The 72,089-nt window shown below is 38.6% G+C and overlaps 5 protein-coding genes across 5 annotated transcripts in view; 1 reads left to right on the top strand and 4 right to left on the bottom strand.

The window, feature by feature from the left end:
- LOC135466445 (proline-rich transmembrane protein 1-like) overlaps positions 1–6,043 on the bottom strand; it is an 11,083-nt gene extending 5,040 nt beyond the window's left edge. The window contains exons 1-2 of the mRNA XM_064743918.1: positions 5,720–6,043; positions 1–23 (exon numbers count right to left, since the gene is read on the bottom strand). The exon at positions 1–23 is cut by the window's left edge and continues 231 nt beyond it. Coding sequence (XP_064599988.1) covers positions 1–23; positions 5,720–5,738 — 42 coding nt within the window. The 5' untranslated portion in view covers positions 5,739–6,043. The remainder of the gene's footprint in view (positions 24–5,719) is intronic.
- Positions 6,044–8,631: 2,588 nt separating this feature from the next.
- LOC135469107 (uncharacterized) lies at positions 8,632–13,733 on the bottom strand. The gene is made up of 7 exons (XM_064747639.1): positions 13,539–13,733; positions 12,789–12,976; positions 11,565–11,638; positions 11,161–11,304; positions 10,450–10,564; positions 10,108–10,186; positions 8,632–8,896 (listed from the first exon to the last, which is right to left on the bottom strand). The coding sequence occupies exons 2-7, from the start codon at positions 12,957–12,959 to the stop codon at positions 8,775–8,777; spliced, it is 705 nt and encodes a 234-aa protein (XP_064603709.1). The 5' UTR covers positions 12,960–12,976; positions 13,539–13,733; the 3' UTR covers positions 8,632–8,774.
- Positions 13,734–15,932: 2,199 nt separating this feature from the next.
- LOC135467886 (uncharacterized) lies at positions 15,933–22,802 on the bottom strand. Its single transcript, XM_064745798.1, has 7 exons — positions 22,622–22,802; positions 21,921–22,125; positions 21,475–21,548; positions 20,693–20,836; positions 19,215–19,329; positions 18,929–19,007; positions 15,933–16,293 (listed from the first exon to the last, which is right to left on the bottom strand). The coding sequence occupies exons 2-7, from the start codon at positions 22,089–22,091 to the stop codon at positions 16,178–16,180; spliced, it is 699 nt and encodes a 232-aa protein (XP_064601868.1). The 5' UTR covers positions 22,092–22,125; positions 22,622–22,802; the 3' UTR covers positions 15,933–16,177.
- A 7,378-nt stretch (positions 22,803–30,180) lies between these two features.
- On the bottom strand, positions 30,181–34,992 carry LOC135468394 (transcription initiation factor TFIID subunit 11-like). The gene is made up of 5 exons (XM_064746635.1): positions 34,799–34,992; positions 32,552–32,762; positions 31,745–31,832; positions 31,150–31,246; positions 30,181–30,777 (listed from the first exon to the last, which is right to left on the bottom strand). Exons 1-5 carry the CDS (start codon positions 34,926–34,928, stop codon positions 30,650–30,652), a joined length of 654 nt encoding a protein of 217 aa, XP_064602705.1. The 5' UTR covers positions 34,929–34,992; the 3' UTR covers positions 30,181–30,649.
- A 6,451-nt stretch (positions 34,993–41,443) lies between these two features.
- On the top strand, positions 41,444–67,872 carry LOC135467376 (serine/threonine-protein kinase 38-like). The gene is given in 20 exon segments (XM_064745149.1): positions 41,444–41,514; positions 41,721–41,772; positions 45,749–45,888; positions 46,233–46,284; positions 46,846–46,968; positions 57,269–57,352; positions 58,166–58,289; positions 62,529–62,683; positions 63,185–63,229; positions 63,231–63,279; positions 63,282–63,311; positions 63,851–63,921; positions 64,184–64,216; positions 64,218–64,302; positions 64,790–64,809; positions 64,811–64,917; positions 65,289–65,384; positions 66,897–66,985; positions 67,313–67,345; positions 67,734–67,872. Coding segments are annotated over 20 exon segments (1,587 nt in total). The 3' UTR covers positions 67,862–67,872.
- The last annotated feature ends 4,217 nt before the right edge of the window (positions 67,873–72,089 follow it).

Genomic DNA, 72,089 nt, shown 5'->3' with positions numbered 1-72,089 from the left:
TGTGCCATATGGCGGCGGCTGATCTGGATAAACACAAACAAAAAGTTTCTTGTAGAATCAAATGTGAACTGCAAACTGTTTCTGATATAAAAACAAAAGTTATCAGAGTAAATATATAGTCTGTATTTTGTATACCAGTTTAATTCTATTAGTAGCTTATGTTTGGATAGAAATAAATTGCATAAATCTGTAGTCTGTAATTTCTTCTAAATGCAATGGCTTGTTCCCCTTGGATTTTGAAATGTTTTCATGTCAAAACAGCCATGGTTCATTCATCTGACTGTCACTGACGTCACAAAAACTGTTACATTTTTACACACATGAATGGAAAGGACTGCCAATGATATTGTGACGTTTCAAAAACAAAGAAAGATAAGCAGTTGTACATGTATTTTTTCAAGAATTGAAAATGTCAGAGTTCACCTTTAAGTTCACTGTTTAGACCAATAACTTCGGAGGACACCAACAGCTCTCCATAATGGTAAGTCAGTCTGACAAAGTAAACAATTTAATATATGGCTGAAGTTCTCTGACTTTTAAAGACCTTCCACTTCGCTTTCTCACACGTGTGGATTTCAGTTGTTGTTTAAAGTATTTCAGGATACATTCTTACTTGGAAAATAATTGTCAGTCAAATGGAATCTGTCACTGTTAAAACGTCTACTTTTACCCTGTTCAAACAGGCAAAGTTAAGCTGGTTTAACTTGCAAAAGTGGCCTTCAGCCAGTTTGATGTCGCCCATGTGCACAACGCAAAGTGAGGACATTTAATCCGGTTTATTTGCCCCAGCTAGCGACGTGGCTTTAAGCCAGTATCCAGGCTTGAACCGGTTCATCTGTGTCGTGTGAAACGTAACTGGATTAAATCCCCCTGATACGTGGAGGTCAGGATGACGTAATTACGGATTAAATGTGACCGTGTGAACGGGCAATTCCATAAACTGGCTTAAAACCCGCTTGGCCACATGGTTGTGTGAAAGCACGCATTTTTACAACTGGCATGGATTTAAACCAGCTCAGATTTTATCCGGTTTAAATTTTGTTCGTGTGTACAGGGTGTATGTTTTTATGCATTTGGACAATCATCTCATATGATCTTAGCAAAAGAGTCTTTTACAACCCATGTATATAGGCTGACATGCGAATGTATGTTTCATAGTTTTACTACTGCAGCATCTTACTTAAAAGCAGGGCACATACTCCTTACAGCCCATGCACCTCTCTCTAATGCTTTACATCACTGCCACCATTAGCAAATTTTGTACAGATATCTTGAACAATGCCAAGGTCACTAGGGTCACAATGATGAGGCAGGAAGTGATGTCAGAAAACACAAGAACCATCTCAACCTTTGGTTTTATTGATACTTTATACTCATGCATTCTATAAAATATGTACAAGGTGATTCTAACCAGTACCTGCAACAATTTTATTGATAAATCATTAAATGCTGATTACAGAGATCCGTGCAAGGGCTGTGATGAGCCAAACAACACAGGCTCCAAAGGTCAAGCTTGTCTTGGGGTGGCAGTAATGTAAAGAAGAGAGCGTAGAGAGTGGCCGCTGTAAAGAATGAGCTCGGGACCTTGCTGGTCTATGGTGCCACTCTAGTTACAGACGACAGGCCTTTGAGTAGTGAGATCACGTGTTTGAATCTACCTATTTGCACTTCCTACTCTGTCTCAGTGGTTTTAAATCACAAAAACATTTATCGAGCAATTGAAATGTGGTGGTTTTCACAAGTCTCTGCTTAGTTTCCTCATATAGGTAGACGTCTGTCTGAATGAATTGGAAAATTAAAAAATGTAATGTGTACCTGACACATAGATTGGTGAGCTACCCTTGAACAATGGAGTCTAACCAGCAGGTTAATGAACAAAAATTTGCAGCCCAACTTTCAAGATAGACCTCTAGCCGTGAACACAATAGACTGCAGTGAAAGGCAGCCATACTCCTCAACAAATACACAACGTTCACATCCAACTTTTTCTTCATAAAAATACTTTTAATGGACAGTGACTTCAACACAAGCCCATATAAAAAAAACCCTATCTTACTGTGCAATGGTAACCTTAAGATGATAAAACAAGTCACTGTTTGGTACTCAGCATGCACAGATTGATATAGTACATGCTGTAAATGGCCATCACACCTTTGCAATGTAACCTCATTTCCACAATATCACATTCAGGTACCATACATACACTTGTACATATACAGTGTAGGCCAAGTACATGTACAGTTTATTTAAATGGATTTCTAATGCTACACCTAAGTCAACTTTAGGTCCACAAACTGGCAAGTTTGTTAACAGTTTGTTGACAATTTGTTGCCAGAATGTTCCATTGTAACAGGACCCCATTAACCTATTAACTAGACACCTATACATAATGTTTTCAGAATGCTATATGAAATATCTATATAATTCATGTCCTATGTGCTATTGGTGGTATAAACATTGTTCAGCTGCTTGAGCTTTTGGAAAAATGCCCATTAAACATAGCAAATATTTGTTCATAGATGGACAGCATTATACATGTAAATATATGTATACTCATCCACAATAAAAGACCACCCCCCATCAACACACACACCAGATGACGTCATCACTATACACTCTGCATTATGGTCTTTACATAAGGTCAGATGTGTACACATGATAGTGCTCGGTGTGGTATTATAGTGTCCAGCAAACATGTACGATCCAGACAGCAATGACCAAGAAGTGGACACCAGGGACTGGACATGCTACATATCAGCAATGAGCGCCCAGCGTGCAACTCTAATTAGTATTCACTATCTACATAGATGTACAATTGTCCATTTTGGGGGAATTCATAAAGACTTTTCAAGGTTTGTTCACTTAAAACGCGATTATGTTTTACACGGAGGTTAAAACAACAAGTGTCCGTGGATGGCCTTAAGATAAATGCCAGACGTGTATTTGTTTGGTACTACACTATAACATAATAAGTGAAAGTCGAACGTAATTATAATACTAAAAGATTAAAATATATAGCCAAGCTTGCAGGGAAAACAGTTTTATATCTGAAACATTTGGTTAGCAATTCATGTGAAGCGAAATCCTGCTATTCAACGTGATTTACTATTGATCCAAATGGAAAATCAGATGCCACGGTGTGTATTTGAATCGTTGGTCAATGCGAATTCGCTAGACTATTTTGCTAAAAATACATCGGCCTCCTCTTGAGCCAACTCCCAAACTGCCAGAGCATCCATGTCAGCATTGTCCTGTATGACACTGACAGTGATTCTCCACGTAAAGTACTTAATCAAAAAGATAAACATACCCCTCATTGACGAGTTGAAAACTTTCTTGTTATTTAGATGGTTTAGTCGTGTGTTTTCAAACGATATTTCATGAATTGCTGACTAAGTTTAAGTAGGTGTTAGTCCGATGTTTAGTACTTTTACATGCATGTTAGTGTTAAAACACCAGTATGAATTCTATGTTTAAAGGTCAATAACTCTGGCAATGATATGCGGGGCAACCCACATAATAGTAACATATGCAAATCCTCACATTGTATATGTAGTGCCTACAAAGTTTCACAATAATCCAATCATTACTGTAGTAGAAGTGTTCACAAGGGCTTCTTCATCTATGAATCACCTTTATGTTCAAAGGGAAATAACTTGGGGGTGGGGTATGGGATAAAAAAACATGTTTTACCCCGCTGTGAGTTGCAGGTCATGTGCAAATTTACATATTAAATAGAGATAACCTTTCAAACAATATCACATGTGCCAAGCAACACACCGGCTGGTATGTTTTCCTCCCCCAAACAATATCACTGTCATAGACATCATACATATGCAGCTGTGAAGCATCAAGGTCAACAGCAATGGCGTAAGCTTGCCACTGATTAGACTAAAATTGATGATCTCTGCTGAGGGAGTGAAAAAGAACAGCAAGAAAAAGCTGCATGAAATATTCCTTTTTGCCCAATTTCCTTCATTTTTTAGAGTGGAATAGACTAAAGCACTTTTGTCTAAGTGTCTGTTGTCTAACCATATACCACTGAACTTTGTTTTGTACCGAAACATTTGAGAAGATTCTGCGCATTCTGAGGGTTTGACTGGGAAACAAGGTTCAGCAGTACCTGGTTACACCACAAAAACTGCTCCTGTTGTGACATGTGTTAAACATTTAAACCACCAAACAACAAGAGATAATCAATACAAACAATAGTCCGAGTACGCTGACTACTTGGTTAAATCCATATCACAACATCTCCCGTTCCAATCGCCACACACAATTTTGTTATGGTAATTAGTCGAAAACAGTAATGCCTCTCGCTAATTGGCCTCGACTTGATCAGCTAAAGATATCTGTAGTGCAAATCACAATGCAATTGTTCTTCACCACAAAGAAAATGAAGAAGTTGAACTGCCAAGCTTATGGCATATCAAAATATTTCCCAACCTACCAGTCACTCAGTGTAGTTGGACTACTCAAACAGGAAATAAAACACAATGGCAGTACATCCATACCAACACTACAGTTCTGCAAGCAGACCATAGTAAATTAAGAATTTTACAAAAAGCTGTCGTTATATCTAACTACATTTATATGTACGTCATGTGTGATAGACTAGTTAAAGTTACACGTGCAGTGCCCATTTACAAATATTGCGGATGCTTTAGATTTTAAAAACCCGGCAGAGCCCTGAGAAAACCCACGACCATCCACAGGTTGCTGGCAGACCTTCCCACTTAAGGCCACATAGGAAGATGCCTTCAATGAACTTTTTACTATTTAATTCGTCATTAATTACAGGATACTCTCTTTCAAGCCACTGCTCATAATGAATCAACTTCACAAGCAATGATTTGTATGGAGTACATCATCATCTTATTAAAATGCATGGGAATCCTGATCTATGTTCGACCTGTCTGATTTACCAGCCACATTGCACAGTATGCTGACATATGTCTACACTGTTGTGTAAGGGCACAGGGGCCTCCACTATTTCAAAGTTACGATTTCTTCAGGTTTGATCACATAAATGTTATATTTATCATTCACACTTTTTTTTTTTTTTGAATTGTTTTTCTTCAGGCATTTATAACTTGGGCTTTTTGCAGCAGTATTTCGGACGTCATCAGCAGCTGTAAATACAATCCGACATGCAGGTCTATACATACACAGCAGCTGGGAATACAGCAACTCCGTAAAAATAGCTGATTTATGTCCTGACCACGCCCTAGTTCCACTTAAACCAGAAGCGGCAAAGATTGCTTCACCCAAACCTGCTCTGATTCAAAATCACATGTTTATACGCCAGAAACTTGACTCTAATCATGTGATTATTTTCTATCAAACAGTTTTTACTGTGTTTATATACATATATAAATGGACATTACAAAGTGTTATCTCCAACAAATTGGACAACCCTCAATGATAAACCTGAACGAAAGTTTCTGATGTGAAATTTGAATGAATACTTCGTGATTTGTCTACAAAATCAAAATACTGGCTCCGGTTTTGCGATTTTAGAGACTGGTTGTCGTTGATACTGGGTATTGCGAAATGGCTATGTGAATATATCGATCTTTCTTGCACTAGAAGTTCGACAGCTAGGAGTTAACCGCTTTAGGCTACATTGTCATTGACAAATAACTTCGATTGCGTACCCAACGTCGGCATCGACCATTTATCCATAGCTGATCATTCTTTTTGTTACACATCAACTCACCTCCAGTTTTCTCAGACATTTCAAACGATGACAAACACAACAAATAAGAAACACACAATATTCAGTTCAGGCCAAAGTGTCCGACCCTTCTTCTGACGTCGTCCTTCTCTCAGGTTTACCAATATGTAGGTCAGAAGATAGTCACATCCTGTTTAATGAAAGGCCGCTGTACGTCATGGCAATCTCCATTCCGGGTCGACTAAAGTTACTTCCCCTTAATACGTTCCTCAAATGACATGCAACTTCAGGGGCTGCACATCTGTTCACAGTTTTGCAGTGACGTCATAGCTGCTCTGAGCCAATCATCAGCACACTCTTTCTTCTCGTGACTATAGTGCACTGGAGGTGAGAAGAAAGCGAATTTAGCCCAGGTGAGATAGGCATTGAAGACCATTTTAGCATAAAAAAATTAAAAAAAACGAAAAATATCACGTTTAAGCATCAGTTAGAAATTCAAAATGTAGGCCTACCTGGCCTTTAGAGATGATAGTTTCATTGTCCTGTACTACTTTAAATTTTAAGAATCCACAGAATTCACGATTTCGCCCATTTAGCTCAATGCTATTTATCACTATCTCCTGCCCTTTTTGAGGAACCCGGATGCTCGAAACTTTGTCCATTTTTTTTATAACTGATGTGTGATTTACACTTGTATCACACGATCATGAGTGATGAGAACAATCACACCTAGCCAGTAAGCCAGTACAATCTTTAACACCACAGAATCATTTGAAGTTAGCGCTTCACTCAGGAAGGTGTGAAACATTTGATGAAGGCATGGAGCTAAAATATGATGAAGATAACATGCGTGTGACGTATAAATGTTCATGGTAACATATATTAAGATATCATTAAAATTACTATAATATAATCCCCCCCCCCCCCAATGGCGGAGTATTATATAATTACTAAAATAAAAATAATCTCAAGCGGAGTCTGTAGGTCGACAATCACAAACGCAAATATACATCATTTCAGACGCATGGATGAATAATTATGGGTTTTTTTTTATCCACTTCTATATTGTTTTACAATATGGGTACAATATAGGCCCTCACTGGAACCTAGTTTAGTTACATCTAAATTTTAGTTTAATCTAAATACTTGTTGAGGTCATTTCTCGAAAGATCTCAAAACGTCAAACATTTTATCACCTGCTACTGGTACCATTTTCGTGCCTGATGGGTCATAAAACTTATTTCTTCTTCAAATATATATAAATATATGTAATTATAGAATTCTGTTTATAGATAAGCTGGAAAAAGCTAAAGCTCAAGGGTACGTGTAGGATTCGCTGTCAGAATGACGCGAGATTAAGGTTACATAAGCGAAATAGTATGAAAACATTTAAAAACAGCAAAAAATTTAAAACAGTATGCCTGATGGAAATGCACATGTCTACAATGGTTGCTATGACATCTGTCACGTACTGATTTTGTTGCTGAATGTTTTAACATTATTCATTTCAAAATTTCACATAGATGGCACTGAAATATTCACGAAAAGTGTCACTAAGGCATTGTATGTGAGTGGAATACATAGCTCACATTTACAAGATTTTGAATAGTTGTGTATTTAAGCTGATTGTCGTTTCTTCTGGCCCTTCTATATCATCTGGACTATAGAAGAAGATTGTCTACGAGAGCGCGAACTGCATGGGGAAGACATGGAAGCCGTTAGAGAACATCTCGCTACCTCGACCTTTCTAATACAGGGCGAGGCAGCGAGGTAGCGAGATAGCGATGCGAGGCAGCGAGGTGGCGATGCGAGAGAGCGATACAGCGAGATACCTCTCGCAAAGGGCGAGGCAGCGAGGTAGCGAAGCGAAGATGACTTACCTCGCTACATGTATCTCGTTTTACATGCCTCGCTACCTCGCTACATATATCTCGTTATAGCTGCCTCGTTACCTAGCCCTGTATTAGAAAGGTTGTAGCGAGATGTCCTCTATCGGCTTTTATAGGAAGACATGTATGCTATGTATGCTTTCCTGTTGGTCGACGGTTTCCGTGGGGTAACCCATTTAGCAAGTACCACTGAGGTGCCTCTCAGCCGAGACATACAGGACTCATATGCAAGCTTACGCTAATGAATACGGAAGAAGGTTGCATGACTAAAATCAAAACATTAATCTGTTAACAGAAAGTCTGAATGATTCTAGAGTATATTCTATTACTATAACATAATATTCTACCATATCCAACAGAATATCCTGTAGTCTAATAATATCTTTACGTTGAATTAATAGAATATGTATTTTATATTTAGCAATCTGCCGCAATAACAGAATACATTCTAGCATCACTCCGACAACAGAATTTCTGTTAAGATTAACAGATTGATTTTATGGGTGTGTTGTCTTATACCCAGAGTGACGTGTGACGTGCCACATACATTCAGTCTGTCCCCTACAGAGTTCTTTTTAAAGAGGGATCATCGTTAACGCCAACACTGCAAGCAACTTCCGGACTGACCGCTGGGGCCTTAAGAAACTGTACTTTAAAGCCATTTCGCCCCCCCCCCACCCTAACCCCTAAGCGAAAGTTGAAAAATTTGTGTTATATGTTATTACATATCATAATCTGCACAGTAAGAAATAAAACCAAAGTGTTTCATGTATAATTAATGAAGAACAAAGTCGTGAAATTGTACAGTAAATATATAGCATCTGTTATGAAATAGGATCGAATGTGTATAATAATAGCCGTGGTGTACACGCTACAAGTTGAACTTCTTTGGTATATATAATGTAATCAGCATGACTTATGGCAAAGTCATGCATGCCCAGATGCTTCGAGTTGCATTTGTACCGCTAATAAATGCAATGCTAAAAATACATATTCAGTAAATAAAGTCTTTATTCAAAACCCATGGAATGGATTGCACAGACGGAGAGAGTGAATCTCAGGTAAATACTGCTGATTGAGATATACATATAATATAGGACTTTACACATTTTATACAGATTACAGGCACGTAGTAAATAACTATAAATGACTGAAGGTATGGTATGTAAGACACCTGTCCTTTTTTCCACACCGTGTGGCAAGTAGATTCACGCATCATCGGGCAGTTTTACAGGTGTGAACATAACATCTGTCCTCATAGCGTACTTTCTCCCCTTCACAAGAATGGATCCCTCGTGGAATATGTTGTGCTGGAAAATCAAAACGCTGCCTGTCGAGAAAAAAATCCCCAAAAAGCAGGAAGTTATGACTTGCACAAATAAATGAGTTAAAGGACAAATTAATAGCAAGTAAGTTTGAAGTGCAGGATAACCACAAAGACTAATGGCTGGGACGCACTGACGATTGTATATAATGCAAAATAATACAGCGTGTTACGGTAGTGGAGGCTATATGGCTGTCAACACACTTGTGCATTGCTAATGTCAGCCATTTTTCTATGCACGGATATGTTTACACCGGGTATAATTTAATGGCTAAACACTGATTGTCATTTGCCTTTACATGGACCAATAGGCATGAATAGATGCGATGAAAGCAACTGGTTTTAACTGGACGAGACTTATCTGGACTGTTTACCAGCTAACCGTTTAAATCCTTCTGAAATTTTAGCCTAGACTATTCGCCTGGATTACTGTATACATGTCAATAGTAAATGTGTACGTTGAATAGTATATTGTCAAGTGGAGATCATTTTAGTACCCTATATATACCCGACAGACACGTCAGAGAGATCTATGAATGAATATGGTATATATCTCGTCTCTGAAGGCATATGTGGAGTTGTTGAACCATTAAATACAGATATAATGTACCCGCGTACCGCTGTGACATGTTATAAATTCCGTCCTTTTTTTCAGAAGGTAATGCGGCAAATTCATGTCCAGTGGGGCAGCATAAATATACGTCCAGATAGAGAAAGGCAAAAGAAAAGGAATAATTCGGTTATTTCACTTTTTGGCTCTCAATTTCGTATATGAACCCCTTACAGTTTTAAAACTATATATAAATATATAACATTTCTTCTTCTTAAATGTTTTATCAATGTTTCGGTTGCGTGGAGTTTATTTTTCAGATTGCTATTCCAACATGTAACTAAATACTTTGGTAAACTGGTATACACTTTGAATATATGTGCCTAAAACAGACATTCGTAAACCAGTCGTCAGCTATAACGGATGGTCTGAGACAATAATTGTAAAGCCAATTTCCAAAACACACAAACCGTCAAAAAGCTAATAAAGTATATAAAGTAAATAACTGAGACAGATTCTTATAAAGATAAGCATGCAACAGTTTTCAGTGATGACGGAAATACGAAGGAATGTTCTACACGAAGGAGTTAAATCGGTGTCCAAATGGTATATATTCTGCTAATTATCATGCTACGCCATGAAGAAACAAAGATAAACTGATACTGACCTGTTCTGGGAACAAGAGGACGTGCTTGGGAATCATTGCCCGACGTGCTCAGGAAAGTCGTGCTTCCACCTTCAAAACCCTGAAGAACAAGATCGGTGATAAGAGTATGCGTGTATCTTCGCTGTATCGTCATTACATAAACAATGCATTCTATACATGTAACACAGAATGGAATTCATGCAGATTCATAAGCCAACTTTTAATGCTTCTAAGCCATGAACTAACACTGATTCTTCCTGATAGATCTGTAAACAATCCATGTCAATTAACAGTGCATATAAGACAGACGATCGCATACCATGTACATCAAACGTCTTGCGATGCGGTTGCTATAGTGATTACCTCATTCAGATATAACTGTGCGGTAATGAAGCTTCTGTCCCCGTTTTCTGCTTCGAAGAAACCGTCATAATGAGGTTTGAAGTATTCCCCGGGATCGTAGCGTAGAAATCGTAATCTGAAAATAAGATTCAATGGAATCAATGAAACATATTTCTCCATTTAATTTTGGTTTTACGCCATATACAGAGGAATATTTGACTTCTCTAACGGAGAATTCTGGTGGGAGATGGACGGGACTGGACCAGAAAGCGCTGGCTACAAAACTATTTTTCTTGCTTTTTGGGTGTGTGATTGTTCATTGAAATGATCCAAATATCGTGGCTTATGGACCATATTGCATAATGTTGAATTTCAGTGATGTGAAACTAGTGGGTCTGTGTATAATTTTCATTTTCATCTTTGGACGAATTCATTTCACCTGTACTGTAGTGTATAATGCACTGACGCTTTCTTATATTTTTGGTTTATTATTTCACTTCAACAAGAAATTTTAAAATGATTTCTACGCAACTGTGGCCTTGGAAATACATGTACACTGGTAAATACCTACAGAAATACGCATGGCCCATGAATTATGGCACTCACCGCATCGCTAGTGTGCGCTTATCCACCAAAAACATTAAAACGTATGAAAGACATAGTGCTACGAACAGTCGGATGGACTGACTGGCGAATGGATACTATGAGAGAGATGTAAATGTGACAACGGACCTTTTATTCAACCCCAAGGGTTTCCAGCGACTGTTAAAGTCTGTAGGGATGTATGGTTCAATTCTCTGCCATAAGATGTTTGCCTGCTCCTCGGAGTCCCAAACACATCGGTAGCTGTTTCGTATGTCCTTCCGAAGAACTTGTCTGCATGTACAAGGGATACACTCATTTTTACAATGGTCTCTAAGCTCAGCATACAATACATATGATATAAACGGCAGTTCATATATTTATCTCTTTTTTTAACTTGACAAATATTGAATAATGCAAAAAGCAGACATGGCTAAATATATAGGTCAACAGAAATATGGAACACTGAAGAAAGTAGACGTTGCTAAATACAAAGATCAATTGAAATATGGAATACTGAAAAAAGTAGACACGGTATCCCCATGCAGACGTACGTGTCTTTTCCTATAGTTAGTAAGGCCCGCTTGTATCCCATCTTCTCTGTCTTTTTGATGTAAGCGTCGCATTCCTGAAAACGAAATGTACGCCAGTTTTAATTACACATCCTGAAAAAATGCTCTCACATGCATTTTAACCCCCTGTCGATGTTGTCATACAGTGTGTTCCATGGTTTGAAAGCGTTGCTGGCTATCCTGAAGCTAAATATTTCCAGATACTTTTCGAAACATATTTGGACATTGTATAAGAACTGTATTTATTGAGGTTACGCCTTACTCAAGAAAAATTCACTTATACGACGTCGGAAAGCATTATGGTGGGAGGAAACCGGGTAGAGGCCGTGGGGAAACCACGACCATCCGCAGGTTGCTGACAGACCTTCCCACCTAAGGCCGGAGAGGAAGTCAGCATGAGCGGAACTTGAACTCACAGCGACCACAATGGTGAGACGCTCCTGAATTACTACGATGCAATAGCGCGCTAACGAAATAAGCCACGGGAGGGCCCCCTGACCCGAGTGACAGCGAAAGACATGTGTACCATAACCTAAACGGAAATGGCAATTCACTGACATGTTCAATTTTTGATTTCTGAGATCTGTTTTTACAAATCTACAACAGTGAATTATCTAGAGCATTGCACATTGATCTAAGCATTGGCCATTAACACAACTCTGGTTCAGATCGTCAGCTTGATGTGAGAGGATTTTAAGCCAGTCGTAAAAATTATTCTCTTTTCTCTTTTAATGGCATAAAGCTTGAAAGTAAGAGCAATGATGAAAGTTGACAACAGTGACTCTCAGTGAAGTGCGTATACACAGCTAATGCCGAGAACCGTACTCAAAAAAGAGTATCTTTTTATACTAATGTCACATTCCTTTTATTTTCTTATATATTTAATGTCAAATTCACACAGTAATGCCATAATAACATTCCCTTGCATACACCTGTTAACCAGTCAAGAAGAACATTAAAAATGCCACATATAGGAACTATTTAATGCTATAAACGTTATCCAAAGAGCTTTCATAAACTTCAGTGCTGTTATTTTCGTTTAAGCGTGTATATACTCTTAGATATCAGCCTACTCCAAAAGCAGGTCAATTGGGGTTGTGACATTTGATAGGTCCATTTATTGTTTGTATTTACTGAGTTGTATATAAACAACATCGATACTGATAATTGTGTCACACTCGACTGAATACGTATGCACAGGCCAACCTGTTTTGTCATGACATTTTCTAGGAAAAATGCCAGTTTCTTCTGCCCATCGGGTAAGCTGAGGTCTGTCTTAACGATGGGAGGCCTGTCACCGGGACACAGATGTAGCTTGTCTTCTAACAGATCCGCTGCACGAGAAACATTCTCACAGGTCGACAACATCCTTGACATGTGATTGACAACTGTATCTGAAATATATTACCAAATATCTGACCTATCTGTAAGGACACAGTGAGATATAGCTATTTATCGAGCATAAATCCTATTGTTTTGATATCCAACTGCATTCTAATTGGTTGAAACGGACATCCTTAAGCGAACAGAAAACGGCAGGTTACCTTGGAAACTGTCCGAAGGGTTTACCAGGTAATGGATAAAAATAACCTGTGACTATAGTGTGCTTGCTGCATCACGTTTGTAAGTACTCAACCTTTCGCCATCCTACAGCTTAACGTCATCATTATGGGTTGTTTTGCCAAAGCACTTAATCTGTTCATCTGGGAAACTTAATCTGGGAAGACATTATGGTACTGTCATATGGCTTATCTAAATACATCAAACATACACAGTTATTAGAACCATGTATATGGCTACTGTCAATACTACTGTGATTACACAGACGCGTTTTTATATGTACTTATCGGAAGCCGTGTAGGAACATGACAATACCAATGTATATACATGCATGTGGAGCAACTTTGATCGTTCTTTTTAATATAGACGTAAATCTATCTGTGTCTACATACTCACGTATTCACACGTGTTATTTGTAGGCCTACAGTTTTCCCTTGTCAGCTGTGTGTCGACCTGAACATGAAGGAATTGTGGGATGCCTCGAGTCTCGAAGACGCGCGTTAGTCACAAGTATAAATTATAGCGGTATATAGTGGGCACTCACGTACAGATCGACACTGAAAGCAATTTCCGGCATGCTCTCAGCTATAGTTTATACTGTGTCAATCTGTCAGAATGGCGAGGCTCTAATCCGAGCAAGTATCGATTGTCGATCGCCATATTGAATATTTTAACCCGTTAGTTTGACATACGTGTTTCAATACGGCATCGGCCCACGGACGCTGTGAGATACTGCAAAGGGGTATCCATTTCTCCCGCCAGCGGGTCCTCATTATTATGTTTGTCTAAACGAATCATTGGCGACTTCATTTTCAACCATTACAAAGATCATGCATACCATAATAAGATATACTGTATCTAACAGTTCGGTATCTGTACATTAAGTTGTATTTATTTATGATGTGATTTAGTTGCTTAGTGTTTAACGTTGTGTTTTTCACTAACACGAAGGCGTTTAAGTTTCTGGATGGAGGCATTAAACTGTAGTCCAATGTAAAATGTAACTGAAAACCTTTCTAAAAATCTTTATTCGAGATTTTATATTTCGTCAGACGTTTACGGTCTATAATTGGGTTTTAATTATATACATGTTATGCATACTGTAATTGTTTTAGATTTGAGAAATGATATTCTTGAGAATGAAAGGAGGATTAGAGTTAAGCGCCATAATGGCAGCTAGTACTTCAACCGTATCGTCATCTTTCAGGTGATTATGACGCCACACCACAATTCTTCTGTCTGTATGTGCATAATATAAACAGAGGTTTGTGCATCCTGACTGAGCTTCCGTCATCTCCACTGTTTGCGAGATTTTCATGCTCGTAAAATTATGAAGCTCTTCGAGAATTACTTCCTTTCTACCAGTAAGCGGTATACGTATACCGAGTTCGGTCTGCGCGTGAAAATTTGTATGGCTGTCACACATAATATAAGAGCTCATACCAAAAATACGACAGCAATTGTATGGTTAAAGGACCGGTGTACAATATATCATACGTTAGAGTTTGGCACCTGAAACTGTGTTATTATTTATTGATTGATTTAGTAATTTATTTATTGACTTATGAAGTGATTTAGATTGTTGGTGATAAATGTTGTGCTCCAGACTGTTGTGCTTACGTATACAAGCTGGCGGTTAGGTTTCTTAATGGAGCATTAAGTTATAGTCTAATTTCAAAAATGTAAAATTTAACTGAAATATCTTTATTACCGATTTTAGCTTTTTTCTTCCGAAACAGTCAAACTTTAACAGTATATAAGGCATAAGGTACGGTACTTAACATTATTTCACTTATGAGATGGTGACTAGCATAATAGTGGGAAGAAACCGGAGAGAGCCCAGGGAAACCCACGCCCATTCGCAGGTTGCTAGCAGACCTTCTCACGTTCACAGCAAAAAGTTTCGATGATGCGTCTAATCCCAAAAAAAGACCCGTTTAAACAAGAAACGCACTATATAGGTGTAGATATTCACCTAGCACACCAAACACTTCTACGAGACCATGAAAATCATTCAACCAGTTTTAGAGATATTTAGAGCGGGATATTCGAAGTTTTTGTTATTGCCTAAAACACAATCACGTGAGGGCTAAACAGGCTTGGTTACAATACTTATCCCGTATCAGACAAAATACTCCGCTCTTCTTTCTCCGTTTGGACAACCACAGTCACGGGGGTACAGACATATTCTCGAATCCTGCGGGCGACGTCAAATGTGCCTGCTGAGTAGGTTATCTCCATTTGTTGAGTTGTGAATACAATGGCCATATGGCTGAACGGGTCTTTGCAGGATAAATTCGTTACATGATGGTTACTCAGTGAACTCAATGATAGGATGCGGAAACATATGGTGTCAGTAATCCTCATATCAACGCCTTGCGTCAACGTGAGGATTACTGACACCAGATATTTTAGTACCCTATCGTGAGACTGACGCCTTTCCCAATATGAGGTTTACTGACACCATATATTTCCGTTTCCGATCAGTGAGTAACCACGTGACTAATAATATCGGCGACAACGTTTGTGGCAGTGGTCGCCATGCACACGTGCATGTAGTCGCCAGTGCATGTGGACTGTAACCAGGAATAAGCCAAATACACATGTTTGGAGAGTATACATCGATATACCTTGAGCGGTTTCGTAGTTTCGGGTGGATAGTAGAATCGTGCGATGGCTTTGCCATATTTAACCAATTCAGCCGCCACTGTCGCTTTTAAAGGAAGTTAATATTATTAAACAGTTGAACATGGGACACAAAGAAAGCATCACTAGACTCCTGTAGTTCGTATATATCCAAACCTTTATTAAAAAATATAGAGTATATGTGGCAATAATTAACTGTCTTGTACAGAGGCGAGGGAAAAGATGGAAATTTCTTTTTTAACATTTTCTACAAACAGTTTATCTTATGGAGCAAACACAGTTTCGAAATAATACAACTATGGTTTCATAGCCAATAATAAAGAAGACATAACAGAACAAGCGTTATCAAAACTTGTAGCACAGTATACGGTCAATCGCAGCCTTTTGGTTCAGGAATCATCAGGCAGTCTTTCAAACATGATGTCTGACCTCATGGAGTATTTCCTTCCCTTCACCAGAATGGAACCCTCGTGGAGTATGTGATGTTTGAAGATCAAAACGCTACCTGTGCAAAACGAGGAAACAAAACGGCATGGAATCAGAACGCTTCATGGTTTATGGCAGCTATTGGTGATGGATTAAAAGCAGTTGAAACACGGGTCCCAATAGCTCAGTTGGTAGAGCGTCGGGAGCGACAGACCCAGTGTCAATCCTGGGTCGAATCACACCTAAGACTTTAAAAGAGGAATGACTGGTAGTACAACGACTGGTTGACCCGTATCAGTATAATGGCTCGGGAGATGCGGCTTACTTGCCATCGGTAAGGCGTCCCAGTGAAGCAGCACTAGATAAAACAGCGGGGGAAATCCGCCCTGCATCAAGTGGGCACATATGACTGAAAAATTGTTAAGTACGAGGTTAAACCCCAAGCACTCAGTCCAAAAGCAGTTCATCAGCAACTCTGTATTCATATTGAGTGCCTTCTATACCTTTCTGATTTCAGCCATTTATATACATATATATGTCTTGATCGTCCAAGATAATAGGCACCGATATGCTCTAGTTAATATATAGGACATGCACTGAAAAGATTCTTAGACATTTATCTGAAAAAAAAAACCCAGAAAAAACAACACACCAAAAAACAAAAAAAAAACTGAAGTTTTAGATTTCGGTTTAGATCAGCGACAAGGAAGTACAGCGGCGACCATGACCTTGAACTGTGGCGCGTATTGGTATCCTCAGCCAGAGACAAGCGTGTCAAACGTAGCATATGCATACCTTCTCTCTTATCTCGCAAGAAAAAATTAGAGAAAAAAATAGTCTAAACCAGGCACTTATGCAAATGGCATTATTCAGTTTACGCCCTATTTAGCAGCTATACATTAAAGGATTTATGGTCTACGTATCACATTTCTTCTCCTCGGGCTCGCCCTACCAAAAGTTTCAGGTCTAAAGATAGCTCGCCAGCAACTGTATGTAGCCCATTTCAGAAAGAAAACACTGGGCTTAGCCCAAAGTCCTTCGTCACGTCTGAGGGAAGCAGGAAACGAATTCGGCTTAAGTTCTTATGTGTTCCCTTTTTTATTTTTTTTTTTAATTTATATTTTGAAGTTAATTTCACAGTTACCATCATCAATTCAACCAATTAAAGTGCTGCTAAGCAACCACATCTCATCGCCAACTATATACACATTCACGGGTCCATTCCACAAAGATATTTATGACTTCATTCAAAATTTATGCTTACGTCGTACCTAACAGTCATATGATGTCACGACGAGGAGTGATTGGGTGTCTCCCATGGTCCGTGTCTAAGATTACAAGGATTAATGACCTGCGTGAGCCCAAGTACAGTGTTCACTTTCGTAGTGAAGAGGGGTTTGGTCATTATGGGATAGCACTGTTCTTTGACAACTGGACCCGGGTGTTCAGAAACTGTTCAAGATTTAATACCAGATTTAACATTAAGCAAAGTCTTCAATTTTGTACTTAGCCTAAAACAAATTGTGTACAAGTATATGAAATATGAATTAAAACTGCTGCTGGTGACTCTGTCTTTGGACATTTGCATTGCCTGCTGAATTTGGCTAAAATTTTAAATATAAAATATGACTCAATACCAGTATTAGCTAGTACACTTTCGAACACCTGGTCCCGGTATAACACAGTTTCGGGAGGCTTATATAGAGCTGAAGAAAGAATATCTTCCGGATTCCGAAGGTACAATGTAAGATCACAATGCATCCTTCCATCCGGATTAAACGGCGCTTCTATGATTTCCACATGGGTTTAAATTCAAAATATGACCTAAATATTTAAATTCCCTACAGATACATTAATAGTTACAATAAAATATAGGGAAATATTACCTGTGAGGTTTTGTTCTACAACGAATATGGTGTAGAAAAGGAAAATCCCCCCCCCAACACACACACTTTCTATGCGAACACGTTGGTATAACAACAAACAATTAAGTATAAATGCAGGACCGCTCAAAAAATATAGCTTGACTGAGAACAGGTAAATGTCACATTATATATACGCCAAAGATGTTCTTTTTACGCTGTTTAACATCCAATTTGAACATAGAGACCACAATGGACCAAAACGCAAAAAGTACAAAAATACTAAATTGTGTACATATGACGTAAATGTTAAAAGCATTATTGACTATTCTGGCTCATTTCCCCACGATCGAATCCCATTTAGGGTGTGCAGTTGTGCATATTCCCTTTTTTTCACCCACAGATCTCCTGATCCCTTCAACAAATAAAACTAACTGTAATTTTCATACATTGATCAATAATGCCTAAAAACTAGTTAATTCACTATATTTTATTTAATTATCTGATTGGTTCGTTACGCAATACTCAACAATATTTCACTTGTATGACGGCCGCCAGCATGATATGGTGTGAAGAAACCCGGCACTGGGGAAATCTGCTACCATCCACAGATTTCTGGAAGGCCTACGACCGGCGAGGAAGCCAGCATGAGCTGGTCTTGAACTCACAGTGACCGCACTGGTGAGAGGCTCCTGAGCTAATGTGCCGCGCTGGCAAGCCATTATCTCTCGTCCACGAAAGCCCCCGATATTCACATATTTCAACCGTGCTCCGATCCGCCACTGGGACGAAAAGGGCTGACACAACATTTCGCACTGACTGTAAAAGGGAAAGCATATTTCATACACTAACCTGTTCTGGGAACCACAGGAATAGCGTTGTGCCCTTCCCCAAAGCGACTCAGGAAGGTCGTGTTGCCACCTTCAAAACCCTGAAGCAGAAAAACATGCAATTACTTCATATAACCACAGGTATTTTAATTTATAAACTCTGACATACAAAGCGATTTAGTGTAAGAGTAATTACATGCAATCCACATGTATATATATGTCCTGACTTTGATCTGTCAAACAAAATGCGTGTAAAATTCCATTAAACATATAATTAGGAATTATGTGATAATAATGAAAGTTAATACCTCATTGAGATACAACTGTATGGTGATAAAGCTTTTCTCTCCATTTTTTCGTTGGTAGCTACCATCGTAATGAGGCTTGAAGTACTCTCCCGGATCATAGCGCAAAAATCTCAATCTGTATATAAAAAGATTTAGGATGCATGGCAGTAAATAAATACCACTGCATGGAAGACAAAAAGGAAAAAGATAAAATTTATGTACAGTCTATGTTGTAAATGGAATGTAAAACTATTCATTGTTTAGGGCCAGTATATCAATGGTTTTTGGAACCGAGCAGTTTAAAACGCTTGTGGGGCCTCCGTGGCTCAGTCGGTTAGCGCGCTAGCGCAGCGTAATGACCCAGGAGCCTCTCACCAATGCGGTCGCTGTGAGTTCAAGTCCAGCTTATGCTGGCTTCCTCTATGGCCGTAAGTGGGAAGGTCTGCCAGCAACCTGCGGATGGTCGTGGGTTTCCCCCGGGCTGTGCCCGGTTTCCACCCACCATAATGCTGGCCGCCGTCGTATAAGTGAAATATTCTTGAGTACGGCGTAAAACACCAATCAAATAAATAAATAAAACGCTTGTCTTTGAATGACAAGGTGAGTTTGGTTGCTGGTTCGATCCTTGCCTTCAGCAGGAACTTTTGGATTCCCTCGCTTTGACTGTTAGGCCTTGGTGAGATTCGATGACACTCATATGGCAATTTGCGTAGTAACCAGCAATATGCTGTGCATATCTGTACGTCACACGTGGGTAAGTTCGTCAATAACTTGCTAAAGGTAGGTGGTTTGCCTTGGCCATTCTGGTTTCCTGACTACCACGTAGTATAAACGAAAAATTGCCGAGAATATGGCGCTATTTATGTGACTGTTGTTTAACTCAAAAATTTGCGAGTAAGATGATGGCGCACAGTTGTGTGGGTAGAGAAATGACCGTCGTAAACCCCTGACTTTGAGCAACTTACTAACGAACTCTCCCATATGTGACATACAAATATGCACACCATATTGGTGGAAGGCTATAGTATTCGTCAAAAACGCAAACGGCCCACATGCACTTGTGCCGAAGAACCGCTTATTGTCACCGTGGCCCAATTAACGACTGTGTTAGCCAAAGAATCTGCTAATTCCCCGTTCAAGGCAGGATTTAAACTCGTACCTCGTGTGTCCTAGCGAATAGATCGCAGCTTGCTTCAAAGAGTATAGCGTTAGGCAATAGTCAATCAAACATCATCGTATAAGTGAAATATTCTTGAGTACGGCGGAAAACACCAATCAAATAAATCAAATCAAACATCTGCATAATGGAGAGTATGGTGCCGCCATGCAAGGGTCACATCTGAACGGACAGGGTGTAAGTACGTGGTGCTATGAAGATAATCTCCTCCTCGATCTATTGTAATTGGTACCCAAATATTCTACTTTCATTAACATACTCTAATATCATGAAATGCTTTGTTATACCGCATTCCAACGTTTGTGTTGAAACACACATGTACCTTTCATTCAACCCCACGGGCTGCCAGCCAGGGGTATAGTCTACGGGGATGTAAGCTTGTATCCTCTGCCACAATTTCTTCCCTTCTTCCACAGAGTCCCAAATGCATCTGTAGCTGTTTCGTACATCCGTGCGCAGCATTTGGCTATGTATATGTACAATACAATAAAGTAAATTCTATGCACTGTCAAAAACCCCAGCTTATCATAATACCAGAATCAAAGTACATGGCGCTACAATAAAACTCATACGTTATCTAAGGTAAGCGTATCAAGTTTGATAAGACCGATATATAATACAGATTCCCATGTAGAACTACACGAAACAGATTCTTACATAACCGTAGTCTTTTTAGAGCTACTTTCGATGTATTCTTAATTTATTAAGTTACGTACCAGTAATCGTGACATAATGCTTCACAGCTGTCCGAGGTGAAACCACGCAGTTCTGATCCGACGGAAATAAATGCTATAGTGGTGTCCATTGTATAGACCTCACTTTACGGAATCCCACAACCACTAACGACTCCAGTCATCGTATATATACACGTAAATGTAAGATTACATCAAGCGCAGCAGGATACAGCACTAGCAAAGTGTGCACTGGCCCCAATATATAGATATGAAGTTCAAACGGTTTGAAGTTTAGATCGACTAAAGTGTGTAATAACAGCTTCATAATAACAGTTTGCTCGTCCAAAAAATACTTGGCAATGCAAAAGAGTAAAAATATTACATATAAATGTATAAATGGGCATTTACTAATGTAGATCTCCAAACCTACGTGTCTCCTCCAGTGTTCAATAAAGCCTTTTCGTATCCCATTTCCTCTGTCTTCTTGATGTATTCGTCACACTCCTATGAACACAACATCAATCCAAAACTACACATGTATACTGGACATTATCACACACAAATACATTCATTCAATACCAATGGTATATCCGACAAAGGCCTGTTTATCGCCTTCCTCTGAAATGTTGTATATAGGGATTGGTAATTTAAATGTATTGTTTGTGGTGATATAGACCCACCTTGTCAGTAATTGTTTATTCCTTTCTTTATTTATTAATTTGGAGACTGATATGCCCGTCCAGTTAGAATACATTGGCCTCCCACAACATGTCAGGGCTTTATCTGAATACTTGTCTTTAATTATTATATATATATATATATATATATATATATATATATATATATATATATTATATATATATATATATATATTACCTGTTTTGTGTAGACGTTATCCAGTACAAATGCTAGTGCCTTCTCGCCATCGGGCAGATCGAGGTCTGTTTTAACGATTGGTGGTCTAACTCCTGCAGACAGGTGCAGTTTTTCCTGTACTAAGTCTGCTATGTGAGTGCCCCGACAGACTTCGTCACTGACCGATGACATGTTTCGCGTTAGAGCGACAGTTACAGGTCGATATCTGAAATGTATAAATGGCATTTAGTACAATCACGAGAGGCTGCTAGGTTATTACCACGAAGGCCCCTAATTTTATCCAGCCTTTACTGACCATAAACTTACTGTACTTATAAGAAGACTTCCAGGTTTGTATATATCTACATATTTGATTGTACATGTATTCGTGTATGAGTAAACTGGTGAAAATACAAAACTGACTCTACACATGAAACTCATGCTTACAGTGTTATATCAAACTAAGCAGTATAAAAGTAAATTATGCAGGCTGGATGTATAAACCGTAACTCACACATCTCCATATACCGTGAAGTTTAGTGGATCACCTACAAGTATGTAGGCCTATGTGTATAGGTCTGCACCTACACTTAAACAACTTGTGCTACCGGCTAGCAGGCGGAAAATTCTGAAACTGAAACTAATCTCATGACATTTACAGCTCGACAATAACTCACCCGCCTATAATACATACAACACGACCAATATTCACCTTCACTCACATACACGTATATTTAGACCAGGCCGCGCGGTGCCCACGTTCTGTTGTGAGTTCGATCGGTGTACATTCCCACACCGATGCTTTGTCGCTGTCGTAAAAGTCTATAGTCTCCGTCAAACTTATCACAGCACCGTTATAGGGCTGTATATAGGTCAAGTCTGACGTCAGTTCCGGGTTGTGGTATAATGTTTACAAATGGCTTTGATGGGTAGTTGGCATCCAGCTCATTATTTATTTATTTGTTTATTTATTTATTTGACTGGTGTTTTACGCCGTACTCAAGAATATTTCACTTATACTACAGGGCGGCCAGAATTATGGTAGGAGGAAATCGGGCAGAGCCCGGGGGAAACCCACAGCCATCCGTAGGTTGTTGCAGGCCTTCCCACATACGGCAGGATAGGGAGCCAGCATGAGCTGGACTTGAACTCACAGCGACCGCATTGGTGTGCAGCTCTTTGTGAAAGGTTCCTTACCTCCACCATAGTGAATCCTTTAGAAAAAGATTTCATACTTAATGTGCCCACCAATGCGGTCGCTGTGAGTTCGAGTCCAGCTAATTCTGGCTTCCTCCCTGGCCGTACGTGGGAAGGTCTGAATTCCCAGCGATCGCATTGGTGAGATGCTGTTGGGTCATTGTGCTGCAATAGCCTTTGTTATGTATTATAGCACATAACGGTAGAATGTGTAGGCTTCATGCCATCGCTTCCACAGTATATTTCATTCTACACACATGTGTATTCATACATACGTACTGCTGCTAGAAACAAATACAAAAGTGCTACAAGGCCTTCCACAACACGCAGAGCTCGATTTTACCGAGTATTCAGGAGTAGCTCACATACAACGTCGGCCAGCATTATGGTGGGAAGAGACCGGACAGAGTCCCGGAGAAATCCACGATCATCCGCAGGCTGCAGAAAGACCTTAACACGGACGACTAGAGAGGAAGCCAGCATGAACTGGACTTGAACTTCCAGCGATAGCATTGGTGAAAGGCTCTTAGGGCAGTGTGCTGCGAAACCACGCTAACCAATAGGCCAGGAAGACCCTTTTTATGCAGTAGGGTGGGCCTCTGAACATACTTTGACATGCATTGTCAGTACATGCATGCATAGGTCTACACATTATATACTCATTATCGGTACATGTGCAGTACAGACTTGTTCACATACATGTTTATAGACTTGTGTTACCCGCTAGCAGAAAATTCTCAAATTGAAACTAGTACCATGCACAAATCGACTATAACTCACCAGCTCACAACAGAGCTTTTTCAATATTCACCGTAAATCTATTTAGCCCAAAGCGCGAGGTATCAACGTTTTTACTCGTTGTAGGCGCCGACGTCCATGTTCTGTCGCTGTCATGTAGGCCTAGTCTTTTGTCACACTTATAATATTACGGAAATATATTGGCGTAGGGCCTATACTGACTTCAGCAACCGGTTGTTGTACAATGCATACCTATACAACTGACTTTAACCCATATAGCTGGCATGCAGCTCATTGTGAGAAGTCAGCCTCGCCATAATGAGTAGGCCCTAGTTTAACCAGAGATACCTGATGCGTCGCTTGAAAGAAGAATCTATTCACATAATTAATTGTCAGCTAAACAAATACATGCAACCTTGTAAATAAACGTGTATTCAGTTTAAAATTCAATCTTAAACTGCAAATAGTTCCAGTGGAGTAAAATCTTTGGTTCCAGATATACATTATATTGCATCATACATGGAACCAATAATTATACAATTCTGATAGATTACCCACACGCGAATTTCAAATCTGTAGACAACGGAATCAGCTGTAATAAATAAAAATATTAACTGACAGGATATATCCAAAACGAAGTAGAACAACAGATGAGCTGTGTGTTTAACAGTATCAGTGTACCTCCAAATACCGAGATCATTTTTTGTCACTCCATCTCGTCGCATTACATGTGTTGTCATCGCCAGGAACGTATAAGTATTGACAAGAAATAGTTATGGCCACTTGATAACAAGAATATACTGGATTATATATACACGGTGGGTTACGTCTGTACACAGAGGTAGACATGGGCAAAGGAGAACTGAGAAGTGATTTACAAACTGAATTTACCCCTTGTCAGAGCACGAATAAAGTATCCAGCACTGGTACTCAGAGGTATGCCAGCAATGGTATAAAGAAAGCAAGAATATGCATTTGAAGAAAAGTGAATAAATATAACATCGAATTACAAAAAAACACATCAGCTTGATACGTAGGGCAGCATACTAATCTAACAGTTACCTCACAATACACCGGCAACAAAAAAAAGACATACCTGTATGGGTAAAACAAGTAAGTAAGAGGAGATATAGTGTCGGTGAATTGGTCTTAATGGCTGTTTCTATAGTATAGGAAGAGACATGATGGAGTGTGTATAGTCCAACCTGGTATGTTGTCAGCTACGTAGGCCTAATCTATAGAAGGGAATTGGGATTAATGAACTAGTCATAATGGTCAGCGTGAATGTTGCCTGTTGAAATCGATGGCTTCACAGATGTTTTCATCATGAATTTTACATTGGTTATTAGTACATAAATGTGCACTATTCTGTCAAATGTCCTGTACATGAATTCCATATTAAATAACTGAAAACTTCTTTCAACAACTTTCACGTTCTTATCTCTCATATAACTACAGAGTTTGTGTAAGTTCTTTTCCGTAATGTGATGGCTTTGTTTATTAAGGTACCTTATATCAAACTGATGAAGATCTTATATGGTATTAGTACCACTGAGGAGTTGAGTGGTTTTCTTTACTTACTCTCCTTCACACGTTTTCCTGTGACATATATGGGAAAATCGTTCCTGAACATAAATAGTTTAATACCATCTAATTCTTTAGAAAACAAGTCTGCTGCACAAGCCATTGCACGTATGTTGGTATATACCTAAAATAAATACTTTATCTTGTGTTTTGACTTTGTACATGGCAGCTGTCAATTTTCTGTAATTCATGGTGTCCTTTGTTCATGCCTACCATACATTGTTACCCCGCATTGCATGTGTACGCATATATGTATATACGTTCTTCTAACTGGTATATTCCTTACAATGTCTATACTTGAACGTTGTGCACCAAGATATGTAGATCATAAACAATGACTTTTTTGTTCTATAACAAAACATATGGCTCACTTCTTTTTACAGGTTATGGTCTGGCGGATTTATAAAGATTATTATACTTGTTAAGTCGAAATTGGCCTCAGATGGCTAAATTGCTGGTTCCCGGCGACTATATATATTTCGTTGGCTCCTTCTTATGCACACAGCCGCATAAGGCCATTTTTGCAGCATCATCCTCCGATAGTAGAACCATCAGGAATCACAGGCATCATCTTGCAATGTGTGATGTGTTGCAGCTATATGATGGCCTTATTAGACGTCAGATTCTTTTTATACATGTATACTGTAATTCTTCGAATTATTGAGACATCTAGTCTGCTCTTCTTAGCCAGTATACATGTAATTGTAACAGGAATACGATTTCTCTTTAATCACAAGGGGAGTCCGTCTAACTGACAGCACATACATATCTTTACTCTTCAAACTAAAAGAGAAGTGCATTTTTTGTTAGCTTTCAGCACTACTAATACCTGTCCTAAAAGTCAGAAGAATTACAATAGTGCACGGACTTAAGAGTCTATTTTCTTTCACTTACCTACGACAGTGAGCAGGATTATTACAATTAACGTAGTCCTGGAGAGATGCAGGAAGTACACCACCGCATGTACCCTGTCAGGTATAGATGTTTGATTTACCTCAGTATGATACAGAACTCTGTGTTACCATCGGGCCCACGTCTTATATATGGTTTCGTAAAGTGTGTCTCTACACACTGTTTTTTTGTATACAGGCTGTCATTGTATACGGCATACCTCGATGTCACGCGTAAGTGAACATACACCTGTCTACAAGGAAGTCCCAGTGTGTATATGGTTACAAGGAAGTCCCAGGGTGTATTTGGTTACCATACAACATCCACTTGAGAACGGGGTGGAGAGTATATTGTCTATATGTACAGAATTGTCTATATACCAGAAAGCCAAGTCAATGTAAAAAGCTTTGATCCATTTTGGACATTGATTTGAATGGGCTGCTCACTAATATAGACCTACCCTTTTTCGCTCAGAATGATTGGAATTATAATTACTGGTATGTCTTCATACGACTTCGAATGGGCTATTTGTATTCGCCTCCGTATTCATATTAAAGGTTAAAATTATTAAGTACTCATACATTTTGTTTATCATTCAAGATATTTTTATAAATAATTTTGGTTTATAAAGCCACAATCTTATTTTGGTTCGAGATGTCGTATTTTGAAAACTGGATTTCCCTGTTGAAGAAAGCAAACGTCATGCACTATTTAATGTCTTCGGATAGTCATTGAAGATTGCTCATTTCTTCCGATTATGGGATTTTCTTATGTTTCGTCTACTAACAAACATTTCCACTCTCTTTGCTAAAATGTGCTTGATCATGTGCCTTATTTGGATTCACACTGCTTGGATTCTGAATGTGAACGAAATAACGTATTACGTTTAAAGGTACGTACTGCATTCGAAACACTGGAAGCAGTAACAAGATTTTTCACGATGTTAATCTAACCGTCACGATAATCACCCTTTTAGTACGATAACCCTCAGAATGTTCACAAGCCTTCGCGGTGATTATCCTGCCGTCACTATGTTCATCCTGTCATCACTTGTCCCTTGTCTTCATGGTGTTCAACTTGCCTTCATGATGTTCACCCTTTCACCACAATGGTCATCCTACACTCTTGATGCCTATCCAAACCCCACCATGTTCACCCTGCTGTCACAATGTTCAATATGTCGTCACGATGTTCACCCTGCTGTCACAATGTTCAACATGCCGTCACAATATTCACCCTGCCATCATAATGTTCACCCTGGCGTCACAATGTACACACTAGCATTGCAGTGTTTACCCTGCCATCACAATATTTACCCTACCCTGTTGTCACAATATTTACCCTACCCTGTTGTCACAATATTTACCCTACCCTGTTGTCACAATATTTACCCTACCCTGTTGTCACAATATTTACCCTACCCTGTTGTCACAATGTTTACCCTGCTGTCTCAGTGTTCGTGCTGCCGTCACGTTTATCCTGCCATCACAATGTTAATCCTCCCGTCACGTTTTCTCTGCCATCACAATGTTCACCCTGCTGTCACATTGTCCCCCCCCCCCGTCACAATGTTCAACCTACTGTCACAATTTTCATCCTGCCATTACAATGTTCACTCTGCCATCACAATGTTTACTCTGCAGTTACAATGTTTACCTTGCTGTCTTAGTGTTCATGCTGCCCTCACGTTTATCCTGTCATCACAATGTTAATCCTGCCGTCACATTTACTCTGCCATCACAATGTTAATCCTGCCGTCACATTTACTCTGCCATCACAATGTTAATCCTGCCATCACGTTTACTCTGCCATCACAATGTTCACCCTGCTGTCACATTTACTCTGCCATCACAATGTTCACCCTGCTGTCACATTTACTCTGCCATCACAATGTTAATCCTGCCATCACGTTTACTCTGCCATCACAATGTTCACCCTGCTGTCACATTTACTCTGCCATCACAATGTTCACCCTGCTGTCACATTTACTCTGCCATCACAATGTTCACCCTGCTGTCACGTGTACTCTGCCATCACAATGTCCACCCTGCCGTCACAATTTCCTACCCGCGATCACGATGCTATCCGACTGTCACGATATTCACCCTGCCGTCACAATGTACACCCTATCGCCAGGATATTCACAATGAGTTCACAAGGTTTATCTAACAGTCATGATGTTCATCCTGCCGTCACAATGTACACCCTGCCGTCACAATGTACACCCTGCCGTCACAATGTACACCCTATCGCCAGGATATTCACAATGAGTTCACAAGGTTTATCCAACAGTCACGATGTTCATCCTGATCTAATGATGTACACCTGGCTTTCACATGGTTTCTCCAATTGACACAACGTTCACTCTGTTGGCACGATGTTTGACCAATCGTCAAGATGATCACCTTACAAAGAAGATATTCATATTGCTTCCATCACGGTGTTCAGTCTATTGTCCTGACCTTTATCACGCAGCCATGATGCTCATCCTATCATGATGATGTATGCATTTTACCACGATTGTATTCAATTTGTTGTCACGATGGTCATCCCACCTCTACGTTTTTCATCCAATTGCCATGATGTTCATCATACCGTTACGATGCTCATCTTGCTGTCTATCATGTCGATATCTATCATCTATCAAGGTTTTAGGTGTTCAAACGTAGAGGTGCTTTTTGATAGTAAATTAATGGAATTGTCTCCGACCATACGTGGAAAGGTCTGCCAGCAACCTACGGTTGGTCGTGGGCTTCCCTCGGGCTCTGTCATATATCAGTGAAATATTCTGGAATACGGCGTAAGACACCAATCAAATGAAATAAATAAAGGAACTGATCTTTGCTGTATGTTTCTTTCATCCATGCCAGGACCTTCGCTCACGCATTGTAGGCCTAATACATACAGCATAGACAGTAAAACCAAGAGAACATAACTGTTGAAATACCGATTCTTGTCAATTAACCTCAGTTTTATTCTAGTTGTTTAGGTATTGGTTGGAATCAGGGTTTACATATTTTCGATAAATAAAGATGCATGTGTATGAAGTATTATGAGAAACAAAGGTTGAGACAGATTATTCATGTTGTCTGACATCACTTTCTGCCTCATCACCGTGACCCCAGTGACTTTGGCGAATGTAGAGAACAACGCACTCACGGTAAGGAAAATGAAGACTAACACAAGGTGTCCATGACATGTCTAACATATCTTGCCAAGCAAATGAAACTACATGTTTAATCTGTTTCACTTATATCTTTATTCTTGCCTGCATTGTTTCAACAAAAAAAGGATAATCCAAAAAAATAAAAAAAACAGAAAAAAATAAAAACAGACAGATCAATGCCTGTCACATAAAATATGTTTATTCATAACTGCAAATATTAAGACATGCTGCAAATACAACTTGACAGACTCCCAGTCATGCTTATACAGCAGAACATACAGCATGACCATTACCTGGCTCCTATAATACTAAGTATTCTTCCCACAAGTGATGTGCAGATATGCGAACCATGCTGGTGATGTTAGGCTATACAAATGACCACATGAACATCATTAACAGCTTACTGCCAGGAAGGTCTTATGAACAGTGGGATCGAACCCCCAATTTGTGTGCCCTGAATCTGCTTTCTCTAGAGATGATCATTTGTATCGGCAATCTCTTGTGGTGATCAGCTGGGCCTGCATTCTCAAGACATGATCAGCTGGACCGGCGTACTCTTGTGGTGATCAGCTGGGCTTACATTCTTTAGAGATTATCAACTGGACCAGCATCCTCTTGTGGTGATCAGCTGGACCTACATGCTCTTGTGGTGATCAGCTAGACTTGCATGCTCTTGTGGTGATCAGCTGTACCTGCATTCTCTTGTGATGATCAGCTAGACCTGCATTCTCTTATGATGATCAGCTATACCTGCATGCTCTTGTGATGATCAGCTAGACCTGCATGCTCTTCTGATGATCAGCTAGATCTGCATGCTCTTGTGATGATCAGCTGGACTTACATGCTCTTTTGATGATCACCTAGACCCACATGCTCTTGTGATGATCAGCTGGGCCTACATGCTCTTATGATAATCAGCTAGACCCATATGCTCTTGTGATGATCAGCTGGGCCTACATGCTCTTTTGATGATCAGCTGGGCCTACATGCTCTTTTGATGATCAGCTAGTCTCATTTTCCTGCATTCGCTTGTGATGATCACCACAGATCAGAAGCATTTAACATGCTTGATCCTTTGAACCCCTAGTAATGAAGAATTCAACACACTCTTTCGTTCGGCTGGCTGTGAATTGTTCAACATTACAGTTCAACTCCCCTGCATCTCCTCCTCAGTCTAGAACAAACTCTTCTTGTGTTTGGTGTTGGGGACCAGCCCTTTACCCTTCAGCCTGCGGACAGCCTCTCTCAGATGCTTAGGTTGGACAGGTCCTGTCTCTCCCCACTGTTCCATCACATCCAGGGCTGAAAAGGGAGATAACACACATCACCAGGAGATCTCAGAAATTACTAACTGATTGATTTATGATTTACAGGCAGAAAATTGGAGACAAAACCAGGTAAATTCCCTAAAAGCATTAAACAGGCTAGAAAGTTTCACTATGGTGGTCATTTTTATGGATGGAGGAAACATTTGTCCACATCACAGAGGAACTTTCCTGTGAGTGACGTACAGATAGCCCAGTACGTCATATTTTGAAACAAGGAAGTATTTCTACAAAAAAACAATAACAGGATGAAAACAAAAGAGGTAGACAAAGAAGAATTTTTTTACCAATGAACATTTAAGTATATTTTATTTATATACTTAAGAGGGTGAAGTGATAATCAACTTACCGCCTTCCACAATTTCCCCAACATAAACTTTGGCTATACCAGACATTGCTATCACCACATTCTGGGACACAGCAGACCCAGTGATGGATTGCATCAGCTGAAAGTAATCAAGTAAGTCACTCAGGTGAGTTGTACACTACTAAATCAAATACATGATGGAAACAAAAAGAAACTTGAACCAATGGATTTGTTCAAGGCCTGAACTTCCAAATTTTAGTTATATTTACAGTGTTTCACTTTTACTTTGGAACCAGGTGTGTAGGTCAATATCTTTGTTACACTGCCATATTATTTAACAAATAATTCAAGCTGCTGTGAGCTATGTAGTATTATATGGACTGGTCAATCCCCCCACAATAAGGCCTATAGAGTGAAGTGAAGTTGGTATTTAAACTAATTCTAAAAGTCAAAACCAAGTAACACTGATGCTAAAATTTTTCAAGACACATCAACTGCTAACTAATGATATAAAGGTATTTGCCATATTCTTCACAGAGTGAGCACGAATGATGTGTTCATGAAGCACAGTCTGAATAATAAGACCAGCTGACACTTGAATCTTCCTGCACAATTGGCAAAAATAAAATAAACTTACCCGTTTGATAGCAGCTTTGGGAAATGCAGCACGTCTGTACATTTCATATCTGTTGAGTTGTTCTTCAGAGAAGTTAGACACCAGAACTCTTAAAAACACACAAAAAAAAAAAGAAAAAAAAAGAACAGCACAGAAATGAAAACTGAGCCTATAAGACTGTAATTACACTCTAGATCATCTTTTGTAACTGGTTCAACAGATGGTCAAAATGTTTCAAATTTGCAAATTGCCAATATGATCACTTCACCACGATTTTATATCATAACTCTATGAAATGCATAAAATTTGTGGGATTTCACTGTTTAGCAGCCATAGTGTACACAAAATACTGCATTCATATCCATCTTGTATGAAGTTACTACGAAAAGAGCAGGCATAACTCTCCTTTGATCATAGTGTATTATTACATCAAAGGGAGGTAACCTATTTACATAAGAAAGTGAGGAATAAGGACAGAAAATGCCCAAAGGTCTTCTTTTTGTCAAACTCTATCAAATGACTTAAGATTTTGTTTCTTAAAAAATGACCAAACATTCTGCCCCTCTTCATCATCCTCAGACAAGATTTCTTCTAATCATAAGCCATAAAGCTAGGCATCCTGTATTTGATTTATTTACTTACTTTATTTGACAGCTGTTTATTGCCTTACTCAAGAATATTTCATTTGGATATACTTTTTGTCATATTAGTGGAAGGCAAGCATCTCAAGCGAACTTCATGTACAATAATCTCACACAAATAAAAACAGATATCTGTGTGATGTTGTATGTCCGTTGGCTATTATCTGACACACTATTTTCTCCTTACTGCATTTTGAGCCTTTCATCTTCCTGCCGCTCTCTCTTCTGTTTTGCCAGCAGCTCATGGTCCACATGTTCTTCTGTACTCTTATCCAGTTTACCTTTCTTCTCTGGGGAACTGTGGGAAGACTTATTACCATCTTCATCAGCCTCTCTTTTCTTTGAACTTTTAGGGCTTTTTGTCTTTGGTCGATTTGGACTGCGCTCATCACTTTTGGCTGAAAAAAAAAAACAGAACAGAATGGAGAATTAGTGACATACAAAATGCTAAATCCATCCTGTTTGATGACTACATGTATTGGCTGGATACATCTGTTATTCCCTTAAATTAAAGCTACCTTCCTTTGCCACACATGCTCTCTTCATGATAAGTTTTACTCCCACATTTTCCCCTGCCCCGATAGATCTGATGGCATGTGTAGAAGCCAACAAAGCTTAATATGCCTCAGTACTTAGTGTGCTATTAGGAAATACTGACTATCATGTTCCACTGAGTACAAATTGGCAGAATCTGTTAATTCCTTTTTCCTATGAAACCAAAATCACGGCCAGTCTAATGAAATGAATAACAGAACTGTGGTAAGCCTGGAATGAAAAGTACTCATGTACAACAGAAAATAAAGAGCACATTTCAAGCCATCCTGAAATGTATGGCATGCAACAATTTAGTGTGTTTTCAGGCCTATTCCTTCAACCACACTAAAGGAAGAATGTGAATGTGACTCTTCACCCTTTGAGTCTTTCTGTCTAATTTATCTCCCCTGTTATCAACCACTTTTGGTTATGTCTCTTGACTCTTAGCATTGTAAAGGCACTAACAGGCTCTGGAGGTTAGTAATCGACTGTTTTCAGAAACTTTATCATGTATCCTACAGGGCTGAATGGGAGCAAGCTATGACTATGCAAGTAACAGTCCAAACATAAAAATCGATCAGTCATTCTGGGCTAAGTCCTTCTGTGATAGACACTGTAACACCTGATACTGTGAATCTGTAACTACTTGTTATATTGGGCTGGGGCTGTTATATTTGCTGGCTCTTACAGATGCTGGCTCTTGCCCCTTATCTGAAAATCAACAGTAACTTTCTGAAATGTTATCAGAATGATTTTATATTTATTTGATTGGTGTTGTACACCGTACTCAAGAATATTTCACTTATACGACGGCAGCCAGCATTATGGTGGGAGGAAACCTGGCAGAGCCAGGGATAAACCCACAACCATCTGTAGGTATGTTGTCAGAATGATGCATTGAGAGTACAGTTCAAAATGTCTATGACAGGAATGACTACCAATTAAGCGATATGGCAAGATTTTGGGATTACTGAACTATTTAGCGGCAAGCTACAGTCTGTACTCATGGCTGGGCTGAGCAGGTATGTGTGGCAAACGTCTGAACACAGTATTAATCACAAGTGTGTGTTCAGGGAGGAAATTGCCAGAGTTAGATGGCAGGCTCATGGTGATTGTCACAGGAAGAGCAGTATCTATGTAACGGTCTCATTTCAATTTACCAAGTGGTTGTAGATGCACAATATCCAGTCCATCTAGTGTTACATGAAATTTTTTACATTCATCGCAACACTGAATCCATTTCTGCCTCTCAAAAAAAAAAAAAAGAAGGTCAGATCTTGATATTTGCATTTAAAAAAAATTTGTTTCTTCTGTCTTAGTCAGTTGAATTATGGACACTAATATCAATGAAAATATCACAGGTGTCAGGGTGTTCTTAATGCCAGAGCTCAGTTATATTTCGGAACCTGCATGAAGGATAGGTCATTATTCAAAATGGCTGTCGACAGCGAGCAGTCAAAGTTCTTGCTGTAAATGAAGTCTCCAGACAGCGAGGTAATTAGTTTTATAGGTAAGGGTACCAAGTAAGTTAACAAGATAGCATTCAAGATTCAACTGGAGAATGACACAGAAATGAGATATGGAATTGAGTTTGATTGCCATGAGTGGTACGGACAAGGGAGTTCAAAATCTGTGCTATATTTTCTGAGAGATAGGGATGGATAGTTTTATGGTGAATGTCAAAATTTTCAACTAACACACCATCTACATGGACTACACTACACAGTATCTTACACCTAGAATTATCATGTTACCAAATTATGCTATATCTATAGACAAGTCATTTGGCACAAGGACTATCCATGTTATGGGCAAACTCTCACAAACACCGTTAGTTTATGACTGTTCCACATAGCTAAAAGCTGAATTTTTAGTTTAGAACACGAAGATCAATAAGTACCGGGAGACGTCTCCTGATCTTCCTTGGGTGACAACAATTCCCTTTCTGCGTCGAGTTTTAGTTGATCAGCTCTTGCTGTTTCTACCATATGCTGTTCAATGATAGCGCGGACTCTACTAACGTTATCCATTATAGCTTCTTTTCGCAAATATCATCACTGAGTTTTATAAAATAACATTTGTTTCTCTCACACGCTAAACAGAAACCGGAAGTGAAATTTACCAGTAGCCTCAATGAAAACGCTCCTTTACTCAGCCTCGTTGCCCTAGGTAATGTAGTCAGGATCTGTCACCATCTTATTTGATTGGTATCGACTTAACTGTAGTCTTTGGTGTTGATATTTTCGATTTTACATGTGTGCATCAAGCGAGAAAACAAAAGATAAACCCTTTTACCTCCATGGACACGGTGTAGGCTTTGTCATAAACAAATAGCACGTTATCGGAAACAGTGTATTTGATTAAGGCTGGTCCGCGAGACTACGACAGCCGGAAGTAAGATATTGACCTTATTATTTTGAAAAGCAAATCCTCTTTTTTAGATTTGAGATTTACCTTCAATAATGTGGTTTTAATGTGATCTGTTACTTGTATAAAGAGTTGCGGTTTCTCATGCTGGATTTATTCTCAATACACTTTCGTAAAAAAAAATGACGTAAACACGAGCGCTTAGAACTACCCTGAATTTCTTGTCGGACTACATAATTATATGACATTAATCCCAGGAACCGTTAATATATTTTAGTATTAGATATGTTCGTGATTTACCAACAGTAATTGTTTACTGTAGATATTCTATACATCTATGGCCGTTTTCGCAACTTAACATTGCATAAGATGGCCCTACTTCTTTTTATCACTATGGCATGTCACTCCTTGTCCTAATAGACAGAATCAGCTGCGGTTACGACAATGAACGAGGGTAAACGAATGGCAGATACGACTTCACCCGAAGACACAAATAAGAGCAATGATATCACTTCCGACAGGAAAGAAAGAAGCGACGTTGTTTCAGTCTTGTCAGGTATTAAAGCAGGTCAAGATTGTCGTATATCGTCTAAACAAAGAACTTGATGGACATTGCGTTCCACTTATATCGACACACAACGAGTGATATTGGCTAAGAGTAGGAACTAGGTGATAGAGCGGACTGACATGTCTCAGACGTTGTTCGGCTATCACAGAATCTAACGACAGCGGGACAGTGGTTCGATCACGAGCAGGAATGGGTCGGATGTTCAAATGTTACCTGTAATATATTTTTATGTGGGACTCAAGGTAAACCGCTGCAATTTGGAAAATCAAGAATAAACTCCTTAAGGCCAGGGTAAGTTTTCCATCAGCTGTTGCCACTGACATTGGTTTTAGTCGCTATATTGTGTGATATGATGTGAAATTCAAGTTGATTTTGTCGAGCTCAATCATCACACATTATTTTCATAGTGGACATGAGTCAAGCTGTGAATCTTTGAAAAGATGCTGATTGGAGTTTTTGAGCACGATGTTATGTCAACGACGAAGGAAGTTGGAAACCAAAACGGTCCGATGTAAAAATAGGTGCTGTCCCATAAGATATCATCCCATCTCAGTCTTAGTGCCCAGCTCTGAATTTGTAAACATGCATGAGTCCATTGTTCAAAAGTTGGCTGTTGCGCTCGGCAAACAGGCAGTGTTAGCAATAAGCTGACAGGTCTCTTGTGTATACCATAAAGGATGTCTATATAACCTTACTTTTGCCTTGTCATGAAATTAGAACTTGGCATGATTGAACACAGACTGTGCCAGCTGACCCTAATTGGCAAAGCAGGCATGATCTCCCACACAGCTTTCACAAAATTTCCTGTTTGATTGCAACTCTTGATTGATGAGACACTTTATCCGGAAAACTTGTGTATATAATTGTCCTTTGTAGCCATTTTTGTTGGTGGTGTATTTCCTGAGGATATATAGTCATTTTTTCCTTGCAGTCAGTATAGATGAAAGTAAATGTGTACACATTTTGTGTTGTGTTACATGTTGTGTTCCTGTTTTTAGCATACCGGGATTTAAAGTGCATGTGAATAGTTTTAATACTTCTGTCCACAATTCATTACAATCACATATGTAATAAAATATATATCTGCAGTGTAGAATTAACCACTGTTCCAGCAGATACCGACACAGCCTCACTGTCTTGTATTAAGTAAAAAGGACCAAGTAACTTTGCTTAAGTTATACAGTTAGGGCAGTCAGTTTTATTGGAGACACATTGGTAAACTACTGACTGTGGATAGTTGAAAAGTTACTGTCATACTTTGCCGTTCTATATGATCTATAGATACGTGTATCTACACTATATTGATGGAGGATAAGTGGTCTTCAAGGGACATACATCTAAAACAAGGCAAACGGACACAAAAGAGTTGTTAACCACTTATTGTCAGTAAGGCCCGAAGAAAAGTGAGAGCTGGGGAATCTACGAGTTCTCTGTCCAGTGTCTGCATATCATATGTATTAGTAATTAAAAGGCAAGCACTTTAACCATGTCGCCACAGTCTGCTCCCTTGTTTCAAGTAGCGTTTCACTGTGTAGTCAATGATGACGGTTGCCATTGAACTTTTTAGTATGTTGTGCTACTCTGACGAGGCTCACCCTTTATTAATGGTGGACTTCATGTGACTTGTTGTGGATCTTAGTATCTAGATTGTGGATATGAAATGGAATGTGATACACCAAGATAAAGCCTGTTGTTTCAGATTGCTTGCCATTTCTTTTGCACCTACAGTGAACTGGAGCATACCTGGCCATGATTCCCTACTCTTGAGTTCTCAAACCTTATTTACTTTTCAGAGACACTGAAGGGTTGTGGAATTCCGTACTATCAACACTGTAAAAAAAGATTATTACACCTATAACTCAGTGCATACTGGTGTTAGACCCTCTGGCAAATATTTGGATTGCATACATCTGTCCTTGTCAAAATTGAGACTCCAACACAAACAAATAGCAAGACTTTATACATGCTGGAGATTTTATTTCTCAGAAACCTATTGTCTTTCTGCTAGGCCAAGATATCAAGTTTTCCACTCATAAAATAAGTAGGTTACTGAGGCTTTATACTGCATGTGTATGAATGTATTTATCTGTACCGTACCTTGCACTGGATTTTCATGCAGCAGGGTAAAATATAATTTGTCTACCTACACTGTACATGTGCATGTACTTGTAATTTTAATGTATGTGTCAGTCAAATGGACTTGAGTTAGCTCTTAAGTTCCTGTGTATGCTGAGCTTGACGGTTTGGAAAATTTCACCACATATATGTACCCTTTGAAATTCATAGAAAACTCATGAAAAACATTGTTGGGTCATTATGCCTAGTTCAGTAAAGAACCATCAACGGAAGTTCAATTTTTCTTTGCCAGATTTCTTTAGACTTTAAACCATACAAATTGTGTTTCATGTATTAGTTTTGAAAATGAGGTAAATCGCCTCTCAAGAAAATTGTAATACTGACTTGGATGGGAATTACTAGGCTACAAATTTCTCTGAGGCTGATATCTGGGTGACGGTTTTGCTGATATGATGGTTTTGCTGCTGTCCAAATGAATCAGTTTGTTGGACTTACTAACATTGGTAAAGTGTGTTCAATATATTTAGTTGTATTTAGTCAAACTGAAAGTGTATGTAACTTTTATTGATATGTACATGTGGTTGTTGTAGTTTAACAAAACATGGACCCACATTGAGTATTCTGCACAGTCACAGAATGCCTTTAATCAATATATGGAGATTGACCTGAATGTACAGTAAGTGCTCTACCTGTACCAGAGACTGTATGCATCCACATACACATTAACATATGTGCATATGCTTGTAAGCTCCTTATGTGGATGAAGTTATACTTGAAGCTGTATACCCCAGTGAAAGGGATGTATAATTTAGATGATGAAGGCTGTGTGCAGTAATTAGTTGTTGATTTTATCACATGGCTCGAGAGAGACTGGAAACATTGTCAGAACACGTTATTAAATTGAATTTATGATGAACAAAACATAATTCCGTTTATACAATATAATTAGACTCAAAATTCCATCAAACTAATTCCTTGAAAGTGTCATACACACTTGTGCGGGGAGTTAGGAGGAGGGGTGGGTTGGGGAGTGTAGGAGGACCAACGTACATGTATGCTATTTCACTCTCCCCCTTCCCCCTCCCCCCCCCCTTTTCCAACACTTTAACAAAATCGTTGAGTATAGAGATAGGGATTCCCCTTTTGCGACATATACACTTTGCTATATGGAGACATCATTGGGATATGTTCTGGTGGCATTGCACAAAAGTGCTTGGTTAATTTCTAGCGATTGCTGCCTCTCTGCATCTCAGTTTATGTGTTTAACTAACACCATTGTAAATGATTTTAGAAGCGATTACTGTGATAAACATTGTTCAGTTCAACAACAAGTATTATATGAGTAAACACTTTGACATACACACAGTGTGTATTTCCGCTGTATTTTTGTTGTACTGTACATCAAGCAAGTGTATCTAAAGTGTGGTAGAGATCCAGCATGGCTGTAACTAAATTTACAAAGTTGATACAGTTTGCTGCATAATTGAAAATGCATGTGTTCTTGATTGATTTGTTAAAAATCATAGAGATAAATGAACTAATTTACATTTTGTCAAGAATAACAAAACAAAAGTCATGATTTTTAAACAGCCATTTATGGAGTATACCTGTACATTGCAGCAACAGGATTTCCTCCAGTAGTATGCCTACTCAAGTGACTTCAGGGTGTGTGTCCAGTTTACCTACAATGCACATGATAACTTTATTTTAAAAAATTTGTATGAAATTCATTGTTTGTTTTCTGCATAATTAGTAACCAATATTTGGTAATGTGTAACACTGTTTAGTGGTTTGTTCTGGATACTACTTCATGTATTAGGCCTTGTGTCCATGTCTGTTGACTTTGTGTTTTTGGATCCAGGTTCCATGTGATTGACTACGCTTATTATACCTTTGGTCAAGCTGTGTTGATCTGATTTCCAGTATTTTACAACATGTCATCCGACAGGTCAGATAAAATCAGGTCATGCTTTATCACTGTAGACAAAAGACGTAGATGTGTATTTTTAACATTTGAGTGTGGCTACATGTATTTATATAAGAGTACGATCCTCATATATTGCATTTGGTGAGTATGGTTGTCTGCTTGAAGCTTGTGTATATATGTGTGTTTCTTCACATCAGTCCATCTTTAAATTTATTTATTTATTTACTTTATTGGTGTTTTACACATACTCAAGAAAATTCCATACAACGGCGGTCAGCTTTATGGTGGGAGAAAACTGGACAGAGCCTGGGGGAAACCCACGACCATATGCAGGTTCATCTTTAAATGATAAGATCACTGTTTAAGCTCTTTCATTTCGATATTAAACGCAAAATTAAATATTAACATATTCTTCCACATGTGCATGCGTGTAAATTACCATAGACAATGTGTTTGAATAGAGATTTCTTTCTCTTTTTATGTTTCACCTGAGTAATTATCTGTTAGTGTTAAATTGTTTCAATCGGGCAAAGTATACATTTATGTAAGCATTGTAAATTGATAACAATTGATCTATTCTCTATGATCTGTATTTACATGTAGGTCTGTTTTTTATCTTCCTCTGCGTAAAAATGTCTTGAGGCAGTATTTATGGTGTTCATTGTCTTATCTCATCTGAATATGTGTAAGTCATTTTGTGTGTCAGAACTCTTCACAGGTTTTTTAGTCGTTCACGTTTTATGCAAAGTAAGTTAGTGAGCAAGAATTCTAAAATTAGATATTAATTCATTTGGAGTTTATGAACCATATCTAATTGAGACATCTCCTGCTGACAGGAGGTTGGACTTGCTGTAAGGCTAATAGTGATATCTCATTTATAAGGTATCTAGTAAATACTGACTTGAGAGACAGTCCAGCCTTCATCCGTGTCAGATATAAGTATCTAAGGTTTCAGACTAGGACATCAATATCATGCTGAAGGATACAAAAAAATAATAACTAAATAAAAATACAAAGCAGTTGGTAATGCTATGGCTTTAGTTGCCTGACTTTCAGTCGACAAGGCTTTCGTTTCATTTATTTATTTATTTGATTAGTTTTTTAACGAATATTTGACTTATATGACAGCAGCCAGCATTGTCCTTGCGCCAAGTTGGCGTGCTGATCACCTCTTACACAGAGACCCCCACCCCTCCTTCATTTTGTAATGATGCATCCATTTTCACTGATAGCTTATTCCTTGAATTCCTCTACTATGATCCTCCTCTCATTTTCCTTGATTCCTCCACCAATAAACCTTATTCCACCATTATTCTTACTTGGAACTTCAGCACAAATCACTTACCTATTAAATACAGGTACTGTAAGTAAATTAATAAATCTCTCAATTTCTACACAGGAAATTCAAGTTAAGTTTTAGGGAGTTTTTTCACTGACATTCTTTTGTCCATCTTGTTTTATTCCCACCTCTACCTGGCATGCGAACCTGTAATACCCTGTAATCTCTCAGGTAGGGGCAGGCTTTAGAACATGTAGCACCCATCCGCTGACCTGTAAAGCCGTGTGACATATGTACACATCATGTCGTGACAGGGTGCTCAAGTGTTATGGGCTACACCCTGGTCAGTGGTCGTCTCAAGCTGCCAGGGCTGTTGAGATGCAGGGCAGGGGAAGGGCGGTAACTTGGCTGCGTCAGTGAATCATCGGCATGCGGGAACAATACAAATGCTGCCCGGGTAATTCATGACTCTTTGGGCCAGGAATAGGACCTACACCTTAGCACATCTGATTGACATCTGTGTGTAGTTGGCTCCGGACACTGCATAAATAGACCTTTAAATAACACTTGATGGCAGAGTGAATGTTTGTCCTTGATCTGTGTAGTCCAAACGCTGTAGCTTACAAGGAGATACATGTGGATGGTCAGCCTCTCAAGGTAAGCCTATCCTTGTAAACAGAGCTGAAACAGAAACAGTGCTGTCACTGCCTTAGTTCTGTCTAGATGCACATTTTACGAACATCAGTGGAGAAAACCCGCTGACCAGAACAGCCACCTGAAACTGCATCTAAATGGTACTTACTCATTATGCTGTCATGTACATGGATTCTTATTGTACACTAAAATGAGTACAATTTTGCCATTACCTGTTGGGTGAAGATAGCACTGTCCTCATTTTGGCACTCTGTAGTTGCCCACTTTCAGTCACCTGGTCAGGTCACTGTGACACACACATGTACTTACAAGGTGTTGGTTTCAGTCATAGGGCTCCACTGCTCTAGTGGGCTTAATGCAATAAACCGTTGGCAGCACTTGTACGGCCATTTATCTGATGCAAGTGAAGATACATGGAGCTGAATGGAGATCACTTGTCTTCTCAATATGGCCTAAACTGGGAGCTTTATCTGTGGGTGAAAATCATTGTATGATCTTTATGAAAGCTAATTCATTAATTGCCAAGTGATTAACTCCAGTGACTAGTTTTATCAACATTCATGCACTATGTATAAAACTGACTATCAACATAATAGTGAAATGTGTTGAGTAAACCATTAAGTATAGTCCATGAAATAAGTTTGCAGCACATGTACATGTATACACTGTTGAAAGGAGACGTACTGTTCCACAGGTTTTTATGACAATGTGATGACAAAACTGTAATTGCTGAATGGCACTGTTCGTTGTTCACTGTAGGTCACTACCTGACTTCTGTATGTAGTTCAGTTGGGCATGTACTTATCACACGTACATGTACATGCATGTCTGGTGTCAGTCTTTACCCTACTTGATGATCAGCAAACAGTGTTTATAGACCTGCTGTCAGAAGTTATTGCTTCATTGCGTTTCAATAAGCAGTTCGGCTGTTGTACATGTACAACATATCTAATATTTGTTTAATGTCTGGTTCTGGCTTTTGGCATGATAGGTGTGCTCTGTATAAAGTTATCTCATTGACCTGTATCTTCTGCCAGTAGGCTCACAGTATAGGCATGATAAAAGTACCTGGTCCAGGTGCATGTCTCTGGTTGTACATACTATAAATAGATAGTATAAAATGAAGCCTTTGGAGGTTTGCTCGAAAAAAAAATCTAATACCTTACGTAAAATAATTTTTAGATAAGTGTCTGAAGCAGTTTTTCTCTTTCTGAATTTGCCAAATGACTTTGTCTTTTATGATTCAGTTTGGATCAGTACAAGCTTTTTGACTACATTGTTAATTCACCATTGGGGTTTCATTCTTGTTTTACAAGCTTGTCACAGGGATGTTAAACTCATTGGACAGCATTAATGTGAGGTATACTGAATTATAACCTGGTTCTGGGTCGTTAGAGGCTGTATGTTGTGTTGTTCCATTTGCATCACCATGGAGTTGTGTGGACGTACACAGAGGTAAGTCAGTAGGCCAGGTATTAGTCAGTATGTGGTTTTGCGGTCTACACATACTTCCTGGAGCTGAAGTCAAGTGAGAGGTATGTTGTCAACCCCTCTACAACCTGTGCACACTGTTGTCTACTCAGAGAGGTTCTAGCACAATGAGTTAACATTCGGTAGGAACTCGTCATTGCCTGTTTGGCATAATGTAACAGACTGTGTATTCAGTGCTCACTTCTCATCTGTTTTGCATCACTGACAATTCAGTATAACAACATTTGACACACACAAAAAAAGATACTAATACATTTGCAAATGATGTCCATGTACATGTACCTGGCACATTATCAAGTGTTCGATAGACCTGTTTACAGGTATATATTAGCCTGCCCAAATGTATTTCAGTCGGACATGCTCTCACAGATGCTGAGGTACACATATATGTATATAATATGGCGTACAGCTAAAACTGGACAGCTACATGTATCTTGCATGGAAATACATATGTGTATGACCAAGAGTTGTGTACTGCACGTTCAGGAGCATCAGTTTCTCAGTAAAACTGGAAAATTTCTGGAAAATAGGACACAATAATATCAGGTACTATAATTAATTGATTTGTTTTGTCTGGAACCTGTTAGGCATAAAACCCCAGCAGTTGCGAATAAATCATTAGCCTGTAAATGTTGTCTTCATGACAAATTATTGCAATTTTTTAATGATGGTACATGTACATGTATAATGTACGTGTACATAGCTGATTTCATGTGAATGATAATTCTTGTAGATTTCCTTCTTATAAAGTAAATAGGAATGAAAGTTTTGTAAATGTTGAGCAAACTTGTTCACATGTTCAGTGTAAATGTAAATTATGTAAGTGCATGGTTTCAACAGGGCTGGGTTTGACTGCCCACTGTTTAAGTACATCTGCTTTGCTCAAAACTGAGAGCAGAAACTCTCGTGAAAGTGAATTCTGATTTTTGCGTTTTTTCATCCAGTCTTAAATTCTAGTATATGTAGTTTTTACTTAGCAACACTGCTTTGAGCTGTTCAGTGATGTCTCTTCTATGAATGGTGGTCTAATAAGATACAGTTTATATATGCGTTTACATTATATGTGCTCACATGCTGTACATGTAGCTGTGTGAACTGTGTACAGGCACATGTATGATGTACTATGCCCACAGATCTATGTACAACATAATAGTGAGTACAGTATTAGTTGAATTAACACTGGTGCATGTTCAGAGGATGGGGTGGCATATAAACTCCCTTTGTTCTTATAAAGTGTTTATGAGTGTCTAGTATATGTACAAGGCTGTACTTGGGTACATATGTGTTTGTGTTCCTGTGTTCTATTTGATAGTGAATACACAGGTACTGTTTGCAGTATACATGTAACATTTATGACATGATTGCCAATTGACATTTTATGTCAGTTCATGTAGCTACATGTAATCCTTACAGATTTCTGTTTTTGTGGTGCAGGTAATTGTACATAAGGATAAGACATGTGACCATAAATGTAACTGTGTGTCTGATATTGGTTAACAATAACTTCTGTACAAAGTTGTCACATGAGAGGAAACTTTTGGTTGATAAACAGGTGACTCATTCGTCGCAAACACACACGTGTACCTTGTTCATACACTTAAGGAATAGAGATCCATCTTCCTGTCAACCTGAGGTTATCAATTTGTATTGATCACAACTGATTGATGGCATTCAGGAAGTTGATCATGTTATAAATGTGTCGCTGGGTCTATTTTCATCTTCACAGGAATATCCCTTGGTCATGATATGCGTTCATCATTATGTTAAACTAGCTTCAGAACAGATGCATGCAGGCAGTGTCCTAGGTGAATGGGGATACATGTAGTTATGTGTTTCTGGTTATGATCTGTGTATTTATAATACAATCCTGTCATTGTTCATTGTCCTTTGTTTGTAAACAAAGGGAACAATGGTAGTGGAGTTGTGGGTGCTGCATGTTGTGATGGATACAGTTTTGGCCGGTGACAAACTGTTGCTACCGTACCTGGCTGGTACCTGACCTTGAGACCTTCCTCATGTGCTGGGAGCCCTGTGTTTCCACGCTGGCTGAGTCAAGGATTGCTAATGTGATGTACAAATGTTAACATTGTCCTGTGCTGTTTGATACCTGTTTGTATGCTCACTACCTGTGCTTGTGGCGGCACAGCGTTTTTTTTTCTGTCAGGGCGACAAATGCCCGTATTGGCAAAGCATTTACATTGTGGGGGCATTGGGCATGTGACAGGCCGTGGATTACCAAAAATAAGGTGTCAGCATATCTGCATCCTGTGAGCCCCCACCAGCTGGTAAATCTGGCCTTTCAGCACTCGTGTACTCATACTATACTAGTACCTGTGATGCTGCAGTTGTAATGTTCTGCCTTGCTCTCACATGCATTCATGCAGATAAACCTGTGAACATCAGAGGCATGTGCTTTGTGCATGTATACGTGTTTATATCATGATGATTTAATGTCCATGTATAATTTTGTTTTGGTGTTTGGTTATAGAGTCGCCGCTCCAAGATGGCCACAGTGGGAGAGCAGGTACAAATCAGTAGTCACACTGTGGACAAAGTGACCAAGGCTAAAGTAACCCTGGAAAATTACTACTCCAATCTTATCTCTCAGCATGAGGAGAGGGAGAACAGGTAAGGGCCCTGACACATTTGTCAGCAGCTTTCTGAGCTTTGACAGGGCTCAGCCTTGACACCATATTGATTCCTCACTAATCCTGCATCTCTCTGCATAATAAATGGCTTGTTTACCTGGTGAGCTCTGTGCAGCAAGTACAAAACATTTAAAAACAAACTGTTGTCTTCAAATTGCCTTGAAGAAGTTTTTTTTACTTTAGTACTGAATTTGATAGACTGGGAAGTTTTGTTGACTTCACTTTTTCTAGTAAAGGTGTGAAAAAAATGTACCTGTGTGAAAAGAAATTTAAGGTTTTGAACAGAAAGTGTACTAAAATTGAGATTGCTTGTTGTACATGTAGATATCGTCTCCTGGAGCAGTCCATGGAAGAGGAGGGTTTGTCTGATGAACAGGTTTGTGGTTTATATTTTCCAAAATACTCTCATTAAACACCTGTGTTACTAAGCAGTAACTGTACAATAACTTAACAGTTCTTGTAGTATGTCTTGTAGCTCACAGTGTATAAAGTCTATGAAAGAGGCATGAACAACTAATGAGTTTTGCTAATGAGTTTGTATGATTTAGAAATCCTCAGTTATAGATGGAACCCACAGCAGAAAGTTACACTGTGCATGTATATTGTCTTTGTCTTGTACATGTCTGTTCAGTTATGTTCCTCATCAGTGTGTTTGAAGTTATCAAAGCAATGCTTACATGTAGTTTATTAAGTAATGGTGCAATGGAGCTTTAGAATATTATCTTGTTGCATTGGGATATCTGTCCATTTCCCCTCTGTCATTTACTGATAACTTTTCATATTCATACAGTTTTCCATATGGATGGATCAACAGTTCAAGGTCATAATTTCTCCGCCTTCTATAGAATGTGCGGATTGCTGGGGAACATGTGGAACACATAGTTAGAAATTTTTAATGTTTAGAAGAAATGCTTCATCTTGAGAACATTTGTTGTAGAAAAACGAACGGCGACAACAACATGCTACCAAAGAGACAGAGTTCCTACGGTTAAAACGATCACGATTAGGGGTGGAAGATTTTGACCCTATCAAAGTCATAGGACGAGGAGCGTTTGGTGAGGTAAGTGATATACATGTTTGCACTTTCACTTTCAAACTAAACACGAGTACAGATGTGACTTTCCGCATTCAAGGTAGTTCTCGGTTGTGAAATCATGGCTGAGTGTGTTATTTTTCTTTGTAGCAGATTATTTGCTTTATCCTGAAGATGCGATTAAACTGTTCCTCATTTGTAGTGTATGTGAGCTTGGCTGCCTAGAAGCCGGTCACAGGCTGACCTACATACCTGGCAGTATCTCGGAGTGAAAGCTGAGCTGTGTCATAACATAACATGATCTGGGGGATGTGTGTTAACCTGGGTTAATCCCACCACTCTCATCATGAATTTCATGTGGTCCATGTTACACAACCAGATAGATTGCAAAGATGTCAGATCGGGATCCAAATTACCTAATAATTATAAATTGGTTAGTAGAAGGTGTCTTTTTCATGCTGCAATTAGTTTAGAGGGGCCTTGTATCTAAATTTTATTCAGGAATATATATGCCTTTGAGGATATGGATTTTCGTTAAACATGCACTCATAAATTTGACTGAAAATATTTTTTGACATTGCATAAAATCATGAATTGAATGTGGAAATGTTTTAAGGAACATGAAAATTGTACCAAACATGTGTGAAAACACCTTTTCTTTGTACACTATGCACTACACTAGGAATATAAATATATGTTTTTGTTGTGTGAAGTCCTCATGCCTGTGACTTGATATCAGATGTGAGGTTCCCAGGCTAGTAATTTGCTAGCTGTACTGCCAGATTTACAAAGATGACATAAGCTGCCAGACTTAGTGACCCAGAATAAACTGCGCTGTCCTCTGACGAGTGACATAAAGAGCAGTGATGCTTGGTGATCTGGTATAATTTTCATGAAATGTCTTCTGACCTACCTTTGGAATGGTAACCTGGAAACAAGTGCCTTGACACTAAAACAATGAAAGTGTAAGATTATTAGCAGTGATGCTTTGTGACATACATTTGGAATAAGTTCTGCTGAATTGTCTTTTGGCCTACTGAGAATAGCCATCTATGAGTAGAGAAGGGAAGTTCCTTGATATTAAAGCAATGACTTTGTGGCTATTCTCTCTGACCTAAATAAATATATATAATAGCTTTGTAGCCAGCCTTATTTTCAGTAGTTTATACTTGTGGCTTTGGTATTCTCTGATGTGTAGATGTAGTAATAATAATAGAACTTGCTTTGATACAACAAAGCATGGAATAATCGAACTGTCACTTTGATGTCTTCTACCATTGGATTTGCACCTTTGATATCCTTTTGCCTTCAAGAATATTAGCATAGATGTCCCCTCAGTAATTGTGGTATCCTTTAAGCTATACTGTTAATTAAGATGCTCTGTGAAGTGGAATATCCATTGCCTGAGATGGCTAATCCAAAACCAAGTTGTTTTAAGTTTAATCTTTTGATATGAATTAACTGTTATGTAACATGTCAAAGGGTATTAACCATTGGAAGTCTGGACCTAATTATGCTGATGGACAAAAGGTCCTGAGCTTTTGATTGATATGATGTGCAACTGTCAGTTCATTATGGTTTGGTATATCAAAGTTAGTACTTATACATAGGGTTACTGACTACTGTATGTGTTTAGTATGAAGACATCTTACGTATAGGGTTACTGACTTCTGCATGTGTTTAGTATGAAGACATTTTACACGTAAGGTTACTGACTCTGGTATGTGTTTTGTATGAAGACATCTTACACATAGGGTTACTGACTTCAGTATGTGTTTAGTATGAAGACATCTTACACATAGGGTTACTGACGTCTTCATGTGTTTAGTGTGAAGACATCCGATTTTGAAAACATGATGACCCAGTAGAACTTGTATTGTAACTTTGGCATTTGTTAGCAAAAATGCATTGTTCTTACATTTGCACATTTTGAAATCAAGTGTCGGGTATTCGCAATGGGAAACTCATAAAACTCCTTCCTGCTTGTATCAAGACAGTCCAAAGCTGTGAACTCATTTGTTCTTTCCTTTGTTAGGTCACATTTATTGGTGAACAAAGTACACACTCACTGCAATATCACAAAAAAAAAAAAAATCTGATGCGTTCTACTGCCATTTAGACCGTCTGTGTAGGTCGTCCTTGAGTCTCCGATTAGATTCAAACTTTTCACATTTGAGTTTTGATGTGTATGAAATTTCAGTAGGCAGTACTATAAATGAAAAGGAAGAGCCTCTGACTGTTTCATGTCAGCTCTAGTTGAAGCTCACTGCGCTGATGTGTCAGATACTAGACCCAAAGTAGAGCTTATTTCTAGACTATCCACTCATTTCACTTCACCTTTTTGCAGTTTGAATTGACAATGCTTGTTGTTACTAAGAGTTAACCGCTCTTCTCAGAAAGGGGTAATTGGTTGGGCTGTCAGCAAGTATTACATTGTAGTACAGCAACATGTCAGTGAAGGAAGAGGCCACCAGATGTATATCTGACTTAAGTGAGATTACAAAACCAATTTATTAATACAACTATTACAACGGCATTGGATTAATGTTGAAACCAATGCTATGTGTATTTCCTCAGGCGTTACAGAGTTTCTGGGTTTATAATATTGCTGGTGCTATCTCCAGCCAGCCTTTAACAAATTCACCATGGATGGTTGTGTGGTCTGCTCAGTTTCCTCCCACCATATTGCTGGCCACTGTTATATTCTTATGTAAGGGAAATATGCTTGAGTTCAGCATAAAAGTCCAGTCAAATGAGTAGATAGATATAAAAAGATGAAATAATCTGCAACTTTTCATGAGGTTTTTACCTAGGAGGTGGTCTGTGTGACACATGTCATGCGATCACAAATATGTGGAGGGCTCCTGCAAATATCCTGGGCCTTTGTAATCTAGTATGTGTGAAAGTTTAGAGTACAGGTGAGGTGTTGAGTGTGTCCTGTATTGGCTGAGGGATTTGGCAGTGTTTACCTGTCCTGGGCGTGCCAGCTTAAACTACAGTATAACTCATCACCCATTTCCGGACCCTGTGAGCGGTTAACAGTTTAATGAGGTCAGCACTACTACCAGATCAATATGATATGAGGTGAGGCACATTTGAGTTACGTGAGTGGGGACTTCTTGTTATGTGTATATAGTACACCCACTAAATCCCCCCTTCCCATGATGTGAGCCAAGCTAGGGTCACCTTTTACGCATAGGCCAATGAAATACAGCTCTGCCTGGGCTGACTGGTGTAATTCTAAGGTAACAGATGATGATAAGCAGAAAATTTTCAGGGTGTTTGTGCGTACCCCTGTTGAATGGATAAACTCGTGACGGCTTCTACAAAGGAAGAAGAAAAGAAACACGGCCAGACACCTGTCTGTTGCGGGAACACCTTGAGTGTATCTACTGTATGCTCAGACTGATTTGCTTCGTGATTATAGAGTACTGTGCAGCTGGTGTAGGGTTTAGTAGGGTGGTCCCAAGGAGAGGCTCGATCTCCAGAAGTGTTATCAAACATCCTGACTTTAACCACTCTACATGGTAATATACAACCCACTTTAGCAACACTTTAATGTGTCTTTCTTGTTCAGCTATCTTCCTATGTTTGTTATAGGTCAGCACCAGTGTTTATTTCAAGCTTCTCTGCACTTAGTGTTCTTTCTCTTAGATAAAAACAAATTTGAGCGTGTTTCCGTGTATAACTATTATAGTATGCTGATATTTTGTTGAGAACTACATGTAGTGGTATCCCTAGGGTCAGTTCTGCCTGACAAAAGGCTTCTACATAAAGGTTATCAGCACGGAATCTGGGTTCATGAGTATTTGATGCCCAGTTTAAGGGTGATTTATGTGTGAAATTAAACTTTACATCCACTGAGTCACATTGTGACACACTTCACCTTTTTCCGATGTTTTCTTTTAACATTAAATTCCATACGGAACTTAGATGACCACCTAGCGTTTAATGTTTTCTGTTGCAAAAACACATATATCATCAGTGAAGTGAAAGAGAAAACAAGACAAGTTTGTATATAGTCCGCTGTTTTTATCTTGTTGTGGTGATTGTTTGGGCCATATAGACCGTGAAGTCTGCCGGTTTCTACTTTGTATCTCATGAAAAATGTTGAATACATCAGTGAATCCTGAAGGAACAGATGCAGACTTCAACTTGTGGAATGGTTCATATGGTCTTTCTTGCACTTGGTGATAGATTTAGATCATTCAAGGAGTCCCTTTTCCAAGACCCTCCCCCATCCCCCCAATACCCCTCTCCATAGTGCTTGGATTATCCCAGGCTGATAAGGCATAGGGTGAGTGATTGAGTGTATGAGGTTTAACGTAGTACTTAACAATTTTTCGGTCATATGACGAAGAAGGAGTCCTTAGAGTGCATGACTCTGTAATGTGCCTCCTTGTTGCAGGTCGGATTTCCAGCGCTCTTTTATTTAGTGCTGCTTCACTGAGATGACTTACCAAAGGCAAGTAAGCCGCCCCACCCAAGCCATTACACTGATACGGGTCAAACAAGTCGGTGCACTATCCCCTTCATGCTGAAAGCCAAGCGAGGAAGCCACAACTTCCTCTTTCAAGGTCTTATCAGGCACAGGGAATACATCGTGGCAATAGCTCCATGTGGCACAGGTTTAAGCCTTCATATACACTTTCAAAGAGCTTAGTAATGGCCTCAGATTGATTTCATGCGCTAAAATCAATACATTTAATGCTAACTTCACATTGGAAGATTGTTGATACAGAAGTTGTGCATCAATAGGTAAAGCATATGCCAGGGATATTATTTTTGTGCCTATTTGGGAGGATCAATATATGTATTTTTGTCAAGTTTGAAGATGTGCCTTACAGGGGAGTCTTTTGAGGTAGACTGGTGTGTTAGGGGTAGACTGACCTTGTCAGATTTACCTAATGCTCTGTCCTGGTCAGATCTACCTGGTGCTATGTCCTAGATCTGTGTAGTAATTGTGGAAGATAGCCAAGTCCTGGGTTACACAGCCTTGTAGTTTGTGATGTAGAGGAGTGATAATGTGACCACAGAGGTGTCAGTTTAGGGGGTTAGATGTCTTAACAAGCTGTCATGCTGTAGTAGTGTCAGGGGTATCTATGCCATCAGCCATGAGGCCAGCTCAGGGCCATTGATATCTCTGACTTGCTGTGGTTTTACACCACACAGACTCTGTTGATCAGGGACAGTATGTAAACTAGATAGACAAATAGGGAGCTTCTCTGCTATGCGATAAGGAATCAGGAGAGAAAACACCTCCGGCAGGCCGGACTGTGCATGGGACTGCATTTTTTCCCATACTCTCCTCTAACTCAGATCAGAACCCAGCTTTCAGAACATCTTTGAAGAATCATTCAGGATTTCTCACAGGGCTTGATACGATGACCCTGGTTGTAATTTAGCGAGTGGGATGGACAAAACAAAGAACAAGAACAGTGGCATTTTTTTGTGTAAAATTTGAAGTATTTTTCCCTCATCTTCTGGCATGTCATTAAAAGAACAGTGAAGTAGTTGCACAAAATGAGCTATGTTTTTAGCAGCGTGAGAAGTACATGGGGTCAGGGGGGATCCACTGCTGGAATATGCCCACTCCCCGGCTTAAGGCCCATTCCACAACTCCACAAATATTCACATCTTTGTATGTCACAATCTCCTAATTTCCCCAGAGGAAATCCAGCGGAAGTAAATTTATGTCTTCATAGATTTAGGGTGTAACCCCTTCCCCCTCAAAAAGGGTGAAATGAACACACATGTATGTGTGTCAAAAAAAAAAAAAAAAAAATTGTAGAAGATTTTTACTCTCCTGAATTTTGTATATTTACAGGTACATGTATGTCAGTATATGGCATTCCAATTGTTTAATACATGCGATGTACAGTGGGTCAGCATATGCTTTTGGGCTAGTTATATGTATGTATGTATGTATGTACGTGTGCTGGAGTGGTTAGAGATCTACATCAGCATATATTATTGTTTGGACAGTTTCTGTCACTGCTGGTTTATGTTACTGACAAGAACAATGGCATGGTAACTGCATACCCTGTGTTCAGTGTTTGCTCTGCTTTTGCTTCAAGTGATTATCTTGTGTTATCTCACTAGGAATGATCAAAGGACTGGAGTTCATCGTTTGAAATGTCACATGAAGTAACCGTCTTTGATGGATGTTTGCCTATAAATGTGTTGGCTACCTCAGGTGTTTTGAGGTAAACTTACCAATATGAGGAACCCCTATAAGTCTAGAGGGTGTTCAGGTGTCACATACAGCATATGTTATTACCCTAACTCCTCTACTTTTTCACCTATGAAAATTGACCAATTTCAGGGCTTCACCAAAAGTGTAATGCTATCAGTCTACACCGATTAGTGTCTTCAGAGTATGCTTGAATGAACACCTTGTAAAGATGCGGAAACCTTGAAGAATTGCTGTATCTGAGGGTAGGACTGAACTAGCTAGCCTGTTATTGAGGTAATCTAAACTACAGGCATGTATTTCTCAGCAAACTTTACACCTGAATACTTGTCACAGGATTGCAGTGCTAAAGACTATTATTGACAGATGAGCTTATATTATTTTGCTGATTGGCTGTCTCTGAAAACTTGCCTGTATACAGTGTCATGGGATTATGTTATTCGTCTTTTAAGATGTCACATTCCGTAAAGCTGAATACATAACGATGCAATATTTTTTTTTGTTTGATTGATGTTTACTGTGATACAGAAGAAGTTTCACTTACATGTACACACATGTAAGGGCTGTCTGGTTTATGGGTAAAGGGTATGGAAGTACGCCAGCACTCTTAGCCAGCTACCTGTCAAACCACCTGACTTAAACACATAGCCCACCCAGCAAGAGCTGGATTTAATTTATTTATCTATTTATTTGATTGGTGTTTTATGCCGTACTCAAGAATATTTCACTTATACGCCGGCAGCCAGCATTATGGTGGGAGGAAACCGGGCAATGCCCTGGGGAAACCCACGACCATCTGCAAGTTGCCGCAGACCTTCCCACATTTGGCCAGTGAGGAAGCCAGCATGAGCTGGACTTGAACTCACAGCGACTGCATTGGTAAGAGGTTCCTAGGTAATTACGCTGCTCTAGTATGCTAACCAATAGTGCCACAGTGGCCTCGAGCTGGATTTGAGACACGTGTATCATTCATATATTGAAAATGATTGATTTGGGTGAGGACCGTGCCTACATGTATATTTAAATAGTTGATTGAGCCAGTGGGAGTCCTAACTCCCATTTAAGATGAATTTAATTTATATGCATGTAATTCACCTGTGACTTATTACTATGACTGTCTGCAAGAACTTTGTGCAGCACAGACCACTGTTATCTAACATGCTGTGGGACTGGGATAAAGTGTGTACTTCAAAGGTTATCTTAGTATCTGTTTGAACTTATGTAAAGTTCATCTCCATGTATACACATGTAAATCTATAACTACAATCAAGTGGTGTTTCCAATGCAAAGTATAGTAGTACTTGTATGTATGTGAATACGAAGTGTTCTTGTTCAAAGTGTAGCAACCACTGTTTTGTTGAATTTGTAACATAGGACTGTGTCACACCACCCTAGGGTGAAGACAGGGTGGCATAGAGACAGTACACACAAAGAAAAACCTGTCCCACCAGTAAGCTGGATTTGGATGTCCTTTATCGAGGCTGTGTTACCTGTGAAGCGTTTGATGTTATCTGGTGTGTGTCAGGCCATGTTTTAGATGTACCTGAACATGATCAATTAGCGTGTCCAAAGTGTAACAGTCTCTCTTGGCCTGGTTATGAACTCCTCTGCTAACCCAGGAAGGATGTCCACTATTTATAGCCTGAGTAATGAGACAGACCTAAAAATACTCGCTTTGTCACCTACTTGAAATAAAGATCACGTAAAATCTATAATGATCGTGTACATGTATATATACCCTTGTTTTTGTCCATTTTGAGAGCCAGTAAAAACTACATCAATATCAGATGTTCTACTCTGTTTTTTTCCACTGGTCTTTTCTACATTAACATTGTACTGGTGATAAAAAGCTGAAATGCTAATTTTTTGCACTCTGATTGAAGAGTAATTCCCACTGTACTGTTGTTGATGGTGTATGTTCATGATGTGGACGGTTAACTCTGGACAAGTGACTGCTATGTTGGGTGTGTACAGTCAGATAGTAAACATAAATGATTGTTACCTGTTTGTGTGCCATTTCACACACAGCGATCCACTTAAGGACACTAGGTTTCATTTCAATGGTGATTTATATATGTACTTGTGTGTATATGTATAGGAAAAGTAATTTTAATAGGTGTTATATATTTACGTGTATATGTATATTTTAGCAGAGAGAAAGTAATTTTAATGGAGGTTTGTATATCCTCAGTTTCCTTATATTTCCTTATATAATTCCTCAAACTTTTTGCATATGAAAGAGCAACTTTCAGTGCATTTTATGAACATTTTTAATTTGTTTTGAAGGCAAAACTACAATTACAAAATAATACCTTCAGAATATGCTTGAATAAATACCTTGCAAACATGTGAAAATGTGGAAGAATTACAGTATGAACATGTATATATATATATTAATGGCAGAAAGAAATGTAGTGTATGTGTGAGGCTTCTGATCATGTCCCATCCAGGATGTGCTGACCATGACTAGGCTCTTTCTGAGGTTATCACTATCTGGTAGACTTTGTCATGACTGTCACAGTAAACCTCTGATGCTTCTCTTCATTTTAAACTTACTTATCCTGAAACAATACATTAATTCTTGAATTTTTGATACAGTGAAACCTGCAAGTGAACTTCATTTTTAGCTTTTCTTGAGGCAAAGAGTGGGATACACACATGTACATGTAATTTTAAAGTACTACTCTTCATAAGGGTCTTAAATTTTGGGCAACCTTCACACCCATGCTTTATACAGGAAGACAGCAGATTCTGAAGTTAACCCTTTTGGATGCCTGCAATTAGATCTGAAATTCTTGAACACATCTCAAAACACTACTCAAGGACATGAAATCAGTTCAATTAAGTTTAAATGCAACTGATTAATTTTATACATGTATTCAGTTTATGTGGATTTTGTGTTCAATATATACCTGTATGGTTTGGCTTAACTTTAGAAATGTTATGCAATAGCTGATGAATGGTTGACTAATGCTGTTGACTTGAATCAAGCCTACACTGGTTTAGTTGTGGCATTATGTCAAGGTGCTTGTAAGGTGTTTGTAAGGTGCTTGTCAGGTGGTTGGCAAAGGCAAGTGCCTCGTCCATCCACAAACAAGCCCACTGATATATAAACATGATGAAAAAAGCAATTTCAAATAAATATAGACAAGAATGTGTTCTATGATGAATTATGTGTATATGACCATTGGTTTGAGGGTTAGGTTGGAATGTTCAGGCTAGTGTTACATAAACCAAGCATGTGTTCAAGTCCAGCTCCTGCTGGTCAGAAAACAAGATTTTGTTGTGAGGTTTTGACAGAAAAAGATCTGCTTATTTGTAAGGTTTCCTGTTGTGGCTCTGCTACCTTTAAATCTGATCACCACCATAATACATGTGTGTGTAATAATCTTGAATATGTCTGGAAATACATGTACCATTGGAATTAAATAAAGTATTAGTCAAATAGGACTCAAAGTTTTAGTCAAATAGGAGAATTAGGTAATTTATCATTAAACTTATATAACTCTGATATAGTGTACTGAACATCATGTGCTCTCAGGATTGGCTAGTGTGAACAAGGTTAGCATTAACATTATTAGCATGAGGGCTTACCCTAATGTCTGTATGAAAGAGCACCTCATTGTGCTATTTGTGCGCCTGTTTAATTTGATTTTGGAGACAAAACTATACTGGATAGGTTGATGAAATTGAGGACTTCGCAGTAGTATGATTTTATCAGTTTATGGAGAATAATGCCTCTAGAATATGCTTGAATAAGCATCTTGCAAATGAGTCAACAGATTGAAGGCTGATGGAGGATCACAGGAAGCTTCAGCACAAGTGGAAAGAAAATAAAATTAGATATCAAATAAAATATTCAGTTCAGGCTCTTAAAGGGCCATTGCACAGCTGTAATGTTTATATGCTCTTGAAATTCTTCTTTTTTTCGGTGGTGAAGTAAGTGCATGTTTTGCCATTCTAATTTCCCTCAGAAACAGAATTATTTTGATAAGAAATGCCAAATAAATTTCTACTGGCTATACATTATCAATGTTTTTCTTTGTAACCTCAGATTTATTTATTTTTATTTATTTTTTTCTGATTTGTGGTTGAAAACCTCCAGCTCTGATATAAACTGTTTATTCCTGTCAGGTTCGACTGGTACAGAAGAAAGATACAGGCCATGTGTATGCCATGAAGATATTGCGAAAGGCTGACATGTTGGAAAAAGAACAGGTTGGTATACTATTAATAATCTTTGTTGTGTTAAAAAGACAGGTGGTGTTATATGACTGACCCAGCCTAAAGTTCATTGAGGAACTGTGTCCAGAAGACAGTGGAGCTCAGTTCAGTTCCTAGATAGCAAACACTATTAAGGTCTTTTTTAAGGTCTTTTTTTTTATAGTTTTTTTTTCAGCCCCTTAATACACGTGTTGTTATTATCTATGTATAACATCCACTTCTTCTTTAACATAACTCTTATTATGGACATTCTCAGCTGAGCTCTTCCCATTATCAAATTGTAAGTTATTCCTGTTAAGTCCTATGATTTGTCAAGTTTGATTTAGAAAGGAAAACGTATATATGTGGAATATGAAATACAAAGTAAATAACTTTTTTTTTTTTGGTAGACATAAATATATTTAACTAATTTTGTTGAAATATCTCATAATTATAGCTAATCATGCTAAGTACAAATTAATTCCATATAAATTAAAGTCCTGTGTGTGTCTGAATTAGATTCCAATCTGGAAAGAGAGCAATGTATTAGGCGCTTAAAGCAGTTGTCTCTGTCATCCCTTAATGATGTATCAGTGTTCTTGTAGACCATTATGGTAGTCCCACATATATTTGGTACTGTTCCTGGTGTATAACTATCAAGGTTTGCTCTAGGCACTTTAACTTTATTCACCCATAAACCTGGCTGTTGTTGCATACATGTAAATGAAACATTCTGTAGTGGGAGCAAAACATCAATCAAATTTAAGGTAAACACTTATGGGTGTTGAATTTTACAGGTGGTGATGCACATGTAATTGTTGTTCACAGGTGGCTCATGTGCGAGCAGAAAGAGATGTTCTTGTCGAGGCTGACCACACGTGGGTGGTCAAAATGTATTATTCTTTTCAAGATGCCATCAACTTGTACCTCATCATGGAGTTTTTACCAGGAGGTAAGTCAGCATGTTCAGGTGTGGTGGTGAGCTCTTGGGTATGAAATGGCCAGAGCCACTTTGCACCTGCTATGGTAGGTGGCGCTGACTGATTCATTATTACAGAATTATGTAGTACAGTCTCTCATTAACATGTCTTTGTACGAAGTCTCTGATGAAGGAATTGGTGTCTGGAAAAATTGACAGGTCTGTGTCAGGGAGTCCATTTGCTTAACATTTCTGTGGAATAACATGCACTCACATTCACCAAGATACCACATATTATGAATGTGATGATAAAGATGAAAACCTTGACTCTCTTAATCATACATTTGTTTTAAAATCTGATTTACATGTGTTTTAGGATTAGATTGTATTCTGCTGTATTAGTTGCTCAGTGATCTAAAGTGTCAACATATTGTAGCTCAGCATCCTTAAATACTAGTGAGAATGCATGCTCAAATCCAGCTCTTTTGATTGTGTTTAAGTACTGGATGAGATACATGTATAGTGGTTTCTCCAAAGTTCCTCATACACAAACCTGACAGCCATTGTACAAATGAACTATTCTTAGTATATGATGAATGAGCATTGATGTCCCCAATTCAGCCGTATTTCAGCCATATTGTGGCAAGAGCATATCAGGGAACTGTACTTGTACATAGCTTTTGACATGAGAATATGAAATTTGCCAAGCATAACCTAAGCCCAGACTACAACATCAAACACCCACAAGCGAACAAGTACGGTTATAGTGGTGACTTAAGAGTTATGGATAATCTATAAATAGCATCTGGACTTATCTGTGGTAGTTTAGGTTGTGTTTGAGGAAATCCCTGTTTTACTATTCAGTGGTGTACTGTGTGGTTGTGACATCAGCGGGTGACAGGTGCTTGTTCATTTCCTCGATCAATCTCACAATACACCGGTAACAGGATACCTGCTCAATACTGACTGAGTGCTGCATCCTGTAGATGCGTGTCTTATTCCACCCCTTTGTTCTGTACACTTCACTCCAGGCTTGTCAAGTCACAACACTGCTAGACAACTTATCATCATAGACTAGGTATCCTAAAATAGAATAAATTGCTTTAACCTTACATCAGCTGAAGATTGCTTCAAGAATTTTCCCTGGATGTGGTAGTGAGGAACAAGAAAAGAAAAAGACTCATTTCCAAAGTTCAGCTAACATCAAAGTGGCATACTTGAAAATCTAGTGGACATCTTTGTAGTTCTATGCAAACCTGTATCAGGTCACAATTTTTGTTGTAATTTTTCCAATTTTGAATGACAAGACATGCATGTAGGCAGGACCTTATTATAAAGGATATGTTACGGTTTATCATGATGATGATGTTGTACCAAAAAGTGTAGTGCAAAAGTTTGGCAAACTTACAAGCCAAAAACAATGTGTGTAACTCATCTTCTAATAGAACAGTGGTGAATGGACAGGCGAACCACATTGGGGTATTCCCAAGAAGTTTTCATCTGTTTCCACGTGATCAGTTTTCATTATCTTCTATCCAAGTATATTAATGGGATTGGATAATGGGACTGTTATTCAAGTTTTTTCATCTTCTTTTTTTATACAATCTTCTGGTGCACACAATAAAAGTGTACTTGAAAAAGTGACAGATGTAATCAGTGATGAAGATTAGTGAAAAAGTGCTGGAACTAATTACCTGTACAGGCATGTAGAGAAGATCTGACAGAGAGAGATGGGATCTGTACAATTCACTATGTTGTCGTATGAAGTCACTTTGACATAGTGATCAATGAGGTCATATGGGAGACTCGAGGACAAAAGGTGCACAGAAGATCCAAATGACAGTAGAACGCAGCATTTTCTTCTGTGACGTTGCAGTGCATGTGTACTTTATGTACGTTTTAGGAGCACACATACACCGATAATTGTGACGTAAAAAAGGCAAGAACAAATGAGTTCACAGTTTTGAACAGACGAGAAGGAGTTTTACTAGTTCCCCATTCTGACCTCACCCGTGTACTCATGGAAACCTGAAGCCGTGCAGCTAGCCAGCTCATGAAAAACTATTAACTGACATTTGATTTTATCTCTGTTCTTATTTTCATTGTCGAGTTTTTAATTACAATTACAATTTGAACCTATTTATGTTGTCTATAATGGCTTCATGCATGTAGCCGTAATAAGATACATGTCCAGAATTTGATCTATTTTTCACTGTATTGATCATTTACTGTGTGCAGCAGAGTAGTAGTGCCAAGGTACGCACAGTATTAGGCTATAGCAGGCGACACTCCATTTATAGCTCTTGTCCATGTTATTTGCCTATATTCAACCCATTAAGCAATTCGTGTTGCGCATTAGTATAGTATTTCTGACCTTTATATGTGCATTGTGTGCAAAGCTCTACGTGGAAACTACTTCTGAAATGATGGAAAAATGATGAGAGATATAATCAATATGTCAGACCCACGATAAAAGACACATTGCATTGTGGATGGGAGAGTGGAAATAACATGATAGCTAAACTTTCATCATCATGGCAAGCAACATGTAACAGAAGTGCCAATGGTGCATTAAGTTTTCTAAAGTTAAGTTGAAAGTGTGTTCTGCATGTATATGTTTGCCCAGGATTCTGACAGAGTGATCCGCATTACTGAAGAACTCTTAATTACTATGTTCAAGACCTATCAATTAAGTAAATAAATAAATATCACGTTACACCTGAAACACCACCTCTCTAAACCATTGATATGTAACTTAGCTACCAGAGAAATTTCTCCGTATTTCACGTTGCATACTTTATTGTTAAGACTACTGTTCAGACTGTTTGATTCATAAAGTATAAATCAACACAGGTGCATTTACTTAGTGGGCACAATATACTTCTCATGTTTTTGAGAATTGCGATGATTTTCACCTATTAGCGCTGAAGGTGTAAGGAGGATTATTTTGTAAACACTATACACGTATGTGACCAAGAAGTACATTGTTAGAGGCCAATAGATAAAAATTAGTAGTAGAATATTACTCTTTGTGCTAAAACTTCCATTTTCCAGTAGGATGTCATCCTACCTTCTAAACAAGCGTAAGACACCTTTTATAAGATTAATAGAACTCTCAGAATCCAGCAAAAAGTCCAAGTTAGTCACAAGCGAAGTTTTGGGTTGTTTACCGAACCAGTAATGGTACCCGTGATTAATCTGTCCAAATTTGGATACTGTACACTGTGTTCCTCTGAAAGTTTGGCTTTCTGAAGTGATACATTTTGCTTGAGTGATTCATACACGTTAAGCTTAAAGTGCTACTTCAGTCCTAAGAGACGCAAGGTTGAAATATTTAACTGATATGAAGGATACTCTGTGGAATATAGCCAGCACCACGGTCTCAAAAACTTTATGCTGAATAACACTGTTTAACACCTATAAGTGAAGAATCCTGAGAAACAAATTCTTTGGCAGTTTCCGTAAAATTTTCCTGATGCGATGTAGTAACATTCCATTCATAACATATTATGATGAATCAGGCTGATAAGACGTCACCTAAGGCAGTTACGCTGGAATGGCGTCACCTAAGGCAGTTACGCTGGAATGGCGTCAAAGCACGTTTGAACGTAGGACGTCATTTGTGGCTATAAGTTAGGGGTGGGTGGTGTCAAATGTTCTTGCTTGATGTCACAAAAGGGAAACAGAGAAATAATGGCTTTAATACAGTGTATTTTTTCTACAAGGAAGCAATTCCCACTATCTCTGTTGTTATCATTTAACCTTGCCTTTAAGACATAGATGTCTTAACGCTGAAGTAGCTCTTTAGTAGAGTTCAAGTTTGATGAGTGGTGCTTGAAATACAGTATATAACAAGCACTTGTGCATGTACGTGTGGGTTGTTGGTCAACAGTATTTTAACTTCGACAAAGGAATTTCAAGTTGGACGAAGTATTGTATCTTTAAGATGGTATTCTTGGCACTACCTTGTTGGCACTCAACATTATTATTATAAAGATAAATAGGCCAAGTACTGGTCCAAGCCTGGTTTCAATATAATATTACTGGGTGTGGTGGCATGTGGTGTATTCATAGCAATGTTCCATTGAGGCAGCGCTGTAGATATTTCCACACTGGGGCTCGTCTGCTACTTGGAGACACTGTTGTGATATGATGAAAATACTGCTGAATGTAATGTTGAATCCTAAACAAACCAACTGGTATGGTATCCCATTGTAAGTTTACTATGTTGACGGATATTATCTAACCAAAGTTTGGTTTTGCTGCTTGCAGGTGACATGATGACCCTACTGATGAAGAAGGACACTTTGACAGAAGACCAAACACAGTTTTATGTAGCTGAGACAGTTTTAGCTATTGATTCTATACACAAGCTGGGCTTTATTCACCGTGATATCAAACCTGACAACCTTTTATTAGATGCCAAGGTATGTGTATTTATGACACTATTCACTTTAAGGCCATCTTTAAAAACCTGGAAAAATTATGGTTGGTGTAGGTATAAGTGAATTCTGTTTTTTGTCTTTGTTCTATCTGATGAAGAAGTTGGAGTTTTTACGGAAATTACATGAAGGCGGAAAATAACAAAATCCAATAAAAAAAAATTCCCATTGTTAAAGTCCCCAGGTTATGCCTGACGAACAGATTTTTAATGTTGTCTTAATAAAACATCATATTGTGTAATTGAACATCAATTTTCTTGAAACTGCTGTGTTTCAGATCCGAGTTATCAGCTTTATAAAATATTCTGAAATGAAAAATGAAGGCATTATAAGGTTTGTTTTATAAATGTAACTAAAATCTTTAATACTAGTACATTAATCACTCGCTTGCTTGTTTGTTGATTTTATCGGTGTCAACGATTCATGCAAATGGTATAGGTTTACTGTTCTTTTGTTGTGAAATATTTCTTTGAAAGATTAAAAAAGTTATTATTTTTATTTTTTGGCCATATTAAATTATCTGATTTTGGAACTGTGTACTGGTCTTAAAAAGTCCCACAGAACAGAGTTCTACAAAGATCTATCTCAGGCCAAGCCTGGAGATTTTCTGTGAGTATAACTATTGTAGCATGATTAAAGGGCCTGGTGTTCAAAACTTTTTTTTCTGCATAAAGCAACTTTATTTTTGAGGTTTACCCCACCTCAAAGGTGATGAGTGGACATGGAAATGCTCTTTTGTGTGGCCTCCCTTCATTAAACAGTCCACCCATCTGGCATACCTGTCCATGTGATCAAAATGCTGTATATTATTTGAATAGTTTTTACCCAATCAAGGTTCAGACTTACTCAGTGGTTTGTGATCATCAAAGGGATGATTGGAATTGATTTCATCGGGAACTGTAATTCATCCTGTCGGCTGTCTTGGATGTCTCAGCCAGTTTTTCTAGAAGAGGTTTGCAGATACTGAAAAAGGCAAATTGTCACATACTAACGCAGTGGGGATGGAACGAGCACAGATGTCAAAACTATCAAGTTAGAACTATTTCTGATTCAATTGCAACAATATTGTGAAGAAAGGGAGAATCATTTCTTGGTCATTATGCTTTTTAACAGTCACTGTGACCTTGTCCTTTTTGCTTTGATCTGTTACAGCAAACATGAATATGAATCCCATGGATTCTAAAAGAAAAGCTGAAAGCTGGAAGCGAAACAGACGAGCATTGGTATGTTGGTTATGTGTTCCATACCACATTTATGCGTTTGTTGCAGGCATAAAGATGAATTAGAAGTGAATTTCTTACTGCAAAAACTTAAGTGTTGGCATCAAAAGTATCATTTTATGGCCTTCATTTGCTCCTGAAAGTTCAGCCTTACATACCAAACTTAAGGGTGAAATACAGTAACTCATAAGCCAACAGTTAGCAAGGTGCAGTCAGTTTTATTTGTGATCAATGACATGTATGTTTCTAAATATTGTGACTTCAGGCCTACTCAACGGTAGGAACACCAGACTATATTTGCCCCTGAGGTGTTTATGCAGACAGGCTATACAAGCTCTTGTGATTGGTGGTCTCTAGGGGTCATTATGTATGAGATGTTGATTGGTGAGTGGCCTGTCAAAGGGTAACATCAAAATCTTTTCTATTTTTTCCCATTTAATACATATCATACACGGAATTTGTGACATGGTCTTCAGCTCTAGATTTAACTGACTGTTATAAGCCAGGGCATTGCAGTGGCTGGTAGATGAAAAATGCATCAGTTAAGTGTGTTTCAGTGTGATTATGTGCATTAAATGTAGCTGACAAGATATCATTAGAGACACACCCATTTCATGAAGTTCATGTATTAATGCAAACAAAATATTATTTGTTTAAATTCTAAGAAAGACTTGAAAAAGGAATATCACAGACATGAAAAAAGGAGAGGGGATGGGGAGAGGGGGGAGACTTGTAAATCTTTAATACAGAGATCTTTTTCTGGGTGAGGAGAAAGCCTACCACCTGGTAAATTAACAGTTGGAGTCAAATCCTTCATGCCATAATCCACGAGAAAGGTGTTGTTATGTTGACAAATTGCTCCTGGTTTTAGGTTATCCTCCATTCTGCTCCAGAGAGTCCACAGGAAACGTACAGGAAGGTGATGAACTGGAGAGAGACTCTTATCTTCCCTCCTGAAGTGCCAATATCTAATGAATCCAGGGAGTTTATCCAAAGTAAGTCCATCAGGACTCATAAAGGGTTTTTCTTTGCATAGATTTTTAAAGAGAGATAAATGCATTTAAATGTATGAATGCTGTGGAGGGCAGGTATTTTGTTATTACAACATCACAAAAACTTCTCCCCTACCCTTGTTTTCTTACCTAAATGCATGTTTTAATGTTGGAAAAGCTCTCATTACCTGTAAGTAAAAGATTGTCTGTATCAAACTTCCATGTTGAAATGGTTTATTGGACATTTGACAATACCTTTAGGTTACATTATGATCATGTACAAATGAGAAAACCTCCTTCCTGTATTCTGAAGTACAAGCCGAGTGTTCTGGCTAGAGTGTAGTGTTAATGCTGACCAGTTTGCTTCTTTCCTGCCAGGCTGTGTTGTGACCCAGAGCACAGGCTGGGGGCTGGTGGGACAGAGGAGATTAAACCTCAGGTGTTCTTCAAGGGAGTTGATTGGGAACACATCAGGTAAGTTACACCACTCCCTCAAAATGAAGGTTTAATCTAGGCATACAGTAGACTTATCATGTTATGAATGAATCCGGACAAAGGACATATAGACTAACACATGTTCTTGGTCAGATTTGAATTCTACTGAATGACCTCACTTGTGGCCACTGTACCATTTATACGAGAGGTTTTTAGGAGCAATCTTTTGTTAGGAGGGATCTCTGAAAATGGATATTAAGGGCGGGTGGAAAACACACTATGTGCCGTCAAGACAGTTTTACCTTTGTGCACTGATTTGAAATGCCTAGGAAATGCAGTTTTTGTAATTTTGTAAGCCATTTAGAGAAAATTTAAAGGAAAAGAAAACTTAAAATAATGACACTGTAGGCTGAAAAAAGCACATTATTTTCTATCTGGTGGTGCCTGCTGCATAATTTTTTGATTTTTCCTCGCCATACACGTAAAGTCTGAAAATGGTAAAGCTGGCATAAATCGCTGAGTTCATCGCGTCCTCCATCTTTAACAGCGTGTAATTTATGCTGGGGGTGTGTTGCCTCTCAGCCAGTGAAAGTCGCTAAAACTGTGGCTTGTTCGTGTAAACTTGGGACCCAGGCCCAACATTCCAGTTTAACGATTGTCTGGGAAGAAGAGTTATACCGGAAATGTACGAACTGCACTTCGGCGGTTTCCAACGGCAAATCTCCTCCTAACACAGAAAACTTCAGGACTAGTTCTTAGGCAAAGTGCAGTCGCCCACAGCAGATTTTGGCGCTGACTTTATTTATAATTTATCAACTTGAGGTGCATATTAGAATTTTTTTATGGCATGCACCTGCGAGGAAATGCATACTCTTTTCAATGGTATTTGTTTGATATTTAAAGTTCCTTCTTTGAGAATGCCCCATGATGAAACACATATACAACAGACCCTTTAACAGAACTCCATCAAATATATGTATATCAGCTTCGTTTAAGATCTCTCAACATTTCGTTGATCAGATGTCATGGCTTTCTGCATTCTGTTGCCTAGAAAATTTCTTGACATATTTTATACATATGGCATTCTTCTAAAGGAGAATTTCACTTCTTGTAGTTTTCATAAATCCAAAACTTTGGTATCAGGTTTTACTGCTGCTTTTATATAGCAAGGGAGGTAATTCAGAGGATGCCTACTGTGTGATGCAGATTGTGCTCAGACTTTTCTGTAATTAACAATTTTTACGGATGTAAAACAGATATCAATTATAAGATCAAAATCGTTGCATCTGTTGCAAGAAGCAGTGTTGCAGTATAATGGAATCTAATTATGTATGGTATACAAGTGGTATACAAGTGTCCAACAAGTGTGTAGTTCGTTGTTTTTTGTCCCTTGATATGTACCCAAGAAAAATTATATACTTGTGTGTTGCTGAAATGGTTACGTAAATAAGGGTCTTTGAAACCTGGTTTTGTACTGAGTAATTTATCTCCGGATATAATAATTCAATATAAGATTTTAAAAAAGGTAACATTTTGTATGTATTACAACAGGGACAGACCGGCAGCTATTCCTGTTGATGTGAAGAGTATAGATGATACGTCCAATTTTGATGAATTCCCAGAAATTGATCTCAAGTGGCGTAAGTAACCAAGATATTGTGGCATTCCCTTTGTCACTGAGTAAGGTTCTGTAAAGTTCTATATTGTGAGACAATAGAACTTTCATTGGTTACATAAACATGATGAAGAGTGATCAAAACATTTGGTGAACCTGTCTGTTTAACTGTTTTATTCACCTGAGTTTTATACGACTAAGAGTTCATCCTAAGTAAAGAATAATTTCCTTTTTGATGAAAAGACATAATCTTGGTTGAGAGTATCCATGATGTTAATGCAAGACTGCACTATAAGCTTCAGAAATTCTGATTTCATGAAAAATTAGAAATTGAATTTGTTTGATATTTCAGATGCTGCCAATAACCCTCCCACAACAGTTGCTGGTAAGTTGTTAAATCTGTTAACCTCGCAAAAAAATAATTTAATTCGTGATTCAAGGGAAGTAACTTCTATTAATCCTAAGTTATCTCCCCTCTTGCACACTTTCTGTTTATGTTGGAGGGAGGTTTTTGGGTGGCTAAAATAGTGTGGTTTTAACAAGTGACACAGCCAGCTATGATGCATTTTCTTATTGACTTTATGCTTAGATTAAATTCAGTATATAGGAATTAGTTTGCTGAGTATAAACAAATCTAGTAAAACAAAAAAACATGTATATTATGTTAAAACCAGTCATAGACCAATATCAAAAAGAAAGAGCCTATAACATTTTTTAACAAGATAACTACAATGAATTAATAAAGTAACTCTTCATCTGCAATTTTCTTACAGCCTCGCCACATCCAGAAGGTGAAAAAGAATCCAAATACAAAGACTGGGTGTTCATCAACTATACATATAAAAGATTCGAGGGCCTTACTCAAAAGGGAGCCATGAGGCCACCGTTGTCAAAGAGCTGAGGTCCATGAGGAGGCTGATGGTGACTGTGTGCGTGTGTGTGATCCTGGAGTAAGATGCAAGCAAGCAAGGCAATAGATTCATCAGTGCAGCCTTGTTAGATTATTCTTGTGTGGTGTTTTTGTCCTGCCTGGACTGGCCTGAGACTAATGACGCTGGTTGAAGAGGGAAGGGACTGAGTGTTCACACTGATAAAGGTGTTGACAACATCAGCAACCTTGTCAGCCTTATGGTACTTTGTTATCATTCGTGTACCAGCTTTCCCTTATGACCTCTTCACCGTGACGTTCTACAGGCAGACTTCAGTCGTAGACTGGGATATGTGTCTTGTTTTTATTTCATATGAAAAATGATTTCGCCTTAAAGGAAAGAGTTACATTGTGCAGTTTACAGAGGCTCTTTTCTTGTCAGGTTTGTAGTATTGTGATTATTTATTTTCCTCTTCTCCCGTGGCTACAGACAGCTCTGGGACGTTTGACCTCACTTAATTGTAGTACAGTGATAACATCTACAGTTATCTTCCCTGTTATTTTACATTCCACTGTTAATTAGCTGCACAGAGAATCCCAGAACCTTGGAAATGATGCAGATTATAGGCAGTTTGTGACAAAAACGACAGGTAAACCCTTTCTCTGTGTCCTTGAAAAGCTTTGTGTTAACATGGAATTATGTGTATTTGAGCTATAAAGGTTGATAATTCCAGCTATTGTAGAGTAGTCTATAATTTAAACCATGGAGTTGTCACAGTTGTCATGACATATTGTCAGCGGATGCAAATGTCAATAGTATAGACTCTTAATGAATAAGCCTCTATTTTGAATGAATGTCACACCAGCAAGTCTGGAGTAGAATAACATTGTCAAGGGTTTGACAAATGTAGCCACTGTCTGTGAAAAGCTTTTGTGCTTTAAGTTCCTGACAGTCTTGGAGTATGTTTTCCGCTGAACATGGCCTTTGGGAAATAAATTACTGATAGCTTCCTCTGTTGATGAGACAGGAAAAGCCATTACTTTACAGGTAACCCCAGTGTTGAGCCACTAGCCGTAAATGGTGAGCCATTAGCCTATTTACATGTTTCTGCAAGCCATTGGTCTATTTATCAGTGAGCCATTAGCCTCCTGGTGGTGAGTTACTAGCCTGCTGGAGGTGGGCTACTAGCTAGTGAATGGTGAGCCACTGCCAGTGGTGAGGAATCTTTGTGGAAATTATTTTCCAGCTGACTGATTGTCACATCCAAAGACCACAAACTCTACAACTTAAACAGATGGACATGAAAAGTGAATTGTAGTGGAATGTTGGAAGCCTGTTACCAGCATGGAATGACTGGGAACCTTTTGGTCTGACCTCATTGTAGTTAGAGCAACAGGTCGTCAGGTTCATTGTACTGTGTTAATGGCTTTCTGTTCAAACTTTGTCACACGAGTGTGTTCTGTTTATTTGGAAAATTACCACTGAGGAATTTGTTGTTTTCTGTATCAAATGCTTGTTGCTGTTTTGGAATGTTTATAGGGCTTGTTTTAGTGGGCCAGGACGAGACAGTCAGTGTTACGGTGAATCGCTGATACAGACTTGTCTGATACAGTGCACCTGCCCCCAGAAGAGCAGTCCCCACTGCTTCTGTCCATTGTTATAACTTTACATAGATGTATATATAATATATATATCAGATTGTATATAGAGATGATTCTGTGATGAGCACTGTGTGGAGGCTGTCCCAACTTCATGATGTAATTATTTCATGCCTCCAAACTGCATCTGCTTGACGTAAAGGTTTGTGAAACAGATATTTTATTGTGTAGAAGATTTAGTTTTGATTTGCTGTTGGTTGAGACTGATGTGCTGATGATGTGTACTGAATGCTGGTGTAACAGACATCTCTAGTAGCATCCTCCAGTGTCTTACATTCACCTTCACACGGCTGTTCAGCACTTAGATAGTAAGTGGAACCTTTCCTGTCCCCACCCTCGTGCCCTTGAGCGGAAATAAATCTTGAAAATATTACAACATTTTTTTACAACTTGTATCTCTCACCTTCACTGCCTTTATGAAATTCTTAATACCATTATGCCCCTGGCAAAGGGAAAAGAGCACCCAGTCATTATTTAGGCTGTAGATTGGTCCTGTGCACATGTGTAGTAGATAAGCCACAAGAGAAGAGTCTTGGAACCAGACTTGACCAGGGTGAGAGAACTTGATTTGTGATACCCCAGGCGCTGTTAAGAGACTAATGATGTCCTGAGTGTTGGCCTCAGTGGTCAATTGATTTTGACTGTTGCCAGAGGTACCAGGGAGTGTTAATTCTGACCACAATTGACTTTTTTGGTTTGGTTATCTATGAACACCCATAGAAAGCTTTTTTTTATATTTTTTTTTTACTGAAATGTGTTGATGGATAATAATAATTTCCACCATATCTTGTCTCCGACAACGAAATACCTGTGCTCTAAATCATTAATTGTTCTTGCAAGTAGACAGTAAATATTGATCCAACCAGTTAACTTATAATTCTCTTGTGGCTTGTAACTTCACCTGGGCTCTAGACTTTGACGTTTACTTCAGTGGTGTTCTCTCAATATTTTTCATCTGAAAAGCCCAAAAGCTGTGATTTTGTTTAGGGCATGGTTCGCTTAAATTGGCAATCAGTTGTTCTTGGTAATCACTGTATGGGTTGTTGTGATGATATTGCCATTTGGGTGAAAGGTTGACAATACACCACTTGTTTTGAAAGAAGACAGTTCATAGTAATTACTGTACTATGATGAACAGCAAAAAACTGAGGCTGACTTGGTGCAAATACACATGCCTCAAATATCACAACAGAAATCATAAGCCTGGAGTCTGAATGGCTATATATATATGACAACAGATTTGATCTCAACTGTAGCAGAATCTAATAATTTATATAGGTGGGTAAGCAGTGTCTGTATATATTGTATAGGGTGTCACAGATATCTGATGCTGCAAGCGTGTATAGAGCCATCTGTCTCATCCAGAATAACTACACATACAATACCACACACACACACATATGTCCATCGCTGTTAGAAATGCTATTTTATGCACAGGTAACATAGTTATTTTTGTAGGTAATAACACTTTGCTAAATTATTTTTGTCTTTCAACCAGGCAGGTACCCTTGAATTGAAATATTTTCTTGGTCCATTACCAAAGATGTTAGCTTTTTGTTGAGTTTGGTATGTACATAATAAAAGATTATACGGCGGTGATCGCAAAAGAGTGCCATGGTGAGCATCTACATGGACACTCTAACAGACACCCCTTGATGTGGTAATTACCGTCAGATCACTGGGCTCACTGTTTGGTTACAGTGAGAGATGAGTTGTGTTCTTTATTTCGTAGCACTACCTCACTGTCATGTAGTGATGTTTGTTCTCAGACTTGTAGTGCTGTGTATTTTGCTTTACCAAACACTGGAAATGGAGGAACTATTGTTCCGGTGAAGTTGTTTTGTGAAAATTTTCATTTTTTTGTTCTGCAGTGTCCAGATGTACAGCTATGTTTTTCACCACGAGTTCTTGTTTTTGTTGCTTTCCATAGTTCACCTGTAGTGCTGAGCAAGTAGATTAGTTTCACAGACTCTGTTAACTTTCATTTGTTTCAAATAATGTGTGTATATTAATCTAAGAGGAGGATTAAGCAGTCTTATCATTTCCAAATATACCAAATCATCTAATGTAATTTGCCCTTGGCTTATAGTCTGAAAGTTTTACCTTCCAGTGTTGACCATAAAAGGCAACATTAAATTCACCTGAGGGTTGCTAACAAGATGTAAAGTTAATCTCCATTATGAGTAGAACCGCAGTCACAACCCATACCTTTATTTACATGTTCATTCTTCATTAACATGTGAGGTAGCATGGTTACCCCTTATATTGGTGCAGCAGTGTACTCCTAACAGCATAGGCACATCTAGAAATCTGCACTTCCTATCATCGTGATAAGCAGCACAAAATTAGTGGCACCATGTAGTTACTTTAAGTGGCAACTGGTGTTATGTAACTGTTAGCATGAGTGACATGTAGTTATGATTACTGCAGGTGCCATGAGGAGTAGCCTACTAAATGCTACATGTAGGTTTGTCCCATCATTGGCAGCGTCATCCACACACGGAAAGAGGTGCTGCTGTGTTAACAAGTGACAGATGAAGACTAACAATCTTCACTGAGGCTGCCGGTATGGTGTAGGTGTTCAGCATGTACATGTGTGTAG

This window comes from Liolophura sinensis, chromosome 6 (assembly GCF_032854445.1).
Source record: "Liolophura sinensis isolate JHLJ2023 chromosome 6, CUHK_Ljap_v2, whole genome shotgun sequence".
Lineage (NCBI taxonomy): Eukaryota > Metazoa > Mollusca > Polyplacophora > Chitonida > Chitonidae > Liolophura > Liolophura sinensis.
This window is presented reverse-complemented; position numbering and strand designations above follow the sequence as displayed.

Bases quoted from the DNA above. Each gene is read 5' to 3' on its own strand.
- LOC135467886 (XM_064745798.1), bottom strand. From the start codon at position 22,091: ATGTCATCGGTCAGTGACGAAGTCTGTCGGGGCACTCACATAGCAGAC. The intron at 19,008-19,214 runs GTATTAACTTTC...TTTCTGCTTCAG, and splicing joins TACAGTTGTATCTCAATGAG to GGTTTTGAAGGTGGCAACAC. The intron at 16,294-18,928 runs GTTAGTGTATGA...CGTTTTGCACAG, and splicing joins TCCTGTGGTTCCCAGAACAG to GTAGCGTTTTGATCTTCAAA.
- LOC135468394 (XM_064746635.1), bottom strand. From the start codon at position 34,928: ATGGATAACGTTAGTAGAGTCCGCGCTATCATTGAACAGCATATGGTA. The intron at 31,247-31,744 runs GTAAGTTTATTT...GATTACTTTCAG, and splicing joins CCAAAGCTGCTATCAAACGG to CTGATGCAATCCATCACTGG. The intron at 30,778-31,149 runs GTAAGTTGATTA...CTCCCTTTTCAG, and splicing joins TGGGGAAATTGTGGAAGGCG to CCCTGGATGTGATGGAACAG.
- LOC135469107 (XM_064747639.1), bottom strand. From the start codon at position 12,959: ATGTCAAGGATGTTGTCGACCTGTGAGAATGTTTCTCGTGCAGCGGAT. The intron at 11,305-11,564 runs GTACGTCTGCAT...TTGTACATGCAG, and splicing joins CTAACTATAGGAAAAGACAC to ACAAGTTCTTCGGAAGGACA. The intron at 10,565-11,160 runs GTCCGTTGTCAC...TCTTATTTTCAG, and splicing joins CCCTTGGGGTTGAATAAAAG to ATTACGATTTCTACGCTACG.